The sequence below is a fragment of the Cetorhinus maximus genome, unplaced genomic scaffold (genome assembly GCF_964194155.1).
Source record: "Cetorhinus maximus unplaced genomic scaffold, sCetMax3.hap1.1 HAP1_SCAFFOLD_1312, whole genome shotgun sequence".
Taxonomy (NCBI): domain Eukaryota; kingdom Metazoa; phylum Chordata; class Chondrichthyes; order Lamniformes; family Cetorhinidae; genus Cetorhinus; species Cetorhinus maximus.
In genome coordinates this window covers 15,954-88,042 of record NW_027597253.1, presented here as the reverse complement: position 1 = coordinate 88,042, position 72,089 = coordinate 15,954, and the positions used below count along the sequence as shown (strand labels likewise).

The 72,089-nt window shown below is 47.2% G+C and overlaps 1 protein-coding gene across 1 annotated transcript; it reads right to left on the bottom strand.

Moving 5' to 3' along the window:
- Window positions 1-37,613: 37,613 nt before the first annotated feature.
- Window positions 37,614-67,892, bottom strand: LOC144676038 (segment polarity protein dishevelled homolog DVL-2-like). Its single transcript, XM_078536564.1, has 15 exons — window positions 67,813-67,892; window positions 64,500-64,569; window positions 62,145-62,266; window positions 61,699-61,805; window positions 61,152-61,281; window positions 54,554-54,644; window positions 51,552-51,621; window positions 50,228-50,367; window positions 48,733-48,809; window positions 47,085-47,152; window positions 45,264-45,398; window positions 43,114-43,245; window positions 42,413-42,589; window positions 41,188-41,415; window positions 37,614-38,924 (listed from the first exon to the last, which is right to left on the bottom strand). The coding sequence occupies exons 1-15, from the start codon at window positions 67,890-67,892 to the stop codon at window positions 38,482-38,484; spliced, it is 2,070 nt and encodes a 689-aa protein (XP_078392690.1). The 3' UTR covers window positions 37,614-38,481.
- Between the last annotated feature and the right edge of the window lie 4,197 nt (window positions 67,893-72,089).

Below are 72,089 nucleotides of genomic sequence, written 5' to 3'. Positions count from 1 at the left end.
ATAATATTGCCCAATTCCACCCGTCTCAGCTCATCTGCTGCTGAAACCCTCATCTATGCCTTTGTTACATGCGGATCTTACAATTCCAATGCTCTCCTGACCAGCCTCCCATCTACCATCCTTCATAAGCTTGGAGCTCATCCAGGACTCTGCTGCCTGTGTCTTAACCCATATCAGCCCAGTTCACCCATCACTCCACCTTGCTGGTGCTTGTTGGCCTACACTGGCTCCCGATCTGGCAACACCAACTTGAAATTCTCATCCTTATTATTAAATCTCTCCTTGGTGTCTCGCCTTCCAAACTCTAACCTCCTACAGCCCTCCTTCTGTTCTCTTCACTTGTACACCCGATTTTCATCCGACTAGGGCGGCTTGGCTTTTTGGAAACTCATCAGGAAAGCATGAAGCAGACCCTTCCTCCTGTTGGAGAGATGGAAGGTCTCTACCAGGTTCAGAGTGTTAACCACTGGTGGCCGTGTCTTCAGCTGCCTGGGCTCTGGAATTCCCTCCTGAAACCTCTCCGCGCCCCCCTCTCCTCCTTTAGGATTCTCCTTAACATTGACCTCTTTGACCGAGCTATCCTAATGTGTCCTTACGTGGCTCAGAGTCAAATTTTGTTTCATAATCACTCCTGTGAAGCATCCTGGAACATTTTATTATGTTAAAGGCACGATATAAATGCAAACTGTTGTTGCTAATTGGAACTATTTTGGCATAAATAAGTTAACGGAGTCAGACCTGATAGAGATCCTCCATCGCCCAAAAGGAGAGGGATCTGCTTCATGATTAAGCTTCCAAAATGCCAAGCCTCACTATTCAGGTGTTAAACATGTTCGATGCACAGGCTGGTGAGGATCTCAATGACAGTGAATCCCTGCCCTTGGTCAACTTATTCACATGGATTCATTAAATTGATCAATTTTAAAAGAGGCAGCAGAGACTAATTTAAAGCAGAATCATTCAAGCTTTCAGGTCTTCCAAAACGAATTCAAAAAGCACCAAAACGGAGCTTTGAGGAGGAGCCCAATTACAGAAATTCAGGGCCCCAGATATCACAGGTTTAGTCTGAGCTTGGTGTTCCTCTAAGCATTTATCCACCAATGAAACATCCGGACCAAACAGACCCACAAATTCATAACAGGACAAAGCCAAAACAGAAGACACAAATCTCAGGGTTTCCCCAGCCAGAATGACACCAGCCACACAGCTCGGCCAGCTTTCCTCTACAAGGAAAGCCAGCAGATAGACCACCATTGAAGGGTGAAATGATGGCTCATCTCACTGATAATGCGCACAGTTAAACATGCGATCACAAAGTTAGAATTCTAATTGGTGAGCAAAGTTTGAAACATACAGGCACTGAGATATGTAACGGGAATGACAGATCAATTGCAAGTTGACACCTTCATGTAAACATAGCCCTCGAGGGGGTAGTGCATCTTCAATCTACCCTGTTGAGAGCCACACTGAAAACCAGATGACAAATTTGCAACTCAGTAGCATGCCTGTCCTAAATTAGACAGCATTCCGTACAAATAATTTCAGGAATGCATTTAAGATATTCCACCCTTTCGGGAAAATAAAAGGGAGAGAGTTTGATTTGACACACTGCAGACATTTTACCTTCCCTGAAAGTACCATCCCTTGCAGCAGGGCCAAGATGAGACAAACTGAGTTATTTATTGTACTAGTTTTTTAAATTGAATTTAATTAAATAATTGAGTGTATTTAAGACTGAGATAGATGGGTTCTTGATTGGTAAGGGGATCAAAGGTTACAGGGAGAAGTTGGGAGAATGGGGTTGAGGAACTTATCAGCCATGATTGAATGGCGGAGCAGGCTCGATGGGCCAAAAGGCCTAATTTCTGCTCCTGTATCTTATGGTCTTATAGCCCCCACACACTAAAAAAAACATTTTCGTCTTGATTCTGGGTTCATGTGCAGCAGAAAGAGCTCAATTTGAAATAAATTAATGCAGCCAGTTTGATTTGTCCTTCTAGTTTAGTAAACCTCTGGGTACAGGTAAATTGCAAAGAGGCAGTGGGAAGGTTCAGTGGAACCACATTAGTGCATGGAGGTTGCACTGAAGCACAGGTTTGTCAGCATTTACTTTTACTGCTATGTTAAAGTTACTATGGAGTTTAGCATGAAGACAAAATGTGGGCATCGAGGCAAGTTTAATGACAGCTATTCAGCTAACATTGAACATTGCTGAGAGGTGTAAACAATACTATTGTTTTGTGTAGCTGTTACTAACCTGCTTAGCAATAGGGGGGAATTGAGGCAACTCAACCAAACATTCCAATCCTGATGTGAGGAGTGATTGCAGCAATGCCAGAGATCCCAAAGGGGGCTCCCACATTATCCCTTTTAAAGTATCAAAGTAAAAATTATAATGCAACACATCTTTAAAGATCAGAACGTGAGCACCTAGTGCTCTCATCAGCGAGCTGTACTGAGTGAAAGGGTAGATAAAGGATGAAAGAAAAAGTGCAAACTGAAATCACACTCTCGCTCTGCCAACCTGAAAAAGATTATGAAAGAGCGGTTTTTAAAAATCCAATTGAAGCTCCTTTTCATTCCCCACAGGGCTTCAAAGAATCTTCACTACACTCACAACATTCAATTAAAAGATTAGTTCCCCATCCCTACCCTTCAGTGACGTGTTCAATGCTCCATAAAACTTTGTAAAAGCTAAAACTAGCATCTAATCCAGATGTGAATTAAATATACAAAATTCATTTTTTTACTGGGAATTGAATTAAATGGGACTGAGTCTGAGGAGGGTCAATACTGGAAACCAAATGATTCAGAATGCAGACCCAGGTCTACAATACAGGGTAAAACACAAGCAACTGTGCATCCTGAGGTCTCCAATGATACACATGCATAAAGTCAGAAATAAAGCTAGAAACATGATCAATGTCAAATTTAACTGAGGCAAGGAGAAAACTAACTTACCATGCCTACTTAAACCATACCTACAAGAGGGTCAATAGCACCATGTGTTCAGCATGTGGCTTTTTAATCTCAATCTACTCCTGACTAATGTGGTTGTAAATTTTCTGATTTCACAGCAAATCAAACCAGGAGGTGGCCATTCAGCCCCGAGTCTGCTCCACCATTCAACATCTGGCCGATCTTAACTCCATCTACCCACCTTGGCTCCGTAACCCTTAAAATGCTAACCTAATAAAAAAATCAACCATGATTCCGTCATCTCCAACTGACCTTCAGCCTCAGTTTTTTGTTGGTGGTGGTGGGGTGGAGGAGGAGGGGTGGGGGGAAAAAACGTGTGTTCCAAGTTTCCACTCCCCTTTGTGTGAACAAGTGCTTCCTGACATCACCCTTGAATAGCCTGGCTCCAATTTTAATGTTCTGCCCCCTTGCTCTGGACTCTTTTCCCACTTCTCCCCCTGCCCCCCTACGCCACCGCCACCGCCCCCCCCCCCCCCCCCCCCCCCCCGCCACCAAGAGGAAATAGTTTCTCTCTATCAACCCTATCGAATCCTTTAAAATCATCTTAAGCACCTTGGTTAGATTACCCTTAATCTTCATTACTCCAGGAAATACAGACATAGTCTACGTAACCTGTCCTCACAATTTAACCTTTTCAGCCCCAGCTGTCAACAAAGTCAGTCGAATCTCTCAGGAGGGCGGTTGGAGTAGACAGCAGCCAATGCTGAAATGAGGCACTCAGAGATGAGCTTGAAGGCAAGGTACACTAAGGCAGTTTTACTCAGCATTCAGCTTCTATTAAACAAAGGTGGGAATCATTGTTGCAGTCGGTGTGTACAGGAAGAGCATGTGATTCTAGTTCCTAGTGCAGCTTACTATTCCACAAGGTGCATTACTGTACAAGACAGAGCCACACTGCTTTCAAAAGTTCAAAGTCGTCCATGTTTGATTACAATATAATTCAGAGAATATCTGGATCCTTTACATTTTCTCATTGAACATTTCTAGAGCACACTTGCAACTATGAAAGGATTAATAAAAATGGGGCAACTGACAGACTGGGAATTCAAATCTAGAACAAAAGGACAGGAACCATGCTACTGAAGTCATTGTGTCAGCAGCGTATTCAAGGCTCCCACGCACCGCAAAAAAAATCCATGTTATCAACCAAAACAGTGAGATTCTAACTGGGACAATCTCATATCCTCTTCAAAAGAGGGAGGCAATTCTCCCTTCCTGATAACACTCATTAATTCTGCAGTCCAATTCCACAGGTGTTAGCCAACTCTGGTGTCTTACTCAAATGGCATTCTTCACTTGTGAGCAGGACAGCAGCTGTCACTAAGTTATTTGACAGCAGGGAGCTTCGGAACAAGCCTGACGCCACCTTCACCAGATACCCACATTCTCCAAGCAGAAAGAAGATCCTGGCTGGTGATCCGAGCTTGGGAAACCTGTTCTATATTCAGTGGCTGGGCGGGGGGGGGGGGGGGGCGTTCAACACAGATGTCCCAAATTATGACAGAAACCCCAATTACTAACCTCAGTCCTCCCACCCCAATCCACACCCATCTCCTCTCCTTCATAGGAACGCACAGATAAAAGTCCTTAAGTCCATTCTGATCTGTATCTTAACCCCATCTACCTGCCTTGATCCCATAAGGCTGAACCCAACAAAAGTGCATCAAGCTCAGTTTTTGACATTTTCAGCTGACCCCCAGCCTCAGTTTTTTTTGTGTGTGTGTGTGTGTGTGTGTGTGTGTGTGGGGGGGGGGGTCTGAATTCCCACTTCCCTTTGTGTGTAGAATTACTTCCTGACATCACCCTTAAATGCCCTGGCTTGAGTTTGATGGTTCTGTCCCCTTGTTCTGGACTCACCCCTCCCACCCACTCCCTGCACCCCCCTCCATTGAATCTTTTAATCTCACATCCCTCGATTAGATCACCCCTTGATCTTCTATATTCAAGAGAATACAAGCCTAGTCTGGGCAACCTGTCCTCGCAATTTATTCCCTTTTAGCCCCTGTATCATTCTGGCGAATCCCAGTTGCACCCCCTCCAAGGGCAATATCTCCTTCCTGAGCTATGGAGCCCAAAGCTGAACCCAGTTACTCCAGATAGGTCTGATCAGAGCTTTATACAACTCACATCACTTCCTCTCCTTTGTATTTCAGTCCCCTTTCAGATAGAGGCCAACATTCCTCCGTTAGCCTGTATAATTATTTTTTGTATCTATCTAATGTTGTGAGTTCTGTACTTGGACTCCTAAATCGCTCCCTGGCTTTTCACATTTACAAAATATTCCAATTTTTTTTTAAGGTCTAAGCGGGTGACCTTGCATGTCCTCACATTGAACGTTATCTGCCAGAATTTTGCCCACTCCTAGGCCAGTAAAACATACTCAATGATTTTTTTTAAAAACGAAAAAAGTGCAAGAAAGATATAATTTGAAATAAGCAACTTTGAATCAAGGGGGATAGACTGTAACTGAGACTGTCATCTCAGCCATAACCAGAATAGAGCAGGGTCTGCATAACTCCATTCGTTCACTTAATCAGCCATTTCAGCAGCCCACAACTAGTTTTATGTCCTAGCATATGTGATTCAATATGCTGTTGTTACCGGGAGAGGTAATCAAGTATTCAGACAGGTTCAGAATAAGACAAGCTAGACAGAGTGCTAGACGGTGGCGAGGCAATAAGATAGCTTAGCCAATGAGATCAAAATGGAAGTCGCTGATAAGGGCATAATGAGTCATTCTGGGTTGCGAAGCAAATTAGGTTGTCAATAGTTCTATCTCCGGTTCACCTCTCATGGTTTGGAGATTACACACCCATTGTTAAAAAGCTGGCGGGAAGTCAATGATATCAAGAACTCTTGTCTAGTACAGGCTAGAGTCACTGAATCTCAATGAAGTAGGTTGATCATTTACAGTTGGCAGCTAACTCAGATGCAGAGAGTGACGTCTTCGCAGGGGGTTCATTATAGGTAAGCAAAAAAAAAAATTTCCAAAAAGGTCTCCAGGCCTCATATCAGATTGTTTCTGGTTACAATTCTGTGCCCCAGCCAGTTTAGCTGATCATAAGACCAATTAGCCAACATTCTTGCATTTAAAATGTATCAAAATGCATTTCTTGTGTAACACCCTCAGCATGAGATGTTAATCCAAGGCAAATGTCTGCCCTCTTAAGTAGATGTAAAAGATCCCATGGTGTTATTTTAAAGAGCAGGAACCCTCCCCAATGTTCTGCGCAGTTTTAAATCCCTCAATGTATTTATTTAGTGCCTTTAACATAATAAAAACATTCCACAGCACTTCACAGGAATATTACATTATCAAAATTTGACACTGATCCACATTAAGGAAATATTAGGGCCGGTGATCAAAGACTTGGTCAAATAGATAGGTTTTAAATAGCATTTTAAAGGAGAACGGTGGAGAGGGAATTCCAGAGTGTGGGGCCCACGGTAGGGAGGTTTTGTGGCACAGTGGGTAGTGGCTCCACCTCTGCGCCAGAAGTTCCAGATTCAAGACCCACCCCAGAACTCGACAGCCACGGAAGGTGCATTCATAACTTGGCCAAACATCAGCCTTCCAATACACCTAATGGCAGGCAGTAAGAGTGGGAGTCTCCTGGTCAACCAGGACCTGCAGAAGGCAAAGGCACACCACAGCACTACTTTGTCAAGCATAATCATGGAGCAATTCAATGGAAGTTCATGGTCACCAGCAGCTTCTTAGGGCATGGTACCTGAAGGAGGGTGGCAGTTGAAGAGACAGCCACCAAGTAATTAAATTCAGACATGCACAAGGGATCAGAGTTGGAGGAGCACAGGGACCCCGAAGGGATGGAGAAGATGACAGGAATAAGGAGGCGCGAGGTCATGGAGCGAATGGAAAACAAGGGAATTTTAAAATTGGGGCATTGCCAAACGAGGAGCCAAAGTAGGTCAGCAAGCACTGGGGTAATGGTGAGCTGAACATGGTGAGAGTTAGGGTGCTGACAGCAGAGTCTCGACTGAGCTCAAGTTCATATCGGATGGAGGAAGGGTAGGGGGCCAGGACAGCATCGGAATAGTCAAGTCTAAAGGTAACAAAGGCATGGACGAGGCTTTCATACAGTGAGGTGTGTGGAAATGGGTAGGTGCTTGCTGATTGCAAACTGGGCTACTATGTTTCCTACATTACAACAGTGATTACACTTCAAAAAGTACTTCATTGGCTGTGAAGCGCTTTGGGACGTCCCAAGGCTGTGAAATGCACTATAGAAATGCAAGGCTTTCTTCTAACCCTTGCAAACAATTTGTAAGTGGTTGATTGGTATGTACAATACATTGGCTGAGCAGTAGCACATTTCCTATCGAGTCTGTAGACTTCTAATGATTTAAGAGGTTATAAAATCAACCTAGCTTGACGTTATCAAGGCAATGTGGAGAAAGAGAGAGACAAGGAGGAAAAAATAACATTTCTGAGAACATATAACCAACCCATAGCATTCATAGCCATGTGCAATACATTTTAACCACAGCTACTTTAGTTCAGGTACTGCGCAAATAATTCAATCTGTAACTTATCTAGATACAAAGAATAGGCTACTTGGTAGTCACATGCTAAATCAGTGGTGTGTTGCACTGTGCCATCAGTCAAACCTAGAAAACAAGAGGTTACCATTTTGTGGGATATAACATTGAAGAGGAGCATTTGGCACCTAACAGTCTCCTTTCGCATGTGGTTTCGTTATGTTCACTAGGTACAAGGCTGTCTCGGGTTGACTGATCATTCTGTGTATGCCGCTTTACAAGGTCTGTGAAAGGGAGCCGAGCAGTGCATCGCCATGGTTACAGACAGGACGTTATGGCAGATGGAAAATAGGGGAAGAATTTAAACACTGTGGATGCCCCTTTATGTTCAAACGTGTGGAGATTGAGAATTGGCATCTACGTGCTTCACAAAGGTTTTGAGACGGTTATCTTGCTGAAGGGTCAAAAGTTAATTTGTAGAAAAAGACAATGGAGAGTTTCCCTGATATTTTTCCCTCTTCTCCTCATTACAAGCTGGTTTATTTTACATGACATGATTAGCACACGTACACTACCTCCTAAAGCCAGGTGTGATAGGAGCAACATCAGCACAACCATTAAATTTCAGTTCCCCCATCGCCACCACCCCCCCCACACCCTGACTTCTCCTGCCTCTCCCTGGATTACCAGCCCTCCAGCATCTCAGGGACCTAGGCTACCTTACCACATGCTTTGCCTGAACAGGAGGTGACAGCAGCCTAACTGACCTGTGAGGGGAGCACAGCTGAACTGCATCCTTGCCTTCATGTGACACTTTTTGTTTCATTCCCTCCACAAGGTCACTGAATGCCCATCAGGAGTGGCAACTCCCTGCTAGATTATAATTCCCTCTACCTAAAGCCCAGGCCACACCACCTGCCCTCCCCACACCCAACCAAGAGGCAAATCATCATACGCAAACAACTGTCCTGGAGGAGCATAAACTCAGCAGAGGCCAGGAAACAAAGCTGCATGTTCCTCTGTCAGTCTGACAGTTTGGCCTCGATTGTGTTTTTAACCTGCTAAGTCAACAGGAGATCTATTATTTGACTCGTTAAACAGGTATATATTCAGAATCAGCAAGGACAGCTTCTTTGTGCAGGCCGCAGAGCACCTTTGTGCTTCTTACGAACATACAATGAGTAGGCGGCCACTCGGCCCCTCGATCCTGCTCCGCCTTTCAATAAGATCATGGCTGATCTGAATGCAACCCCAATCCCACATTCCTGCCTGCCCCCGATAACCTTTCACCCACTTGTTAATCAAGAATCTATCTAGCGCTGCCTTAAAAATATTCAAAGACTCTGCTTCCACCACATTTTGAGGAAGAGAGTTCCAAAGGCTCACTACCCTCAGAAAAAATTTCTCCTCATCTCTGTCTTAAATGGCCGGCCCCTTATTTTTAAACAGTGACCCCTAGTTTTAGATTCTGCCACAAGAGGAAACATCCTCTCCACATCCACCGTCAAGGTCCCTCAGGATCTTAAAGGTTTCAATTAAGTCATCTCTTACTCTTCTAAATTCCAGTGGATACAAGCCTAACCTGTCCGACCTTTCCTCATAAGACAACCCGCCCATTCTTAGTATTAGTCTCGTAAACCTTTTCTGAATTATTTCTAACACATTTATATTTTTATTTAAATAAGGAAACCAGTACTGTACACAATGCTCCAGCTGTGGTCTCACCAATGCCCAGTACAACTGAAGCATAACCTCCCTGCCTTTGTAATCAATTCCCCTCGCAATAAATGATAACATTTTATTATCTTTCCTAATTACCTGCCAGACCTGCATACTAACCTTTTGTGATTCCTGCACTAGGACACCCAGACACCTCTGAATCTCAGAGCTCTGCAATCTCTCACCATTTAGATATTTTATTCTTCCTGCCAAAACGAATGGTTTCACATTTGCCCACATTATACTCCATTTGCCAGATGTTTGCCCACTCACTTAACCCATGACACTTTGTAGCCTCCTTACATCCTCTTCACAATTTACTTTCCTACCTATCTTTGTGTCATCAGCAAATTTAGCCACCATTCCTTCAGTCCCTTCATCCAAGTCATTTATATAAATTGTAAAAAGTTGAGACCGCAGCACTGATCACTGTGGCACACCTATCATCACATCCTGCCAACCAGAAGACGACCTATTTATGTCAACTCTCTACTTCCTGTTAGCTAACCAATCTTCTATCCATGCCAATATGTTACCCTCTACACCATGAGCTTTTATTTTTTGCAATAACCTTTGATGTGGCACTTCATCTTAATGTAGCTCGCCCGAGGCTCGCCAGAAACATTGTTCGAGGCTTCTCATCAGTCACTGTTTGCAAACCCCGTTTTAACAAATCAGGGAGTTACCACATTGATGGGTTCCAGCAGTTCCCTGACCAGCCTCTATTATGTTAACACAGGGGTGGTCAACATCACACAAGTCAGGTTCAGTGGTTACTGAACCAGATGTGGTTAAAGCCAATTCTTGGAAGTACTCCCCATCTTAAATAGTTCACATCCTCCCCTTGTAGAGGAAAAGAAAATGCAAAGTGCACTGAGGCATTTCACAGGGGTACCAGGCAAATCGACATAGTCAAAGGACAGGAGAGCAAATGCTGGCTCAGAGGCAGGCGGCAAGCAGGACCTTAAAAAAGCACTAGGCCTCACACATGAGAGAGAGAGAGAGAGAGGGGTAATGGAAGGTCAATACAGGGAAGGGTCATTCTCCATCAGAAGAGAGCACAGAGGATGTCACCTAAAAATCTGAACCAAACCACTGACTTGTACAAGGAAAAATAATCTTCACACAAAACAGATAGAGGGCAAGAACGTGAAATACATTATTCCAGACACTATTCAACTGGGACATTCAAAGCAGGGTAGTAGATTGCTACTTGGAAAGTAAGAGAGTTAGGATTAAAAAGGCACGGCTGTGACGGTGGATAAAATTGCAGAATAGTCTTGAGGCAGTGAATGGCATACTCCTCTCCAGAGTCTGTACAGTTCAATGCAACTATATTACACCCAGTTCAGAAGGTTTTAAGACAACTAGTGGACTTAAATGTTTATTCCAACCATCTGCATCCTTAAATTCACAGCTTCAGAAGCTTCCAGGGCTCCATAAGATTCACAAGGCTCACATTGGGAGCTGAAAAATGAAAGGACAGGCAAGTGTACTGAGTGTGGCCATTCTACAGCAGCAGTGTGCCATCAACAACATGAATGGAGGAGCAGGCACGAAGGGCCTAATGGCCTACTCCTATTTCTATGTTTAACTCCCAAAGCAAACAGGCAACAAATAAATTCTGGGCATAAGAATATTAAAGGTCATGCAACCGAGGCAGGTAGCTGAGGTTAAGATACAGGTCAGGCATGATCTGACTGACAGGCAGAAAAGCCTGGAAGGGCTGAATAGTCTCCTCCTGTTCCTAATTTTAGTGATGAGCAACAAGAGAGATTTCGCTGGTCAAATCACCACCAGAGTTGAGTGTGAAATTCCATGTATTTTTTGGACTTCAGCACACCACAAATAAAGACACAGTCTTTGTAAGACAGAGGGTAATTATTTCACAAGGATTTTGATTTTTAAAAAATACTTTTGATTTAATGACACTCTCAATCCGGTGACAACCCGGAATTGGGCGGGAACTTTTAGAGCCCAATGTAGCTTGCAGAATTCCTTCTTTTAAAACTATATCCACTGAAAGTACAGGATAATGGATAGCTAGCAGTATCAGGACTGTAATTTAATCAAGGGGATCAGATAACATCAAACCACGAGGCCGTAGTTCAAACAGTTTAGTCGACACTGCCCAAAAGCACCCACACCCCGATTGGATTTCATTCCTGTTACTCGTTTACGACTCCTTTTCAAGTACAAGGCCAGCCCCCCACCCCCAACACCCCCCCCCACACCTCTTTAATACCGACTGGGAAGCGAGGGTTGGCACAGACCTGGCTGAGGAAAACAAAAAGCACATTTTTGCAGTTGGAGCAGGCCAAAGGAAACTTTCAGAAGCTACAAAATCTGCTCAAACTCTCTTCACAATTCATCCACATTCTTTACACTCAGGAACAAAGGTAAACACACCAGCTCCAGTATAACATCCTGCAGCTATTATACAGGGGCAATCACTTTCTCATCCGGTGAAGCAATAATTCAAAACAAATGAAAAATAATATGTGAAACTTCACTCAGGTGGAGCGTTACAGAATTTATCCTTTTGAATGCCAAATAGCTCCTAAATTGCATACCATTTCTCTTTCACAGAACGTCTTTACAAATGATGTCAATGCAGCATATTATTAAGTCGGATTAGAGAAACACACAGAGCCACAAAACCCTTAACCCTTTCATCAGCCCAATCCTAGCTTTACTTTCAAAGTGGACTCAAGATGCCACGGGCTATTCCAATGAGGCTCGGCTGCAATCAAAAGCTATGGGGGGACTTCACAATGGGCGGAACTGTGCTAATACTGAGCTTCTAAGACATTTCTGTTGGCTAAAAACACAGGCCCATTTACAAAAGTTATATTTCAGAAATAGGCAGGAACACAGTGCTTCCACATGATATCAGATTATAGTCAACAATGCTTTTTAAAAATAATGGAACAGGAAGTTTCCTGTATGCAACACAACGCTGGATTTGCTCGAATAACCGGACTAGCTGAAATATAAGCAGCAATATTCCACTGCAGTGATACCACCACATGCTTCATATTTAGTAAAGAGTGTGTAAATGTTCACGTGGGCACCACTGTCATAGCGTCAAGGGCTAAACTGGGCCTCAATACACAAGAAAATTAAAGAAAATATCACACCATTCAATGCATGATAGCAAGATTTGGGAGTAAGGTATAGGGTACAGTGTTATGATCATCCAAGGACCAAGGTATTTTCTGGCCTGACTCCAAATCCACACTTCTGAACCAGTAAAGGCTGAGACTCAAAGGAGAGATGTTGAAATGAGATATGATGCATCCTTGCACAGGCAATGGTCTATAACCTAACTTGCACCAAGTCCCATTTATCCATCACCCACCCTGTGATCACTGGCTTACACTGGTTCCTGGTCCAGCAATGCCTTGATTTTCAATATCCTTGTATTTCAATATCCTTGTATTTCAATCCCACCATGGCCTCACCCCTCATCTCTGTAACCTAAAACAGCCCAACCCTCAGATCTCTGCACTCCTCCAATTCTGATGCCTTGCATATCACTGAGTTCCATCACTCCACCATCGGCGACTGTGCCTTCAGCTGCCTGGGACCAAAGTTCTGGAATTCTCTCCCTAAACCTCTCCAGCTCTACCCCACCCCCACCCCTCTCTCTTCTCTAAGACACTCCATAAAACTGACCACTTTGACCGAGCTTTTTGTCACCTGTCCTAATATCTCCTTACATGGTTTGGGGTCAAATTTTGTTTGGCAACCTGCTTATGAAGCATTTTGGGACGTTTTACTCTGTTAAAGGAACAATAAGGAATGCAAGTAGCTGTTGTAAACAAATCAGCCAGGGAGCAGTGGTCCCAGAACACGTTTACCACCTCCCCCACCCCACATTCTGGAGATATGCCAAGCTGCACTGGCAGCGAATGGGAAGCATACTGACCGTCACCCAACCTGTGGGGCACATCAAGACTCAGGGGTGAAGAATATAATACACAGATCGGTTTATCTGGGCATTGCAGGCATCCAGTGCATCAAACCAAGATTCCGAACAGGCATGGGCCAAATAGTCTCCTTCAGTAACATTCTACAAATCTAAGGCTTAAACTGTGTTATCTTGATGGGGCTTTAGGACATAAGCAGAATCTCAGTCATTTACGTGACATAACTCAATGTGTCAGCCCCTTTTTCAGGCACCCCCCCATCCCAGCTATAATTTAAGTAAAAATCTACAAAAAAAAAGGCACACACGAATGATTTGCCATCATCGCTACTGCCCTAAGATTTTAGTCCGAGGTAAAAATAATAACGTGCATTAAACAGGAGTAAAACTGCCAGCAGCCCAAAACAGGTCTCAAGACAACAAAACAGCAAGAAACTAGCTGTACTTAGGAAAGAACATAGGGACAGGAGGAGGCCATTTAACAGTGGTAGCAGTGTGTACCATCTACAAGATACACTGCAGGAATTCACCAAGGCTCTTTCAACAGAACCTTCCAAACCCACGACTTCTACTACACATGGGAACACCACCACCTGGAAGTTCCCCTCCAAGCCACTCAGCATCCCCACTTGGAAATATATCACTGTCGCTGGGTCAAAATCCTGGAACACCATCCCTAAAAGCACCATGGGTGGACCGACACCACATGCACTTGCGATGCCATGGCATACAAGGCTTTGGGCCTAGTGCTGGAAAATGGGATTAGAATAGTTAGGTACTTGTTTGACCAACGCAGACTCGATGGGCTGAAGGGCCCGTTTGTGTGCTGTAGGCCTCTATGACTATGGGCTGCAACAGTTCAGAGTGGTAGCTCGCCACCATTTTGTCAAGAGCAGTTAGGAATAGGCAATAAATGTTGGCCCAGCTAGCAAGGTGCACATCTCATGAAATAATAATTTAAAAATCCAGGGAACATAACCCTAGTTTGAGTCTAATCTCAATTTACCCCCTAGAGTCCCAGCTAGGGGTACAGCAGCAAACTGGTTATGTTACTGGACTAATAACCCAAAGGTCTGGATTCATAATCTGGACACACGAGTTTGAGTCACCCCAGGGCAGCCGGGGAATTTAGATTAAGAAAGTTCAATAAATCTGGGATAAAAAGCTAGTTTCAGTAAGGGTGAGCATGAAGCCTCCAGATTGTTGTAAAAACCCATCTGCTTCCCTAATGTCTTTTGGGGTAGGAAATCTGGAGTCAACACCTGGTCTGGCTGACATGTATCAATGCGGCTTGCCCTCCGAAATGGCCTAGCAAGGCACTCAGTTGTACCAAAATGCTACAAACAACTGTAATAGGAATAAAACTGGATGGACCACCCAGCATCAAACACACTGTCCAGCTGGGACCAGGCAACCCTGCAAAGTCGTCCACACTAACATCTGGAACTTGGGCTAAAATTGGGACAGCTGTCCCACAGACTAGTCAAGCAGCAGTCTGACAGTCATACCTTACAATGTCCCACCATCATCACCATCCCTGGATATGTCCTGTCCCACCAGAGGTGGGGAGACAGTGGTATATGTACAGTCAGGAGGACCCTGGAAGACATCTACATTGACTCCAGACCCTGCGCCCGCTTTCTCCCCATAGCCCTGTATCAATCCCAAACTAACCCCACTGCCCTCTCTCCCCACAGCCTCGTATCGATCCCAATCTAATCCCACTGCCCTGCTCTCTCCCCATAGCCATGTATCAATCCCAAACTAATCCCACTGCCTCTCTCTCCCCATAGCCCTGTATCGATCCCAATCTAATCCCACTGCCCCGCTCCCTCCCCATAGCCCTGTGTTAATCTCATAGCATCAGGTCAAACATGGACAAGGAAACCGCCTGCTGATTACCATCTACCATCCCAACCACCCCCAATCCCTCATCAGCTGATTAATCCACATGGAACACCACCTGGAAGAAGCACAGAGGGTAGCAAAGGTACTCTGGGTGGCTCAGTCACATCACTACTGACCGAGCTGGCATAGGACATATCTGGGCCTGTAGCAGGTGGTGAGAGAACCAAGAGGGAAAAACCTACTTGATCTCACTAATCTACCTGTCACAAATGCTTCTGTCCACAACAGTATTGGAAGGAGTGGCCACCACACAGCCCTTGTGGAGACAAAGTCCTTCACATGGAGGACACCCTGCTTCACGTTATGTGGCACTATTACCAAGTTAAATTGGCTAGGTTCAGAACAGATCTAGAACTAGGCATTGAGATGCTTTGGGCCATCAGCAGCAGCAACAACAGAATTGCTTTCAACCACAAAAGGCAACCTCATGGCCCATTATATCCCAAACTTTACCAGTACCATCAGGCCAAGAGAGCAACCCTGGTTCAAGAGTGTGTAGGAGAGAATGCCAGTGACAGCTCCAGGTATTCTTGATAATGAAGTGCAAACCTGTTGAAGCTACAACACAGGACCTCATACATGTGAGACAGCAGAAACAGCAGCCTATAGAGACAGCTAAGTGATCTCTCAGCCAACGGATCAAATCAAAGCTCTGCAGTCCCACTACATCCAGTCACGAATGATGGTGGACAATTAAACAACTAGCCGGAAGAGGCAGCAGCTCCACAAATATCCCCATCCTCAATGATGGGTGAGCCCAGCATATTAACGGAAAAGACAAGGTTGAAGAGTTTGCAAACACCTTCAGCCAGAAGTGCCAAGTGGATGATCCATCTCGGCCTCCTCTCAAGTCTTCCACCATCACAGAAGCCAGCCTTCAGCCAACTGGATTTACTCATGATATAAGAAATGACTGAGTGTACAGGATACAGCAAAGACTATGGGCCCTGACAACATTCAGGCTGTAGTACAGAAGACCAGAACCAGTCATGCCTCAAGCCAAACTGTTCTACAACAGATACAACACCTGACAAAGTGGAAAATTGCCCAGCTATGTCCTAGTCAGTAAAAAAAGCATGACAAATTCAACCCCAACCTGGATCCCCAAAGCCTGTCCACCATCTACAAGGCACAAGTCAGGAGTGTGATGGAATACTCCCCACTTGCCTGGATGAGTGCAGCTCCCACAACACTCAAGAAGCTTGACACTATCCAGGGCAAAGCAACCCGCTTGATTGGCACCCCATCCACCATCTATTTAATCCTTCCACCATTGGTGCACAGTAGCAGCAGTGTGTACACCATCTACAAGATGCACTGCAGGAACTCACCAAGGCTCCTTAGACAGCACCTTCCAAACCCATGACCTCTACCACCTAGAAGGACAAGCCTGGAAGTTCCCATTCAAGCCACTCACCATCCTGACTTAGAATATATATTGCCATTCCTTCACTGCTGCTGGGTCAAAATCCTTGAACTCCATCCCTAACAGCACTGTGGGTGGACTTACATCACATGGATTGCTATGGTTCAAGGCTATGGATCACCACCACCTTCAAGGGCAATTAGGGTTGGGCAATACATGCCAACTTGCCAGCAATGCCCACATCCCATCAAAATGGAAAAAAAATTAATTTAGCAAATCCATGCTGCACTCCCTCTGAGGCCAACATGACCCTAGGGCTGGTGCCCAGAACTGAATGCAGTACCCCAGATGAGGTCTAACTGGGACTCTGTATTGTTGTAGAATAGTTTGTATCCCTTGTAATCTAGTCCTCTGTAGCATTCCAATAGCTTTTTTAATCCTTTTCTGCACTTTTCTGTGATGTTTTAAATGTCTATGTAGATCTACCACCCCCCCCCGACCCCCAAAGTCTCTTTGGATCTCCACTATTTCATTCTTTAGGCTATAGCTGGCTCTACCCTTTTTAGGTCCAAATTGGATGAATTCACACACTTGCCCACATGGAAATCCATTTGCCACAGTTAAATCTATTTATAATCTCTTACTTTATGTTTCTATCTACACTGCCACCAATCTTTGTGGCATCAGCAAAGAACTTGCTCTTGGGCAGCACATTTCACTATCTCAGGACAAAGTGCTTTACAGTGTGGGAATGTCAGGAAATGCAGCAAGCTCCCACAATATGACAATGACCCAATAATCTGTCTGCAGTGTTGGCTGAAGGATAAATGCTGATCAGGACAACCCAGGAGAACTTCCCCTGGGCTTCTTTGAAAAAATGCCATAGGATCCTTTTACAACCACCCAAAACTGTACAGAGTCTCAGTTATACATCTCATCTGAAAGACGACACCTTTGACTGACAGTGCAGCATTCCCTCAGTGCTGCACAGAAGGGTCGTGGCTCTCAGGTCTCTGGAGTGAGACTTGAATCGACACCCTTCTGACTCAGAGGCAGGAGACTCAAGGCACCTTAACAGCCAAGTCGCAGCTTCTGCCTTTGAAATTGTGATATCTTTCTTTCTCCACAAGCTCTTTGATTTATGACATGTCTTCTAATATCCTACACAAATAAGCACTCGACAGGAGGTGTCAATATCTCCACGCTTACACTGTAAAGAACAAACCATTATGAAGCCACCAACAAAAGATAATCTTAAAATATAAAGAAATCATTAACATGCACAAACAGAGGCAGGGTGGGTGGGTCGGAGGGGGAGAGGGGAAACAAGGTTGGGGGAGCTGCAAATTCTACAAAAAGAATATTTTCATATGTTTATAGCTCCTGTCGTCACAAGAATATCCTGAAAATATTTTGACATTTAAACCTACAGATAACACAGCCTTGAATGTGCAAGTATGTGGTTCCATGCAGAACCTTTCCCTGGAACAGCAAAGGGTGTGTTTTCCCCCTAAATTGAGAATACTAGCCAGCAATTAAAAGGATCCAGCTATCGCAATGTTTACTGCATCTTCCAAGCAAAAAAAAAGGAGTCGGGGAAGGGAGATGGCCAGACGGCGGGGTGTGGAGGCTGCTGGGGTGGTGGGGGATTGGAGTGGGTGGAGGCAGAGGGGGCATATTTAGAGGGATATTTAAAGGGGATTGAGGAGGAAGGGATGTATTTGGAGAGGGCACTTAGATGGAGAAAGGGGTTGAGAGATGTGGTAAGCGAGGCAGCTGAGGTGAGGGATTATAAAATAGATTGGGGTAAAGACATGAAAGGAGGTAGTGAGGGAATTGAGGTGTGGGGGAGAGATTTAGAGTAAGAGGGGTATATTTAAAGGGGGTTGTGAGGCATATATTTAGAGGGAAAGTGAGGGATTAAGGGGGACAGGATACATTTAGACAGGGGTGAAAAGATTAAGGGGAGGGGGATACATTTAGAAGGGGGACATAAGGCGGTTAAGGATAGATTTGGAGGGGGTATATTTAGAAGTGGAGGAGATATATTTAGAGGGAGAAGAGGGAATTAAGGGAGAGAGGGTCTATTTAGGGGGGGAATTAAAGGAGAGCGGTTATATTTAGAAGGGAGGGCAGGATTAAGAGAGGGGGGGCATATTTAGAGGGGAGGAAGGGGAATTAAGGGAGGGGGGGGCATGTTTAGAGGGGAGGAAGGGGAATTAAGAGAGGGGGGGCATGTTTAGAGGGGAGGAAGGGGAATTAAGAGAGGGAGGGCATGTTTAGAGGGGAGGAAGGGGAATTAATGGAGGGGGGGGGCATGTTTAGAGGGGAGGAAAGGGAATTAAGGGAGGGGGGGCATGTTTAGAGGGGAAAATGAGATTGAGAGGGGGCTAAATTTGGAGGCAGATATTCTAGGGGGGGCAATAAGTGAAAGTTGGGAGGTGGGGGATGGGTATTTGCAATGATTAATGCAGTTTATGGAGGACAGGGTAGGTTAGGGTAGGGGTGAGGGAGGGGGTGAGGGTGAGGGTGGGGGGCAGTAGAGACCAGAAGAGCCGAGGGTAAATGATAAACACAGACAGCACCCACTCCCTACCCCTCCCTCCCTCCCTCCATCCACTCCCCCGACTAGGCCGCGGGCTGGGGGCCGGGATGAGTCGCTCCGCTCCGGGGGGGGGGGGGGGTTGGGATCTTGTCGCCGGGTCTCCTCACCTTGTAAAAGGCGCCGTTCGAGCCGCGCACCTCCACCGCCAGCCCGTCCATCGTTCAAACCCCCCCGCCGTGTAGCCGGCAGATAGGTGGGGGGGTGGTGGGGGGGGGCGCCCCGGGTGTGAGGGGGAAGAGGGGAGGAAGATGAGGGAAGGGAGAAGCCCTTTACCGAGGAGACAGCGATGGAGGAGAAAAAGCCTCTCGCCCTCTCCGCTCCGGCTATTAAAAAACGCCCCGCCCCCTCCACGCGGCCCCGCCCACCCTCCCGCCGCTGATTGGCCGACCCGCGCCAATCAGCTCAGGGACACCTCCGCCCGCCGCCCCCATTGGCCCCGATCCGACGTCCATCACCCCGGCTGTCGCCCGCCCATTGGTGGGGCGGACCATCAATCATTCCACACCATATTTTTTTCGCCCGTTGGCTGCTCGGCGCCATTTCCCTCCGCCCCCCGCCTGCCCGCTGATTGGACCAGACGCCCGGCTTCTTCCTCCCCCCAGCCCCATTGGTCGCCGGGAGAATTCCTAGAAAGTTCGTTGGTGCGGATGAGGCCGCGAGCGCGGTCAGCCCCGCCTATCCCTCCCCGCTGATTGGACTCCTCCGAAGGTAACGTATCGCTGATAGGGCGGTGAGGCTGTCAATCACAGTTAACGGTTGGGGTATTTGAAGCCTGGTGGCGAGCGTGACCACGTGATGCCTGTCCATTGGACCGTCAATCCCCGCCCCCTCTCCATTCCAGGCTATATTTCCTGGCCTCAGTGGGTGCGTCAATCAAATCCATGATACCCGCCCACCTGCCATCCCCATTGGACACTAACTCACGCTCCCTGCCAATCGAGGGCCTCCGTCTCACGTGTCACCCACAAACCAGCGGGCCCTGATTGGTTAAGGGGCAGGCCAGCTCCTCCATCTGATTGGTCTGCTCCGATGCCAATCACGGGTGACCGATTTGTGAATGGCGCCTGGATTGGGAGAGCGGGAGAAACTCTGCTGCCTCTGAATCCCTTTCCTCTCAACCTGCTCTGCTCCTGCAGCCCCATGACTGACCCCCCCCCCCCCCCCAAATTGCCCGGTTAATCTCCCTCCCCTTTTCATAGAATGGTTAAAGCACAGGAGGAGGCAATGCGGCCCGTCGTGTCTGTGCTGGCCCTCTGCAACAGTCCAGTATCTCATCCGACCGTGCGGCGCTCGCTCGGCACTGATCCTCCGACAGTGCGGCGCTTCCCCCCCCCCTGCTCCTGACCCTCCGACAGTGCGGCACTCCCCCCCCCCCCCCCCCCCGCTCCTGACCCTCCGACAGTGCGGCGCTCCCCCCCCCCCCCCTGCTCCTGACCCTCCAACAGTGCGGCACTCCCCCCCCCCTTGCTCCTGACCCTCCAACAGTGCAGCACTCCCCCCCCCCCCCCCCTGCTCCTGACCCTCCGACAGTGCGGCACTCCCCCCCCCCCCCCCCGCTCCTGACCCTCCAACAGTGCGGCGCTCCCCCCCACCCCCCCCCCCGCTCCTGACCCTCCAACAGTGCGGCACTCCCCCCCCCCTTGCTCCTGACCCTCCAACAGTGCAGCACTCCCCCCCCCCCCCCCTGCTCCTGACCCTCCAACAGTGCGGCACTCCCCCCCCCCTTGCTCCTGACCCTCCAACAGTGCAGCACTCCCCCCCCCCCCCCTCGCTCCTGACCCTCCGACAGTGCGGCGCTCCCACCCCTGCTCCTGATCCTCCGACAGTGCGGCGCTCATCCCCCCCTGCTCCTGACCCTCCGACAGTGCGGCGCTCCCCCGACCCCGTGTTATGGCACAGCCGAAGGTAAATGCTGAGTTGTTCAAATCCCAAAGGGAAACTTGAAACAAGTGCCACAACTTGAATTCAGTAGTAATAAGACCACCAAAACTTACAGGTTCTTACAAAACCAGATTGAACATTTATTAATAAGAGAAGTGATTTTAAACACATACATAGATCTACAAATTACTCCTATGATAATTTCTAAATCCCCTACTTAATTTGACTCCCAGTTACACTTTCATTAAGGCAACAGTAAGACACAAAGTTTAAGCTGATGGTGACGCAATACCCTGAATCAGTCAAATTGAAAGTGAGTTTTCTTCACTTCAGTTCTTTGAAAACAGCAGCTTGAAGTAGATACTGAAGGCTTTTCACACTTCTTCGATATTAAAAATGCCTACCCTTACACACAGCCTTTGCTCCTTTATACATATTTTCCCCTTTGAATGCAAATTCCCATTGTTTCACTATGTCTTTGGACTTTACTTTTCTGTTAATAAAAATCTCTCCTAACACTAAGTTTTACCAGTAATCTTTGGGGAAAAGTTTCTAAACTTCACCTGGCTAGGTGACACATTTCACCCCTCCTTTGAAAACAATCTAGCCTGGTTTATTTCAAAATGCAAATATCCTTTTACACCTTACATTCTAAACGTCCCCCATGTTAACATCAAAGCCTTCAGACTAGCTGCCTTTAATCCAATTAAGACACACACACACACCACTATTTTACAATAAATTCCAATAACATTATGATAATTATTATATCTTCCTGACACCTGCTACTGACCCTCTGACAGTGTGGCACACCCTCAGTAACAAGCCTCCAATTGCGCAGCACTCCCTCAGTTCTGACCTTCGACAGTGCATCACTCCTTCGGTTCTAATTCTCCCACTGACAGGATAGACTCAGCAGAGGTGGCGGCACAATAGTATACGGTTGGGAGGGAGTTGCCCTGAAGTCCTCAACGTTGAATCCAAAGCCCATGAAGTCTCATGGCATCAGGTCAATCATGGGCAAAGAAACCTTCTGCTGATTACCATGTACTTCCCTCCCTCAGCTGATGAATCAGTGCTTCTTCCATGTTGAACACCACTTGGAGGAAACACAGAGAGGCAAAGGCATAGGATGTACTCTGGGTGGGGGGGGGACTTCAGTGTCCATCAGCAAGAGTGGCTTGGTAGCGCCACCACAGACCGAGGTGGCTGGGTCCTGAAGGAGATAGCTGCTAGACTGGGACTGCAGCAGGTGGTGAGGGAACCAACAAGAGGGAAAAGCATACTTGACCTCTTCTTCATCAACCTGTCTGCCGCAGATGTATCTGTCCATGACAGTATTGATAGGAGTGACCAGCAGTCAGTCTTTGTGGAGACAAAGTCCTACCTTCACATCGACGAAACCCTCCATTGTATGGGATAGATTTTGAATAAATCTGGCAACTCAAGATGGGGCAACCATTAGGCGCTGTGGGCCATTAACAGCAGAATTGTACTTAATCACAACCTCTAATCTCATGGCCTGGCATATCCTCCACTCTTACCATTACTACCAAAGCAGGGTAACAACACTGGTTCAATGAAGAGTGGAGGGCATACCTAAAAATGAGGTTTCAACTTGGTGAAGTAAAAACAGGATTACTTGCATGCCAAACAGCATAAGCAGCAACTGATAGACAGAGCTAAGCAGTTCCACAACCAACAGATCAGATCTAAGCTCTGCAGTGGATGATCCATCTCAGCCTCCTCCGGAGATCGCCAGCATCACGGATGCCAGTCTTCAGCCAATTCAATTCACTCCAAGTGATATCAAGAAATGACTGAAGGCACTGGATACTGCAAAGGCAATGGGCCCTTACAACATTCCGACAATAGTACTGAAGACTTGTGCTCCAGAACTTGCCACATCCCTAGCCAAGCTGTTCCAATATAGCTACAACACTGGCATCTACCCAGCAATGTGAAAAATTGCCCAGGTATGTCCTATACACAAAAAGCAGGACAAATCCAAACCAGCCAATTACCGCCCCAATGGTCTACTCTCCATCATCAGTAAATTGATGGAAGGGGTCATCAACAGTGCCATCGAGCGGCACTTAGCAATAACCTGCTCACTGATGCCCAGTTTGGGTTCCGCCAGGACACTCAGCTCCTGACCTTCTTACAGCCTTGGTTCAAACATGGACAAAAGAGCTGAACTCCAGAGGTGAGGTGAGAGTGACTGCCCTTGACATCAAGGCAGCATTTGACCGAGTGTGGCATCAAGGAGCCCTAGCAAAACTGGAGTCAATGGGAATCGGCGGAAAACTCTCCACTAGTTGGAGTCATACCTAGCACAAATGAAGACGGTTGTGGTTGTTGGAGGTCAATCATCTCAGTTCCAGGACATTATTGCAGGAGTTCCTCAGGGTAGTGTCCTAGGCCCAACCATCTTCAGCTGCTTCATCAATGACCTTCCTTCCATCATAAGGTTAGAAGTGGGGATGTTTGCTGATGATTGCACAATGTTCAGCCCCATTCGCGACTCCTCAGATACTGCAGCAGTCAATGTCCAAATGCAGCAAGACCTGGAAAATATCCAGGCTTGGGCTGACAAGTGGCAAGTAACATTCACACCACACAAGTGCTACACAATGACCATATCCAACAAGAGAGAATCTAACCATCACCCCATGACATTCAATGGCATTACCATCACTGAATCCCAGACTATCAATATTCTGGAGGCTACCATTGACCAGAAATTGAACTGGACTAGCCAAGTAAATACTGTGGGTACAAGGACAGGTCAGAGGCTAGGAATCCTGTGGTAAGTGACTTACCTCCTGTCTCCCCAAAGCCTGTCCACCATCTACAAGGCACAAGTCAGAAGTGTGATGGAATTCTCTCCACTTGCCTGGATGAGTGCAGCTCCAACAATACTCAAGAAGCTTGATACTATCCAGGACAAAGCAGCCCGTTTGATTGGCACCCCATCCACAAAATTTCACTCCCAACACCACTGACACACAGTAGCAGCAGTGTGTACCATCTACAAGATGCACTGCAGGAACTCACTAAGCCTCCTTAGACAGCACCTTCCAAACTCACGACCTCTACCATCTAGAAGGAAAAGGGCAGCAGGCACATGGGAACACCACCACCTGGAAGTTCCCCTCAAAGCCATTCACCATCCTGACTTGGAAATATATCACCGTTCCTTCACTGTTGCTGGGTCAAAATCCTGGAATTCCCTCCCTAACAGCACTGTGGGTGTACCTACACCACATGGACTGCAGCTGTTCAAGAAGGCAGCTCACCACCACCTTCTCAAGGACGATTAATGATATGCAATAAATTCTGACCTAGCCAGCAACGTGCACATCCCATGAATGAATAAAAAAAGTACCGACCCTCTGCCAGTGCAGCGCTTCCTCAGTGCTGATCTGACAGTGCGGTGCTCCCTCAGTACCGCCCCTCTGAGGGTGCGGCGCTCCCTCAGTACCGCCCCTCTGAGGGTGCGGTGCTCCCTCAGTACCGCCCCTCCGAGGGTGCGGCGCTACCTCAGTACTGCCCCTCCGAGGGTGTGGCTCTGCCTCAGTACCGCCCCTCCGAGGGTGCGGCGCTACCTCAGTACTGCCCCACCGAGGGTGCGGCTCTGCCTCAGTACCGCCCCTCCGAGGGTGCAGCGCTGCCTGAGTACCACCCCTCCGAAAGTTTGGCGCTCTCTCAGTACTGCAAAAGTTTCAGTTTTGATTTTGGTCTCGTCTCAGGAGCGGGAATCAAACCTTCGACCTCTTGGCTAAGAGGCGGGAGAGTATTACCCGCTTTTCCAGTTGCACATTGTTTTGAGTCATCATCAGTGTTGAATGTGGAACTGAATCTAAGTTAGGCGAGGACTTGATCAGCCTCAGTTTTGAAGTTGCTTGCATGGAGCTGAGCCTGTTAATAATTCATTCAAAAGGCAATCTGGTTATATTGCTCCAGTCAATTATCACTTACCTGTGCAGTAATCAATGTTTATCCCCACTGAATTTTAAGAAAGTGTGTATTAATCCCCATTTATTGAACATTTAAGTTTATGATTTGATGTTTTGCTTGTGACGTTTTGTTTCCCACATTTATACTCTCAGGGTGTTTTGTGACTTTCAGTTTCATTTCCCAAGTAGTGTTCTCGAAACCAGATGTTTGATTTTGTTGGCTGTAGAAGCTGCTTATGCCTCACATTTGTGGGGCATGGCTGGAAAAATCCCATTAATTCACAGGGCACTTCATTGCACCCAAATAAATTACAAGAGTAGTAAATGGAATTGATTCCTCCCCTCCTCCATGTGTCTCCCTCGCTCTCGTCTCAAATTTTCCTCCTTTTCCACTTTATCTCCATTTCTGTGTCTGCCATCACAGGCAGCCCAGCTGCACAATTTGCATGTGTGTTCCTTCTGCTTGCTGAAGCGTCAGAAGCAAAGTCAGAGACGGCTGTGAGATCAGCTCTAACCCAGCATTCGGAGTGGTCGGGAAAGCCCTCTGTTAACGCCACAGGGCTTGGTCTTACAATCATGGCAATGATTCAGCATAGAAGGCCATTCGCCCCATCATCCCTGGCCAGCTCTTTGAAAGATCTATCTTGTTTTGCTCCCTACCCCCTCCACTTACCCCATATCCCTACAAATCTTTCCCCTTCAAGCATTTATCCAATTCCCTTTTGAAAGTTCTTATTGAGTCTGCTTCTACCATGTCCCAGGTCACAACAACTCAGTGTGTGAAAAAGATTCTCCTCATCTCCCCCTCTGGTTCTTTTACCGATTCTCTTCAATCTGTGTCCCTCTGGTTACCGACCCTCCTGCCACTTGAAACAATTTCTCCTTATTTACTCCATAAGAACCTCTCATGATTTTGAACGCCTTGATTAAATCTCCCCCTTAACCTTCTCTGCTCTAAGGAGAGCAATCCCGGCTTCTCCAGTCTCTCCACTGTGGGTGGACCTACACCACATGGACGGTAGCGGTTCAAGAAGGCAGCTCCCCACCACCTTCTCAAGGGCAACTAGGGATGGGCAGTAAATGCTGGTCCAGCCAGCGAAACTCACGTCCTATGAATGAATTTTTTTAAAAAAACGCAATTGAAGTCCATGATTCTATTCTGGTAAATCTCTTCTGCACCCTCTTCAAGGCCTATGGTATAGTGACCAGGATTGACCACAATGGAGGCATTGCCTTTCTCTTTCTGGAATTGCAAAGTAACATCTTAAGCAGTGATTTTTCATACAAGGTGAGTGCTGAGAGATCATTTTCCCATCGAAAGCAACACAACCAAGTTGTGGATGGAAATCACGAGGCACAAATTCTAGATTACATTATCTTCCAGGCTAAAACTACCCAATCAAGTTTATTACCGCCACTAAATTTACACTGAAGACAACAGATAAACAACAATGAAAGCAAAATACTGTGTACGCTGGAGATCTGAAATAAAAATAATGTGCTGGAAAAACTCATCAGGTCAGGCAGCACCTGCCTTCAAGTATCTGTCCAATTTCCCCCTTTTGAAAGTTCCTATTTAATCTGCTCTCACTGTTCCTTCAGGCAGTGTATTCCAGATCACAACAACTCGCTGCATTAAAAACATTCACCTCATCTCCCCCTCTGGTTCTTTTTGCTGATTCTCTTCAATCTGTGTCCCTCTGGTTAGCATCCGTGGAGAGAGAAAAACACAGAGTTAACATTTCAAGTCCAACATGACTCTTCCTCTGAACAATCCTGAAGAGGAGTCATATTGGAATCGAAACGTTAACGGTTTTCCTCTCTCCACAGATAAACTGTAATACTGGCTGGACGTGCACAAATAATGTACGACCAGTTTCCAGAATTAAAGCGTTTGTCTTCTCAAGCATTTGTTGTAATTTTTCAGGTGGAATGTGTCCCCACTGATAGAAATGTGGGCAAAATAGATGAATGGAAGATGTGGGGGTAAAACATACAGAATGAGTTGCCTCATGAAAAAGTTCCTAGTCTTTATTGAAAAAAAAACACAGCTACTTAACGATAGATCCAAAATTGACAAACTTTTACAACCTGCAGAGTTGCCTGACAAACGCAGCAATTATAGCCGCCAGGAAAGACTGAACAGGCTGGGATTTTTAAGGTTGAGGGGGTGACTTCCACTTGTGAGAGTGAGCAGAACTAGGGGCAAAAATATATAAGATGGTGGTGGTGTTCTACAGTTCACTCAGGGAGCCTGAGTGGCTGTGGTAACACGCGTGTTTTACATGCATGTTGTAGTTCGAGCTGGTCGAAGCTCCGACTTTTTCTCCATCACATGGCCGACCAGGAATCTCTCCCGCTCTTATTTCTTGCCAGTGGAGTGTGTTGGAAGGATTTGCAGGTTGATACTCAACCATTTTGCCTGCACCTTTCTTGGCCCACCAAACCCCAGGGTGGGGCTCAAAACGGAGCATCTGGCTCAGAGGCAGGGGCGCTACCCACCGCACCCACAAGACCTCCCTAAATACAAGACGGTCACTAATAAATCCAATGAGGAATTCGGGAGAAACTTCATTACCCACAAAGCGGTGAGAATGTGGAACTCGCTCCCACAGGGAGTGGTTGAGGTGAATAGTATAGATTTAAGGGGGAGCTGGATAAGCAGATGAGGGAGAATGGAACAGAAGGATATTCTGATCGTCTGATAGGTTGAGATGAAGGGGGTGTGGCAAGAGGCTCGTGTGGAACATGAACACCAGCACAGAGCAGATGGGCTGAATGGCCTGTTTCTATGCTATAGGCTCGGTGTATTAACTAAAACGTCGAAGCGGAGCTCGTCTGATTTACAATAATTAGGCTTTTTGCCTGTAAAGAGATATTGTTGCGCTGTATCTGAATACATTGGCAAGGCATTTATTGCTTTGATTCTAAAACCTGGCGTCATTTAAATGACCATCAGTATTATGCAAAATGACAGCGTCACACACTACCGTTTATTCAGATAAAAGCAAAAAACTGCGGATGCTGGAACTCCAAAACAAAAATAAAAATACCTGGAAAAACTCAGCAGGTCTGGCAGCATCTGCGGATAGGAGCACAGTTAACGTTTCGAGTCCGTATGACTCTTCAACAGAACTAAGTAAAAATAGAAAAGAGGTGAAATATAAGCTGGTTTGGGGGGGGGGGGGGGGGGTGCAGAGAGAGAGGGTAGAGCTGGATAGAGGGCCAGTGATAGGTGGAGATAGCCAAAAGATGTCACAGACAAAAGGACAAAGAGGTGTCGAAGGTGGTGATATTATCTAAGGAATGTGCTAATTAAGGGTAGAAAGCAGGACGAGCAAGGTACAGATAGCCCTAGTGGGGGTGGGGTGGGGGGAAGGAATCAAAATAGGCTAAAAGGTAGAGATAAAACAATGGATGGAAATACATTTAAAAATAATGGAAATAGTGGAGAAAGAAAAATCTATATAAATTATTGGGAAAAAAAAGGGGGGATCGGAAAGGGGGTGGGGATGGAGGAGAGAGTTCATGATCTAAAATTGTTGAACTCAATATTCAGTCCGGAAGGCTGTAAAGTGCCTAGTCGGAATATGAGGTGCTGTTCCTCCGGTTTGCGTTGAGCTTCACTGGAACAATGCAGCAGGCCAAGGACGGATATGTGGGCAAGAGAGCAGGGTGGAGTGTTGAAATGGCAAGCGACAGGGAGGTCTGGGTCTTGCTTGCGGACAGACCGAAGGTGTTCTGCAAAGCGGTCACCCAGCCTGTGTTTGGTCTCTCCAATGTAGAGGAAAACGCATTGGGAGCAGTGAATGCAGTAGACTAAATTGAGGGAAGTGCAAGTGAAATGCTGCTTCACTTGAAAGGAGTGTTTGGGCCCTTGGACGGTGAGGAGAGGGGAAGTAACGGGGCAGGTGTTGCACCTTCTGTGGTTGCATGGGAAGGTGCCGTGGGAGGGGGTTGAGGTGTAGGAAGTGATGGAGGAGTGGACCAGGTTGTCCCGGAGGGAACGATCCCTGCGGAATGCCGCCGGGGGGGGGTGAAGGGAAGATGTGTTTGGTGGTGGCATCATGCTGGAGTTGGCAGAAATGGAGGAGGATGATCCTTTGAATGCGGAGGCTGGTGGGGTGATAAGTGAGGACAAGGGGGACCCTATCATAGTTCTGGGAGGGAGAGGAAGGTGTGAGGGCGGATGCGCGGGAGATGGGCCGGACACGGTTGAGGGCCCTGTCAACCACCGTGGGTGGAAAACCTCGGTTAAGGAAGAAGGAAGACATGTCAGAGGAACTGTTTTTGAAAGTGGCATCATCAGAACAGATGCGACAGAGGCGAAGGAACTGAGAGAATGGGATGGAGTCCTTACAGGAAGCGGGGTGTGAGGAGCTGTAGTCGAGGTAGCTGTGGGAGTCGGTAGGCTTGTAATGAATATTGGTGGATAGTCTATCACCAGAAATTGAGATGGAGAGGTCAAGGATGGGAAGGGAAGTGTCAGAGATGGACCATGTGAAAATGATGGAGGGGTGGAAATTGGAAGCAAAATTAATAAATTTTTCCAGGTCCAGATGAGAGCATGAAGCAGCACCTAAGTAATCATCGATGTACTGGAGAAAGAGTTGTGGGAGGGGGCCGGAGTAGGACCGGAACAAGGAATGTTTCACATACCCCATAAAGAGACAGGCATAGCTGGGGCCCATGCGGGTACCCATAGCCACACCTTTTATTTGGAGGAAGTGAGAGGAATTTAAGGAGAAATTGTTCAGTGAGAGAACAAGTTCAGCCAGACGGAGGAGAGTAGTGGTGGATGGAGACTGTTCGGGCCTCTGTTCGAGGAAGAAGCGGAGAGCCATCAGACCATCCCGGTGGGGGATGGAGGTGGAGAGGGATTGGATGTCCATGGTTAAGAGGAGGCGGTTGGGGCCAGGGAACTGGAAATTGTTGATATGATGTAGGGTGTCAGAGGAATCACGGATGTAGGTGGGAAGGGACTGGACAAGGGGAGAGAAAATGGAGTCAAGATAGCGAGAAATGAGTTCCGTGGGGCAGGAACAGGCTGACACGATCGGTCTGCCGGGACAGTCCTGTTTGTGGATTTTGGGTAGGAGGTAGAAGCGGGCCATCCGAGGCTGGGAGACTATGAGGTTGGAAGCTGTGGAAGGAAGATCTCCAGAGGAGATGAGGTCAGTAACAGTCCTGGAAACAATGGCTTGATGTTCAGTGGTGGGGTCATGGTCCAGGGAGAGGTAGGAGGAAGTGTCTGCGAGTTGACGCTCAGCCTCTGCGAGGTAGATGTCAGTGCACCAGACAACAACAGCACCACCCTTGTCAGCAGGTTTGATGACAATGAAATTGTTTATTCAGAGTCGTTCGCTACCTGGCCTTTTTTGACCACAAGTTGACCTTGTGGTGCCAAATGAGGAGCAAATCAGTCTCTGGTCACTGTAAACAGACCCTGTTCCCTTGAAGGGCAACCCAACAGGTTACAAAGAATACCTCAGAATAATATGTTAGCCGACATAGCAGCCCTGCCACTTACGCAGAGAATCCACTAAAACAGGCAATAAACTGGTGCATCTCACAAAAACCACACTCGTGCCAGACGTACAAATCCTTGTACGCGCACAGTCATACAGTAATCCATTCGGCCCCTCAGCCCTGTTCCACCATTCGATTAGACCCTGACAATCTGAACCTCAATCTTACTCAACTGCCTTTGCTCGGAATTAAAAAAAGGAAAGAACTTGCATTTCTCTCGTGTCTTCCGCCACCTCAGTCCCAAAGCACTTCACAGCCAATTAGCACACAGGAAGCTCCCACAAACAGCACAATGATAATGCCCTGACAATATATTTTTGCTTTATTGATTGGGGGATAAATATTGGCCAGGACACCAGAGAGAACTCCCCTATTCTTCTGGAAACAGTGCCATAGGATCTTTTACAACCCCCTGACGGGGGGCAGATTGGGCCTCAGTTTAACATCTCATCCAAAAGACAGCAACTCCAACAGAGCAGCACTCCCTCAGTACTGGCACTGGAGTGTCCGCCTAGGTCTTTGTGCTCAGGCCTCGAGAGCGGGACTGACGTCACCTCTGATTCTAGTTTCGTTGTGCCTCTGGATTGCCATCCTGCTCCACCGGAGGAAATAGCTTCTCTCCAACTGCACTTCCAAATCTCGTCGTTTCAAACACTGTTAAATCCAAGGGAATACAAGGCCAGGTCCCTGCAGCCCGACGTGGTGCGTTGCTTTTACATTGTCCTTAGCCACGTCGATCTGCACCTGCCATCTGGTGGCCATACAACACAAGTACAACTTGGCTTCAAACATTAAAAAAAAGTGAGCCAGTTCCTGCTTCACTGGTTATTGTGCAAAAATAAAATCTGGAGAGCAAAGACTGCTAAGTTTATCCCTGGTGGCCCGTTCCCTGGTGTTAGGTTAATTCCAGCAGGTACAAACTGCTCCCTCAGAAGCTAAGCAATGAGCTCCCCTAAGTGAGTTCAGTCAGCCCGGTGCAGTACAATCCACACAGGGTACAGGACCAGATCTAATGCTCACTCTGTCCTAGGTTGGTGCATTTTAAGGTATGTCCCTTTTTAATTTAAACCCCCTAAAAACTGTCCCATCTTTGCACTCCCAAGGTCCTTGAATGTGGCAATGTCACCAAACCTCTCACCCTCTTCCAGCCTCCAAAGCACGGAGGCTGTCCAAGCTTAAGACAGTGTGGATCACCAACCCTCCCTGATTGGAGGGGACTGGGTAGCGGGGGAAAGTGGGTTTGGTGTTCCCAGCGAGTCTGGCGCTTCAGACGTTGATCCCAATCTTGCCACCCGACGGGGTGGAATTTATCAGTGCAAAGTTCCGTATCCCCCCATGGGAACCCAAAGCTGCTCTCATGAATTCCCTCTGTATCCTTTTCTGATTGTTCCTGCATGCTCTCCACATCTTCGCCATCGCCTCCTGTCCGGATGCACATTGCGTTCCGCATCGACAATCTGGACACGTCCAGGTGCACCATCCTCCCCGTCTGAACACACCCCCGTGTGCTGCTGCCCAGCTGGTGAAGGAAGGGATACCCAGTGGAGGTAAAAACAAAAAGCTAAAAGCTACTGCGGATGCTGGAAATCCAAAACAAAAACAGAATTACCTGGAAAAACTCAGCAGGTCTGGCAGCATCGGTGGAGAAGAAATCAGTCAACGTTTCGAGTCTTCATGACCCTTCGGCAGAACTGAAGCATAGTTAGGAGGAACCTAACTAACTCCTCCTAACTATGCTTCAGTTCTGCCGAAGGGTCATGAAGACTCGAAACGTTCACTGATTTCTTCTCCACCGATGCTGCCATACCCAGTGGAGGGGTCTCTACGACGGAATCCATCCCTGAACCTTTGGAGGTTCTGAGGTGCAGAGTGTCGCTGAGTCAAAATCCTGGCCCTCCCTTAACAGTACCGTGGGTGTACCTACACCACATGGACTGCAGCAGTTCACTACCACCTTCTTGGGGTAATCGGGGATGGGCTAGTCCTGTCAAGTTATTCCACGTTCTGCCAGGCTGCTTGCAAACCTCTACGGCCTGGTGGAGTCTACGTTTCACGTCCACGTTCGGTCTCTGTTCAGCTATTTGATAGTGGTGATGGAGGGTGCTCTTCGGCGACTTTTAGCTATACTTACGAACACACGAACAAGGAGGAGGTGGTCGTTCAGCCCCTCGACCCTGCTCCACCATTTAATAAGATCATGGCTGATCTGATAGTAACCTGAATCTGCATCCCACCTACCCCCGATAACCTATCACCCCCCTCGCTTACCAAGAATCTACCCACCTCTGCCTTAAAAATATTCAAGGACTCTGCTTCCACCACCTTTTCAGGAAGAGAGTTCCAAAGACTCTTGAAGTGCTGAGTGAAAAAATTTCATCTCATCTGTTTTAAATGAGTGACCCCTTATTTTTAATCAGTGACCCCTAGTTTTAGATTCTCCCACAAGAGGAAACATCCTCTCCACATCCACCCTGTCAAGACCCCTCAGGATCTTATATGTTTCAATTAAGTCGCCTCTTACTCTTTTAAACTCCAGTGGATACAAGCCCAGTCTGTCCAACCTTTCCTCATCAGACAACCATCCATTCCAGGTATTAAGTCTGGCAAACCTTCAGTCCCTTGTTCCAGATCTTTGACCACCAGGTGCTCTGGGGGTGAGCAGTGAGGGAAAGTTCTGGACCCTGTGGTGAGTCTGTTGCTTGGTCGAAGATGGGTGGGGCCCAGAGATTAAGTGACCCTCTGGCTGCCTGCTGCTTCCGAGCTTTTGACCATGTCCTGAAGAAGGAGCATGCAGTGTTAGCCAGGGTATAGTCAGTACCTTCAGGAAAGAGCAAGACACAGTGTTTCGTGGGCACGGTTTTGTTTACAAGCTTCCCTTTTCATAGTGTTGTTGGCTAGATCAGCATTTATTGCCCATCCCCGATTACCCCAAGAAGGTGGTAGTGAACCGCTGCAGTCCATGTGGTGTAGCTACACCCACAGTACTGTTAAGGGAGGGCCAGGATTTTGACCCAGCGACAGTGAAGGAACGGCCGATGTACTTCCAAGTCAGGATGGAGAGTGCCTTGGAGTGGAACTTGCAGGCGGCGGTGTTCCCATGCGTCTGCTGCCCTTGTCCTTCTAGATAATAGAGGTCACGGGTTTGGAGGGTGCTAAGGAGGCTTGGTGAGTTTTAATAAATGTGCCTTTAAGTCAAAAGGAGTGGCTCCTCAGTTATACTGTTGTATCTAGGTGTCTCAGGATCTGAGAGTAATACTGCACAGCACGTAAACTTGATTTGTGAGATAATAAGCAGGATAAGAGGAGTTGACAGCTGGTGACTTCTGGCTCTTTTGTGGCAGCATTCAGGATGCTGTATGGGGTGTCACGGGTGACTGTCGCAAGGCAATTAAGGAAAGAACAGCACAAAGTTATTTTGCAGTGAGGAGCCAATCCTGTGCAGAGTCAAGGGGATGAGTGTCTTCGATGGCCACATCTCCCCACTGGCACAGCGTTCCGAATTTTGTACGATTTCCGGTGGGTTCCCAGTGACGATTCATACCTGCTGCAGAACAGGGACTCAGGAGTGAGCTGACAGTAGACAGGCAGACATTCAGCCCCTTCAGAAACCAGGCTCAGTTCTTTCTTTGATTGTGGAAGAGAGTAGAGAGTAGAGCTACGCTCCAGTACTGAACCATCCTCCTGAGAAGATAGACTCTGCATTTCTGCAACACCTTTCACCACCTGAGGATGCCCCAAAGCGCTTCAAAGCCCATTAGGTGTTTTTTTTTTGTTTTCAGTGGTTACTGTTGTAATATAGAGAATGCAGCAGCTAATTTGTTCTCAGCCAGATCCCACTAACAGCAATGTGATCTTGACCAGATAATTTTCTTCTAGTAATGTCATTGAGGGATATACACTGGCCCCAGGGCACTAGGAACCCACCCTCCCTCCCGCTGCTTTTCCGATAACGGTTGAGAGATCTTTTATGTCCATCCGAGTTTTCTTTTGGAGCCTCAGTTTAGTATCTCACTCGAAAGACGGCGTCTGTGACAGTGCAGCACTCCCAACTAAGAATCATACAGTATTGGGAGGTGTCTATTTGAAAGAACTATTAAATTAGTCCCACTCCCCAGCTTTCTCCCACAGCCAATTTAAATTAGTTTTATTCAAATCATGATGATTGTGTAACCGTGCCATCACGAAGCAGCAGCAACCTTCATATCAATGGGCATTCATCGCGTGACTCGATTTACGACCTTGTACTCATGCACGACTGACTTCAAACACTCCTACAGATCCAACAACTCAAAAGCACCCCACCCCCCCAGCCCCCCGACACACAGACACAAGATCACCCATTGCTGCAGATTCAAAAAATACATTCCCAATAAAAGTGGCAATAAAGCTGGTGCTTCTGATGTGCAGCTTGAAGCTTGTAAACATTTTCCAATGCAAGTTCAGCCTCAACTGAAGTCGTTAGACTTGTATTTATCTGACCAGAAACCGAGCTGGACCAGCCATATAAATACTGTAGTTACAAGAGCAGGTCAGAGGCTAGGAGTCCTGCAACAAGTAACTCTCCTCCTGATTCCCCAAAGCCTGTCCACAATCTACAAAGGCACAAGTCAGGAATGCGATGGAATACTCCCCATTTGCCTGGATGAGTGCAGCTCCCACAACACTCAAGACCATCCAGGACAAAGCAGCCCCGCTTGATTGGCACCCCTTCCACAAATATTCACTCCCTCCACCACCGACGCACAGCAGCAGCAGTGTGTACCATCTACAAGATGCACTGCAGAAACTCACCAAGGCTCCTTCAATAGCACCTTCCAAACCCATGGCCTCTACCATCTAGAAGGACAAGGGCAGCAGAGAGATGGGAACACCACCACCTGGAAGTTCCCCTCCAAGCCACTCACCATCCTGACTTGGAAATATATCGGCCATTCCTTCACTGACCCTGGGTCGAAATCCCAGAACTCCCTCCCTAACAGCACTGTGGGTGTACCTACACCACATAGACTGCAGCGGTTCAAGAAGGCAGCTCACCACCACCTTCTCAAGGGGAATTAGGGATGGGCAATAAATGCTGGCAATGCTCACCTCCTGAGAATAAACAAACAGTAAAGCGCTGTCAATCCCTGGAACAATGGATTGACATGATTGTTACTCTATTTAGTCTCCCTCTACTCTCCTTCAATGCCATAGCCTGATCCAAGTTTGCAAACGGTGCATTCCTTGACACCTTCAAACTCCCTTTCCTCCTAAAAATAAAGGCTATTTCATTATGACATAATTTACTGCATCATTTCATCTGCTCTGTTTGACTTTGCTGCTCTTTTGCCCTGTGTGCGCCTCAACCCGACACTCAGGGTCCCCAGGGTATCTATTATCCTTTCACAAGTATTGAGTGAGGGACCCCCAGACTCCTCAGCGACTCCTTATTTACTCATTATTTACTCAATGTCTCCGATTGACCAGGGGACACGGGCATCACTGCGCTTAATGCTGCTGAAAGCTTCCGTGAAGTTATTCAGACCTGCTCCCAGCACCAGCAGACAAATTAGCATCAGTGGAGTTTCAGGAGGAAGCGGGGGCAATAAGAGGAGAAATGGGGCGATGAAGGGGCAATAAGAGGAGAAATGGGGACTACAGTCATGACCTCAAAATGTCGCAAGAGTTTCACACAACAAATTAGCCTGAGATTTAATGTCTATCGCACCCATTTAATCAGATTTCATTGGTGGTTGAGTGGGAGAACTTGCCGATCACCTTCGGCCAACCATCAACATCCACCTGAGCCACTGGCACAGACAAATGAAGCCTCAGTTTAACGTCTCATTCGGCCAGTCTGCTGCTAGAACATGTCCCATAGTAAAGAATACTCAAAGCACTGGCTGATGGCAGGAGCACCAGTGCCTCAAGCCTATTCTGCCGTTCAGTCTGTGCCTCATCCCGTTTACCCGCCTATCTCCATATTCCTCACTACCCTTCCCTTAACAAAAATCTAACGCCCTCGGCCTTGAAAAATTTCAACGGGCCCCTGTAATCCAGTCTTTTGAGGGAGTGTGTTCCAGATTTCTGTTGCCTTCTGTATGGAAAAAAGTGCCACCTCCATTACAAATGCGGCTGCTCTTCTAAAGCACGCTCGCTTGGTGGTACAAAACTTGAATATTGCTAAGAGGAGAGACATGTTGCTGAAGCTTTTCGTTTTGCACTCATCAGGACAAACGCAAGAATGCCAAATTTCAAAGGGGACAACAATTGGAATTGCAGGAGAGAAGGGTGCTGATTGGTTTCCTCCTGTAGTATCAATTGTTGTGATTGTTTGAAATTTGATATTTTTGTGTTTGTCCCAGAGTGCAAGACAAAAAACTTCAGCAACATATCTTTCTTCAGCAATATCTTCTAAAGTATGTCAATAGTTGTAAAAAGCTTTCAGGTTGTGAAAGGCGCTTATTGAAACACAAGTTTATTTCCTGATTTCGCTGCTGAATGGCCTAATTTTTAATTTTAAGATTGACTGCACCACCATTTGTTCTGTCTCTTCGCCCCCCACCCACCCCCCAAATCAGTGGAGTCTCTCTCTCCTCCACATGATCACTGCCCAAAGCAGCTGGCTGGTCTGTTAATAGAGGGTATGAAACAAACTCCCATCGACCCTTGCCACTGAGAAGGGAGGAGAAAAGGGATATAGGTGTTCTTTGGAAGTGGACGGGGCAGCGGTTGCTATGAAAATAAGGGACCCATCGTACCACACAAGTCACCTTGCCACTGAAGCAAAGCTTGTTTCAAATCCCTCCATGGCCTCACTCTTCCCTATCACTGTCATCTCCTCCAGTCCCTACAACCCTCCGCCCTCCTCCACTTCCGGTCTCTTGCACATCTCCGATTTTCATCGCTCCACCGCTGGCGGCCGTGCCTTGGGCTGCCTGTGTCCCAAGCTCCGGGAACTCCCACCTCAAAAAAAAAGGAGGAAAGGGGGAGGCGAAGAGGTTTAAGACGCTCCTTAAAACATACCTCTCTGACCAATCTTTTGGTTGCCTGTCCTAACATCTCAGTACCAGTTCTGTTTGTTTTTTTTTGGGTAACGCTCCCGTGAAGCAACATCGAGACGTTTCACTACGTTCAAGACAAGGTACAAGTGCAATTTGCCGCCGCTGCTGAGACTCCAGAGAGAAGTGAGACCGAAGCTACGCCGAGTCACACTGAGACCACAGGCTGCAGGAAAACAGGATAGGAAGCGTCAGTGAGGCGAGATCGGCTTTACTGCCAAGGCTCGTGACTTTTTAAGTTTATTTTTATTAATTTTTTTTTTAAAAACTCCAAAATCATTGCAATACTGCACTAACAACTTGATTACCAATGGTCTTTCCTTCCAAAAGCATTCCAATAACGTAACCGAGTTACTTTTATTCTACAATTTAAAAAAAAAATAAAAAGCCCAGGTTTTCCACTCTTCCTCTGAAGGGACACTGCAAGGCACCGGCGACTTGCCAGCGTAACTGCCCTTTCAGAGGCTGCAGCCAAAATACTCTTAAGGTTGCGATTTGCAAACGTAACCTCGGTGGAGTTTAAGTGGGCAGTTGCTTATGCAGTCGTTTTAAATTTTTTATTTTATTTTATTTATTTTTTTTTGCAGGCGATGCAGTGGAGTTCGCAGCACAAACCCGTCAGGGACATCGTGATTACAGTGGACGATAATACTCAGTCCTGGTATATAATATTAAAAAAAGAGAGAGAGAAGTAAGAGGCTAGGAATTGCACTTGTTAATTGTTACTTCAATTAAATTATACTAAAAACGCAGTTTATTTTAAAATACTTGTCTCGGTTTCTCTGCTCCGGCGATGGTTGCTCAATGTTCTCAAGATTCAGCAGCTGCCTGGAAAGTTAGCCAGAGGCTTGCCGACTTCGGTTGAGGTTTCAGAACCGCGGTCAGCTCCACGCCGAGCTCGGTATGAAAGGTGACGTTATTTACAGCGTACACAAAGTTAGCGTTGGATCTTGGCGGACGCACCTTCTTCGATTTTGCGGCCGGGTGCGACGCACAAAAAAAAAAAAAATTCTTTTTAAAAAAAAAACCCAAAACAAAGACGAGTCCCACGCTTACTGCCCGAGTCACATGACGTCCACGAAGAACTCGCTGGGGTTTCCCATGGCCATATGGAAAGACTGGCGGCTGGCGGTGAGCTCGGGGGGCACGGAGCCCAGGTCGCGGACGGGCGGTGCCCCCGGCGGCACGGCGGCCGACGACGGGGGCGGCTGGGGGACCATCATCACCATCAAGGGGTTGTACTGCAGCGGGACCCCGGGCGGCCCGTACGCGTGGACAGAGTGGTGGGACCGCACGCTGCCCATCACCGAGTGGTGGTGGCTCCGGTGGCTGTGCTCGCTGTTGGCAGCTGACCGCTCACTCCCGGCGTGCTCGCGGCGCACGCTGCTCCGCGTGGAGTACTCCGACTCACTGCCGCTCCCCGATTTGGAATCCACCGTTTTGCCATCCTTGTCCTTGCTCGTGCGCCTCTCGCTCTCACTGCGGTTTGACCCACTGCTTCGGCTCCCTGCAACAGAACGACGGTTAGGAGAATTACAATAACTATAGTCTAGCGGTTACACTATTGAACCAGTAATCCCGAGACATGAGTTCAAATCCCACCACAGCAGCCGAGGGAACTTAAACTGAATGAATTTATTAAATCTGGAATAAAAAGCTAGGCTCAGTGACAGTGACCATGAAATGATCAGATTGTCGTAAAAACCCATCTGGTTCACTATTGTCATTCCGGGAAAGAAATCTGGGGTCCTTACCTGGTCTGGCCGACACGTGACTCCAGACCCACAGCAACTCTTAACTGCTCTTTGATACGGCCTAGTTCAAGGGCAATTAGGAATGGGCAACAAATGCTGGCCTTGCCAGTGATGCCCACATTCCATGAAAGAATAAATAAAAGCTGACTTTGGCAGACTCGAATCAGTTCTCTGTGGGCATGAGCCTCCAGCACCTACATTAACTGCTAGCTCAGCACTAGCTGGCACTGTCACAAGGATATTAGTCGTGCTTCAGTAGGTAACACTCGCAAGTCAATGTCATGGAAACAAGTCTGACTCCAGAGACCTCTGCACATAATGCTGCATTTTTTAAAAAATTAATTCCCGAGATATGAGCCTTGCTGACAAGGCCTGCGTTCAATGCCCATCCCTAATTGCCCTCGAGGTGCTGGTGGTGAACCGCCTTCTTGAACCGCTGCAGTCCATGTGGTGTAGGTACACCCACAGTGCTGTTAAGGGAGGGGTTTGACCCAGCAACAGTGAAAGAATGGCGATAAGGTTCCAAATCAGGAAGGTGTGTGGTTTGGAGGGGAACTTGCAGGCGATAGTGTTCCCATACAGCGGCTACCCTTGGCCTTCTAGGTGGTAGAGGTCGCAGGTTTGGGAGGTGCTGTCAAGGGAGACTTCGCAAACCTCCTACGCAAGTGACTACACTTCAAAAGTACTTCACTGGCTGTAAAGTGCTTTGGGATGCCATGAGGCTATGAGAAGTGCAATAAGAATGCACGTTTTTAATGTTTGGTGGGAAAAAATGAGTGCAGCTTGTTATGTTTCTAGGGGGGGGGGGGTGCGGCTGGGGGTGGGGAGGCACTGCAGGTCATTTTCTGGGCAGAGAGAGAGAGAAAAGCTACGATCTGCATCTAACTCTGCTACACCTTGATGCCTAGAACAACATCCCCCGGAATGGATATCCCTCAGCACAATTTAAATAAAAACCTCTCTACTCAGCCTCAGTAAGCGCTCTCACATCAAATATAGCATGCTCAGATGAGGGTGAATGAGTTCATCTAGCATGTGCAGTCTGGAGCCCTTAACAGTTCCAAATAACAGCAGGCCCCAACTGTCTCCCCACTGCTCCCAAGACCAACAGTGCTACAAACTGTCTCAGGATTGAAGCTATATAAAAGCAACTTGAAAAACACTTTACTACGAACCAAAGAAAGAAACAATGTGAATAAGAAAATGGCATTCGTCCACACGAGCTCGTCAAAATAATCCAATGCACCCAGCCCAACCTCCTCCAGCATGTCCGACTCCTGTGTCCACCTTACCTGTGGTCATCATCCTTTGAGTGAAGAATCTTCCTCTGAGATTAAATTTGAAACACTCATTTCCTCTGGGCCTACTGAGCTGATTGAAGTTGCCTGAATATTTTACATCTCTCATTAGGACTTCGCCTTCTCTTCTGAATAGCAGTGCCCAATGCTGTTGGCTTTGTGGGCAGTACAAGGTGTCACATATGAAGTTTAAATCTCTCTGTTCCCTTTAATTCCCAGGTACCTCAAGCTGTTGATAATAACACGTCCTGATGTTCCAATTCAGCAAAGAGGCAACAACTAGCCTTTTCCAAACCTCCAGTTCACGCGATTCAAACAAATCTGACCAGCAGCAAACATTACAGAATCGACTGAGAAACTTCACAGGAACAGGAGGCGGCCTTTCAGCCCCTCCAGCCATTCTATCAGATCTGCACTGATGTGTATGATGAGCCATAGACCTAGTCTGGACACCCGTCTTAGAATAAATCCTGCCTCAAGAGTTCACCTTGCATTTGGGTTCATTCTTTGCTCTCTTTACCCTCTCTACTCACCTGTGTGCAGCTCCTCCTTGAAACCCATGTCACCGGAGCACCCACTCCCATCAAACCCCATTCGTTGGGAAGACCAACTCGAATAAGCAGGATGAGTCATTCAGCACTTCTCAGACCCAGTTAAAACTTCTGGCACAGATACGATGGGCCGAGTGGCCATGCACCCCCCACAAGATTTTTCTCACCTTCGCTGTGCTGGCTGCCAGCACTCCCACCTCCCCCGTAGCTGTAGGTGGTTAACTCATGGTAGCTGGGTGGCTGAGTGGAGTAGGGGTGCGGAGGCGGGTACGGATACTGGAAGGAATGCATTATCGGCCATGGGGTGGTGCCGGGGTGAGGGAGGGGGGCCAGCGTGTCTTGGTCCGAGGCGCCGCTTGAACCATCATTGTCGTTCAAGGAGAGGTTAGCCAAGTCTAGTTCGAACAGAAACACGAGCCAGTTAGCAACGACGCAAATCCAGTCAAATCACCAGCACAAGAACAGAAGAGTTATCATGGCAAGGCAGTCAAGCCCAATCCCTACTTCATCTTCGCCCCACAACCCACCTCCTCCCTCTGGAAACACACCCAATTGCCTCAAACCTGCCAAGGTGCCCTCCCACGGTAACATTCCACTTCACGGGCACCCGAAATGGAACAAACATTCCAATCAAATTTCCATCCTACCCTGCAACTCCATTTCCCATTCCAGTCCTTGGTATTTGAAACCTTTATCGCACTCAGTGATTTTTTTTTTTCCAGATCAGTTTCTCCAGCAGTGAAACTCCCCTCCAAGCAAACTGTTCAATAGGAACAGGAGGGGGAGGCCATTCAGCCTCCCGAGCCTGCTCTGCCATTCAATTAAGCTGCGGCTGATCTGTATCTTCACTCCATCTATAATCTTCATTCCATATCCCTTACTGGAGAAAAATCGATCAAAGTTTAGAAATTCTCTATTGACCTCCCCCCGCCCCCAGCCTCAACATCTTTTTGGGACAGAGTTCCAGATTTCCACTCCCATGCGTGTGATGAAGTGCTTCCTGACATCACCCCTGAGCAGCCTGGCTCAAATTTTAAGATTCTTCCCCCTTTTTCTGGACTCCCCCACCAACAGATGAAATAGTTTCTCTCTATCGACCCTATCAAATCCTTTAATCATCTGAAACACCCCAATTAATCTTCTTTACTCGAGGAAATACAAGCCTAGTCTGTGAAACCGGTCCTTGTAATTCAATCTTTTTAACCCGGGTAAAAAACTGCAGGGCACCCACTCCAAGGCCAATGTATCCTGCAAAAGGTCAGTACTCCTGATGTGGTCTAACCACTCGTATAACTTTTACTTGTTGACAGGAAAATACTTTTCTGAAATTCTCTCCTCGAAATCTTATGTCCAAGATCAGGGCAGAGGCTCCACTCTTTCAGACACACTCACAATTCTCACAACCGCTGAAATCCCCGAAGATGTAGTAACACTGCTCAGAAAAGGTTATTTTGTTGACTGTGTGACGGATGAAGCCAGCTTTCAGCAGATTACTCGCGTACTTCCTGGCCTCCCTGCGATCCTGGAAGCCCTCGATGTGGTGGTAAAGCCAGTCCACAACATCGGAGCCTGTGAACAACACAAGGTTTAGTCCAATCACTTCTGCAATAGTGAGGCCACAGACAAAGAAAGTTTGGACAGAGGCAACCGGAACAGGCATCATCGCAAACAAGCCTTGGGTAGGGGACGGAGTGAGATAGGGGACTGAAACAGGCTAGTCAGTGTACTGAGTTACACAGTTAGTAACCCTTATCCTGAAGAATAACCCTGTACACGTACACAGTGAATAACACTTAACACTGCTGAATAAACAGCGACCATACAGAGTTGGTGTGTAACGCTAACCCTGGAACAGTAACTTTGTAGTTACACAGCAATTAGCCCCTCTTTTGAACAAGCAGGAGCCTCATACAGTTAAGATCGTGAATGACCTTTACACTGCACTGGAACACTATGGTCACATGTTAATTAATCTTCATCTGGGTGAATAAAAAGGGACTCTGTGCATGTTTGCAGTGCTTATTTTTATATTTGCGAGCATAGACGTTTTACATGATGTTGGGTGATACAAGTCTTATTAACAAATAACCCACCTAAGAATGCATTGGGGATTGTAATTTTCAACCACATTCTGTCCCGAACTTCAAGGCCAGATTCCGGGGAAGCCATCGCCTTAGCAACAGACATCATATCCGTGTGGATCGATAAGTTAAAGTCATCAAACCCTGGAGAGAGATTTTGTAAACCGATTACGTGAATTGCCACAGGTCAGGAGAAAGGCCACTGGCCCAACGTAAACAGAATATCTGTTTCCCCCATTTATACTTGCTGTCATCTTTATCTCTATAAAATGACTGATAGGCCCACAACCAGCACTCAAACCCCGGTAACGTCCCACTAAGCAGAAGCAGAGACACATCATCAAGTGGAAGCAAGCTGTGGAGGCCCAACCAATGGGATGGCCCAAGATCAAAAGCAGAACACCTGCAGGCGTGAACCTTTGTTCTACCATTCCGCTCCAACAGCCCTGGCTCACACGCTGGCACTCTCGTCTCTCAGCCCGAAAGTCCCAGGTTCAAGTCCCACTCGAGGCTGACACTCCCAGTGCAGAACTGAGGGAGTGCTGTGCTGTCGGAGGTGCAGTCTTTCAAACGAGACATCAAACCGAGGCCCCGTCTGCCCGCTCTGGTAGGTGTAAAAGATCCCACAGCCACCATTTCAAAGATGAGCAGGGGAGCTCTCCCTAGCGTCCTGGCCAATAGCTATCCCTCAACCAACATCTAAAAAAACAGGTCAAACAGATTCATTATCACATTGTTGTTTGTAGGATCTCGCTGTGTGCAAATTGGCTGCCACGTTCCCTACATTTTTTTTATTCTTTCGCAGGATGTGGGCGTCACTGGCTAGGCCAGCATTTGTTGCCCATCTCTAACTGCCCTTGAGAAAGTGTGGTGAGCTGCCTTCTTAAACCGCTGCAGGTACACCCACACTGTTGCTAGGGAGGGAGTCCCAAAACTTTGACCCAAAGTGCAGCAAAGGAACGGCGATATAGTTCAAAGTCAGGATGGTGTGCAGCTTGGAGGGGACCATTACAACAGTGACAACACTTCAAAAGTACTTTACTGACCTTCGAAATGTCCAGTGGTGGTGAAAAGCACAATATAAAAGTTAAGTCTTTTTCCCTTTCTTCTCATAACACTGCCCACTGCTACAATATCTAACCAACTTGTGGAGGGGAGGGGAGGGGAGGAGAAGCCTCTTTGGGGAACAGGGTTCTCCAAAATGACATTGTAATCAATAATTCAGAGCCACATCAATCAATCCTCTGTGGCACACCCAGCAGTCTAACACCTAAATGAGAAAGACTGACAGTACTGCAGATACTGCTGGCTACACAAATGGGACAAGGAGCAGTCGACAGGGTCACTAGAGAGTGGGGTTCATTCCCATTCAACTTCATAAACGGCTGTAAACCAATGCCTTAATGGTAGGGTTATCATACCCGGACATCCAGGAGGAAGCTTACAGGTGCTCTAAGTGCTACAGTGTTTTTAAACTGATTAATCCTGTTTATTTGAAGATCTGCAAACTGTACACCCAATTTATTTAACATATGGTTCAGTGAAGGTTCACTAAATTGGTCCCTGGAATGAGGGAGTTGTCCTACGATGAGAAGCTGAGTAATAAGGGCCTATATTCTCTGCAGGTAAGAATGACAGGTGATCTCATTGAAACATAAAAGATTACGAAGGGTTTTGATAGGGTAGATATGGAGAGATTGTTTCCGCTGGTCGGGGAATCTAAAACACGGGGGCAGAGTCTCAGGATAAGAGACCAATCATTTAGGACTGAGATTAGAAATTACTTCACTAGGATGGTTCGTGAATCTTTGGAATTTTCTACCACAGAAGGCTGAGACTGACAGATTTTTGGTGTCTCAGGGAATCAAAGGACATGGGGAGTGGAGTTGAAGCCCAAGATCAGCCATGATCATATGTGGTCTACTCCTGCTCCTATTTCTTGTGCTCTTGCTTGCAGGGCTTGGCTAAGCAGTGTTTTCCTTTGGTGAGGCAACAATTAATCCACAGGTACAGTTTTCAAAGAGGCTTGGATCAATTATGACTTGGGCACGTTCGACAGGTGCTGTGCTACCTTACTGGGACTTACATGAACCCCAATGGTAACTACAGGGTTTAACTACCCTTGTCCAACATGGCAGAGCCACCCAAATGGAGTCACTTACGCTCCGTTTCAGTAATTGAGCTGCTTGAAGTGATCGTGCTCATGGATGAGCTGGCACCATAAGCTGGATATGCTCCAGTCAACGCAACAGAGTGAGAAACCCAGGCAGCAGGATCAATAGGTCTAATTGGCTCATCTACGGAAAGAGGCACAGAGAATCTCATCAGTGAGTTTGGAACATCTGTAGAGGAGAGAGAAGGACAACAACAGAAAAAAAAAACAAGAGAATGGGATCAACATAGTAACTCAACAAGAGACTAAAACAAAGTGACAATGCACTTCAACACGCGAATTAAATTCCTTTCACTGCATTTTCCTTCTCATTTTGCCCACTCCTCTCCTGACAGCACTGGCTTGTGCTGGACTACAATGTTATGTGTTGCTCATTCAGAATGAAAGAGGAATCTGTAGCCAGCCTTTCCTTAACATAGGTTTATTCACAAAACTCGGAACACAAGCACAGACTTCCTTTTCTTCCCGCAAACACACCTGGAAACTGGTTCTTATACGGACTTAAGAATAATGCCCTAACCCTTCCCCAATTAGTAACAGCTGCACTCACTTACAACTAGACCAAGCACTTCATTGTGACATGATCGCAACATTAACATACAGTTCCACTCGCACCAACTAGGCTGCAGCACATCGTCCAAGTGGTCAATCTTCCTGCGTGTACCCTCTTCCTACAACTGACTCAAACACTGGGGAGAGGGGTCTGTCTATCAATTGCCCTAGATTTTGCCCTCATTCAAAATCCACATGTTCACTTCCCAGCAGGGTCACTAGGTAGAGTCAGACAGGATGTTTAACACATCGGACCCACTCTTTGAAACAGCTACCTAATTAGTCCCAGTGTGGAGGGAGCTTTACTCTGTATCTAACCCCGTGCTGTACCTGTCCTGGGAGTGTTTGATGGGGACAGTGTCGAGGGAGCTTTACTCTGTATCTAACCCCGTGCTGTACTTGTCCTGGGAGTGTTTGATGGGGACAGTGTCGAGGGAGCTTTACTCTGTACCTAACCCCGTGCTGTACCTGTCCTGGGAGTGTTTGATGGGGACAGTGTAGAGGGAGCTTTACTCTGTATCTAACTCCGTGCTGTACCTGCCCTGGGAGTGTTTGATGGGGACAGTGTAGAGGGAGCTTTACTCTGTATCTAACCCCGTGCTGTACCTGTCCTGGGAGTGTTTGATGGGGATAGTGTAGAGGGAGCTTTACTCTGTATCTAACCCCGTGCTGTACCTGTCCTGGGAGTGTTTGATGGGGACAGTGTAGAGGGAGCTTTACTCTGTATCTAACCCCGTGCTGTACCTGTCCTGGGGGTGTTTGATGGGGATAGTGTAGAGGGAGCTTTACTCTGTATCTAACCCCGTGCTGTACCTGTCCTGGGGGTGTTTGATGGGGATAGTGTAGAGGGAGCTTTACTCTGTATCTAACCCCGTGCTGTACCTGTCTTGGGAGTGTTTGATGGGGACAGTGTAGAGGGAGATTTACTTTGTATCTAACCCCATGCTGTACCTGTCCTGGGAGTGTTTGATGGGGACAGTGTAGAGGGAGCTTTACTCTGTATCTAACCCCGTGCTGTACCTGTCCTGGGAGTGTTTGATGGGGACAGTGTAGAGGGAGCTTTACTCTATCTAACCCCGTGCTATGCCCATCATGAGAATGTTTGTTGGGACAGTCAAGAGTTGCTATAACTTCTAAGCTTGAGGCATTGAAACGTCACCTCACATAAGTCAGTAAAATCTTATTTATGTGGAACAGAACATTCTGCTCTGAAGAGCAGTGAAATGTTTAGTCTTCAAACAACTCTTTTGACACTTACTTCTGGGCAAAGTGAAATAGCCCTGAGGCGATGGGTCCCAACATTTGGCAACTGTTAAAATGATTGGCCTTAAAAATAAGAGGGAAAAACATGCAGATTAATGTCAAATAAAGTACAGAAGCTTTAAACTAAAGGAAAACAAATCACAGAGCACTTTGGGAAGTGGGAAAAGATCACGCAGTCATTGTAATCCAGACCTGCTTCAAAAAGATTCTCATTCCTCACGTTTGAAGCCAAGGATTAATCACCTTTACCCCTCTCTCTCAGTAAGTACAGATGAGGGAGCTCCCCCTTCCACAGACTGGCAAATGCCCCAATTACACTGTCTGTTTTTTTGAGTGAATCCAGGCTTTTTCCCTCTACTCCCCTAAATGGAGACAATTCCAGACATTGGCACACTGTGAAGTGCCCCTGATATTAGTCCACAACTTGTTTTCCTCCACAACCCCAGTGGGTCTGTCTCTCTTTGTCCCACAGTCATTGTTTAACCTTAAGTATTGCGAATAACTTCACATTTCCCTATGTTATATCCCATCTGCCATCTTGCTTCCTACTCACCCAGCCTATCCATATCTGAGCCTCTGTGTCCTCCCCACAGCTTACCTTTCTACCTAACTTTGTATTATCAGCAACCTTAGATACATTAGTCTGTCACTACATTAGTCTGTCGCTTCATCTAAGTTATTAACATATATTGTAAATAGCTGAGGCCCCAGCACTGATCCTTGCGCATTCCACTATTCACTGTCTGCCAACTTGAAAAAGCCCTGTTTTCTATCCGTTAACCAATCCTCTATCCATGCTAATATATTAACCCCAACTCCATGAGCCCTTGTTTTGTCTAACGACCTTTTGTGCGGGACCTCATAAAATACCTTTTGGAAATCCAGGTATACCACATCTACTGGCTCCCCTTTATCTACCCTACTAGTTACGTCTCAAAAAAAAAACTCTAATAAATTGGTCAAACAAGGTTTCCCTTTAGCAAAACCATGTTGATTAGTTCTAATCAAACTATGCTTTTACAAGTGCATTGTTAAGACTTCCTTAATAATAGGACCCAACATTTTCCCAACAACTGATGTTAGGCTAACTGGAAATTTCTACCAGCAGAAATAAAGTATTGAAGAAACTTGCTACTTCTTTTAATCTAATACTATCCTTAACTTCCTGAGCGAGTCACCGATGGGTCCTTCTTGCTGAATTTTTGTTCTTCAATGGAATGTATTTTTGTTGAACATTTTGCATTATTTAGGGCTGGAGATTTCCACTCCCTTTGTGTGAAGAAGTGCTGCCTGGCATCACTCCTGATTGGCCTGGCTCTCATTTTGAGGTTATGCCGCCAACCACACCCCCCAATCCACCTCTTGTTCTGGACTAATCACGACAGAGGAAATAGTTTCTCTCTATTTACCCTATCAACTCCTTTAATCAATTAGATCATCCCTTAATCTTCTATACAAGGGAATACATGCCCAGATAGAACGTGTCATCATAATTTAACCCGGTACCATCCTGGTAAATCTGCACTGCATCTTCTCCAAGGTCAGTAAGTACAACAATCGCCATGTGGTCAACTGGCTCGCTCATAGTAAGGGTGGGAGGGGAGGCAGACAATTCAACTGTGTCAGGTGGCATTGTCACTTACCCAGGCTTGTGAACGATCTCCCTCAGAACCCGCACAGCGTCGTCATTGCTCATGTTCTCAAAGTTTATATCGTTCACCTTAAGGGGACAGACGGACCTGGAGTGAGTGATGCAGGAGGAATCCAATCCAAGCAGTCACATGTGAACATAACAATTCTACAGCCGACAATAAAGATCGCACATTGGTAACAACTAGGTCCTGACGCTTCACTACAATACAGCCCTGGACATTCATTCAACGGCATTATCATTGGTGAATCCCCCACTATCAACATCCTGGGAGTTACCATTGACCAGAAACTGAACTGGATCAGCCATATAAATACTGTGGCCACAAGGGCAGGTCAAAAGCTGTGAACTCTGTGGAGAGTAACTCATCTCCTGATTCCCCAAAGCCTCTCCATCATCTACAAGGCACAAGTCAGGAGTGTGATGGAACACTCGCCACTTACCGGGATGAGTGCAGCTCCAACAACTCAAGAAACCTGACATTATCCATGACAAAGCAGCCCGCTTGATTGGCACCCCATCCACCACATTAAACATCCACTTAAACATTCATTCCTTCCACCACCTATGCATAGTGACAGCAGTGTATACTATCTTCAAGATGCACTGCAGCAACTCAACAAGGCTCCTTCAACTGCACTTTCTAAACCTGTGACCTCTACCACCTAGAAGGACAAGGGCAGCATATGCATCGGAACACTATCACTGCAAGTTTCCCTCCAAGCCACACACCATCCTGACTTGGAACTATATCACCATTCCTCCACTGTCACTGGGTCAAAATCCTGGAACTCCCTTCCTAACAGCAGTGGGTGTGGGGGAGGCAGATGATTCAACAGTGGGTGTGCTTACACCACAGACTGCAGCAGTTCAAGAAGGCAGCTTACCACCACCTTCTCAAGGGCAATTAGGGATGGGCAAGCTGCCAGTTTAGCCAGCAATGCCGACACCCCATGAAAGAATTTTTAAAAAATTAAGTCCATAATCTCAGAATTGTCTAAATTAGTCAAGTGCACTGTCTGGTGTGGCAGTGAGCTAATTTGATCCCTTTTTGGCCTCCAACCTGGTGGGGAGGGGCTTGTGGTAGACATCAGGTGGACTCAGCTTCCTGGCTAGTCGGGGTGGTGAAACAAAACAGTCTGTGTTCACCTTGCTAATCACAATTCCCTGCCAGGCAGTAAGGTACACGTTTGTGGATGTTGACAGAGATTGGCTGTGATGCAGCCTCACCCACCAACATATGAAGGATGGCCTTACCTGGAGGTAAGGTACCATAGAGCTTCGGACACCCACGGGACTCTACTCCAGTTATGAGTTAACAACTTCCAGGAGTCAATTGTGTGGGGTGCTAATGCTGTTGTTTCCCTTCTCACTGTAACACATTCGTGTACTATATACAGAAACATGGTGTGCCCGCTTCTCCTGAGAGGATGCAAGCTGGGCCTTTGGCTTCATTATTTGAAGTCTGAGAGGTCATCTGCACTTACCTGTAACAGCATGTCACCAGGTTCAATCCTCCCATCTGCAGCCACTGCTCCACCTTTCATTATTGACCCGATGTAAATCCCTCCATCCCCTCGCTCGTTGCTCTGGCCAACGATGCTGATACCCAGAAAGTTGTACTTTTCTAGAGTTGAAGAAATTGGAACCAGTATTTTTTTTTTGGATGATCGGGACACTTGCCAGGGCTCAAGATAAACAACTGCAATAGCTGCATTTGATTATTTATTCCATTTGCTTTTAGAGATAGGAACAGCCTGCATTCCAAAGAGTCTTTCATAACTTCGAGATGCCACTTCACAGCCAATGAAGCATTTTCTGAAGTGTAGTCACTGTTGTAATGTAGGAAACGCAGCAGCAAATTTGCTTACAGCAAGTTCCCACAAACAGCAATGAGATAAAGATCAGATAATCTGATGCTGGTTCAGGGGTAAATATTCACCAGGGCACTGGGGTGAACTCTGCTGCTCTTCTTTCAATCACGCTGTGGGATCCTTTACGTCCTAGACGGCACCTCCAACCGTGCAGCACACCCCCAGCACTGGCACCGGAAGTGTCAGTCTAGATTTTATGCTCAAGTGCCAACAGAGTCACGGCTGGTGACTCACCTTCAGTCCCATGCACTGTACACAAGCCAAATGACCCCACAAATTGATCCCACACTTTGCTGCAATTTCTATGCATAAGCCACAGACAGCTTACTCGCACAGCATAGGAGCCTTGTGACAAAGCACATCTGGAATACCATGTGCAGTTTTGGTCTCCATGTTTAAGGATATGCTTGCATTAGAGGCAGTAGAGTGAAAGTTCACTAAATTGATCCCTAAGATGAGGGTCGTCCCATGATGAGAGGCTGAGTAAATTGGGCCTATACTCTCTGGAGTTTAGGAGAATGAGAGGTGGTCTCATTGAAACCTACAAGATTCTGACGGGGCTTGAAAGGGTAGACACAGAGGTTGTTTCCCCTGGGTCGTAGTCTTGGGATAAGGGGCCGATCATTTCAGACTGAGATGAGGAGAAATTACTTCATTCAAAGGGTTGTGGATCTTCAGAATTCTCTACCTCTGAGGGTTTTGGGGGCTCCATCATTGAATACATTCAGGGCAGGGATAAACAGATTATTGATCCCTCAGGGAATCAAGGGATAAGGGGAGCAGGCAGGAAAGTGGAGCTGAAGCTCGAGATCAGCTATGATTGTATTGAATGGTGGAACAGGCTCAATGGGTAGTATAGTCTACTCCTGCTCTTATTTGTGTTGTTCTGTCAGAGCTACTCAAGCACAGCACCATCAGCATTGCAGAGCACACTTACCCATGTTCAATGTGACCGTGATAATGTTCAGGGACATTGTCGAGTCAGTGACACTGCTGAACGAGGAGGCCTATGTGGGGTTAAAAACAGAAAAGTTAAGTCAGAGATAGGCTGTCACAAACTGACAGCATGCCACCCCCCCTACTCCCATCCCTAACCTCATCCACCCCAAGTCACTTGTCTGAGAAGATGCCAACTTTCACTGGAATACACTAGGCAGCCCTCTGGTGCCTCATCCAAGTGGCAACTCCTGATGATGAGATGCACATCAAATCCTGTTCTTATTTGAAGTCCACGTACATATTCCCCAGCAGGGGTCACTGGACAAACAGCCAGGATCTGCAATCACCAGCCAGCTTTAGCATTTACCACCCCCTCCACTACTTCATGTTCCCTCCCCAGCCCAGGGAGGGGGAGGATGAGGTGGATGGAAAGAAGGGCAAACCATGCTGCAAATGCTACCACTAAATTTTCATTCAGAGGAAAGCAAAGTGGCTCAGAGCTCCCACTCTCATCAAGAACTACTTGTTAATAATTTTACCACACCCGCTTCCTCCTCACTCACTCCTTGCTCCCATTCCCAATGACTTAGTATAAGAACATAGAAACATAAGACATAGGAGAGTGAGAAACAAGGAGAGAGAGAAACAGAGAGAGAGGGAGAAACAGAGAGGGAGAAACAGAGAGAGAGGGAGAAACAGAGAGAGAGGGAGAAACAGAGAGAGAGGGAGAAACAGAGAGAGAGGGAGAAACAGAGAGAGAGGGAGAAACAGAGAGAGAGGGAGAAACAGAGAGAGAGGGAGAAACAGAGAGAGAGGGAGAAACAGAGAGAGAGGGAGAAACAGAGAGAGAGGGAGAAACAGAGAGAGCGAGAAACAGAGAGAGCGAGAAACAGAGAGAGCGAGAAACAGAGAGAGCGAGAAACAGAGAGAGCGAGAAACAGAGAGAGCGAGAAACAGAGAGAGCGAGAAACAGAGAGAGCGAGAAACAGAGAGAGCGAGAAACAGAGAGAGCGAGAAACAGAGAGAGGGAGAGAAACAGAGAGAGAGAGAGAAACAGAGAGAGAAAGAGAAACAGAGAGGGGGGGAGAGAGGGAGAGAGAGAGAGAGAGAGAGAGAGAGAGAGAGAGAGAGAGAAGGGGAGAGAGGGGGAGAGAGGGGGAGAGAGAGAGGGGGAGAGAGAGAGCGGGGAGAGAGAGAGCGGGGAGAGAGAGAGCGGGGGAGAGAGAGAGCGGGGGAGAGAGAGAGCGGGGGAGAGAGAGAGAGAGAGGGGGAGAGAGAGAGAGGGGGAGAGAGGAGGGAGGAGGGACAGATGGGGAGACATTGAATGTGGTGGCAAGAGAGAGATGGAGCACACAAGAGAGACTGAACTTGCTCAAGAGATGGAACATGCATGAGAGACAAAGAGAAAGACAGCACACACGTGAGCACGAGAGAGACAGAGTTCCAACTTCCTATCTTCTCCCCATATCCCTTGACTCCCATAGTGTCCGAAAATGCATTAGTCTGTCTTGAATATACTCAATGACTGAGGAACCACGGGCCTCTGGGTTAGAGAATTCCGAAGAGTCTCAATCTTCTGAGAGAAGATATTTCTCCTCAGCTCAGGCTTTAGGTGCTGACCCCTTATCCTGAGACTGTGACCCCCTAGTTCTAGACTTTCCAGCCAAGGGGAAATCAGACTCTCCACATCTACCCTGACAGACACTCTCAGAATTTTACACGTTTCGATGAGATCACATAAAAATATATAAGAGAATATAGGCCCGTACTACTCGATGTCTCCTTACAGGACAGACATCCCATGCCACGAATCAATCTAATGAGCCTTTGATGCATCCGCTCTGAAGCTAGGACAGGTTTTGAACACATCTTAGGAGAAGCCCACACCCAATAAGTAAACAAACTGACAGCATCCAACACCACAAACGTTACCAACTGAACAGGATTAGTTTAACATTCAATACTAACCACATGCTGCAAAATTAGAGTGACTCTAATTACCCTCTAATTTGTCTAGGTACCAGGAAAACACGCAAAGCTGCACACTGTGCAGAGGAGTGCCTGAACCCTATTGTCAGAGGAGAGCTGCGAATGGTTTGAAATAAGGAACTCAAACTTCGAAAGGAGGCGAATGAGGGCACCGTTTAGTGATGTATCGAAGTAGGTCCCTTTGGGGGCTATCGTGTTGAACCACAACTGCAGGGCAAAGAGCGACATTCCCTCCAATTTCCGTTTCCTGTGTGTGGCCTGCTTGTTGCACTGCACGGTCCTTTTGAGACTGCCACACAGCCAAGCTCTCAAGAGGAACACTGCATGTGGCGCGGCACGTGTCTGCCCCGTGTGGTGAAGTTTAATTTGGAGATTTAACAGGCGTTCAAAATGACGAAGAGTTTTAATAGAGTAGATGGGGAGAAATGGTTTCCAGTGGCAGGAGGTAACCTGAGACACAGATTGGAGATAATTTCATTTGCTAGAGGGGGCGATGAGGAGAATGTTATTTTATGCAGTGAGTTGTTACGATCTGGGAGGCGCTGCCTGAAGGGGCGGCAAAAGCAGAATCAATAGGAACTTTCAAAAGGGGAATTGGATAAATACTTGAAGGGGGAAGATTTTCAGGGCTATGGGAGGGGAAGAGCAGGGGGGGTAGTGAGACTAATTGGGTGGCCCTTTCAAAGAGCCTCCTTTGCTGAATGCTTCTACGTCTGAAGGCACCTCTTCGCACAGTGGTGAAAATCTGCAACAAGTTGATTTCGGGGGGGCGGGGGGAGACGCAGGGGGTGTGGAGGGAAGGAACATGGGTAAAACTCAGGTCATTAAATGGAAGGTTATAATTCCAAAATTTGGGATGGGGGCGGTTGTGACCTGCTGGTCTTCAGGAAAGGAGGGCGCTGAAGAGTCGAACGCTCTCACTCATTTATACTTAGCTTTTCTGATTCAAAAGACAAAAAAAGGTGGCCCTGGCTACAAAACCAACAACACAGTGGGCGACTGTGCTCTTACACGTTCGAGCCTTGGGGGCCGCTGCTTCCGTCTGCGGCGGTGACGTTTCAGGATCCGGGAAGAGTTGCTTTGTTCAGTGGAGCTGCTGAATCTAGAATGGGAGAGAAAAAAAAGAGATCAAATAAAACCTGAATGAAACTCAACATTATCTGCCCACCTCCTCACGGGAGTTGCAGCAGTGAGCTTGCTGTGAAGTGGCTTTAGCCTTTCTAGAACAAAAACATAAGAACTAAGGAGGAGTAGGCCATTTGGCCCCTCGAGCCTGCTACGCCATTCAATACGATCACGGATGATCTGATTGTGATCTCAACTCCACTTTCTTGCCGACACACCATAACCCTCGACTCCCTTGTGAATCAAAAATCTGCCTGACTCAGCCTTGCATATATTTGATGACTCGGCCTCCACTACACTCTGGGGAAGGGAATTACAAGGATTAAAAACTCTCATCTCAGTTTTAAATGGGAGACCTCTTATTCTGATGCTCTGCCCCAATTCCAGATACCCCCACGAGGGGAAACATCCTTTCAGCATCGACTATGTCAAGCCTCTTTAGAATCTTATGTTTAAATAAGATCACTTCTCATTCTTTTAAACTCCAATGAGTATAGGTCCAACTGCTCACCCATTCCTCATAAAACAAATCCCATAATCCCAGGCATCAGCCTAATGGGCTTTCTCCAACTGTCGCCATCGCAAATATGCCTCTCCACTAGTAAGGAGTGGACCAAGTTGTCCAGAGGCCCGGGGTAATGCTCTGAGGACCCGGGTTCGAATCCCACCACGGGAGATGGTGGAATTTGAATTCAATGAAAACCTGGAATTACAAGTCTAATGATGACCATGAAACCATTGTCAATTGTTGTAGAAACCCAGCTGGTTCACTAATGTCCTTTAGGGAAGGAAATCTGCCGACCTTACTTGGTCTGGCCTACATGTGACTCCAGACCCAAAGCAATGTTGGTTGACTCTTAAATACCCTCTGAAATGGCCTAGCAAGCTACTCAGTTGTGTCAAACCACTACAAAGCCTCAAAAAGGGAATGAAACCGGATGGACCACCCAGCATCAACCTCACCAACCTGCCTGCTGCAGATGCATCTGTCCATGACAGTATTGGTAGGAGAGACCACTGCACATTTGCTGTTGGGACAAAGTCCAGCCTTCACATTGAGAATACCCTCCATCGTGTTGTGTGGCACTACCACTGTGCCAAATGGGATAGATTTCAAACAGACCAAGCAACTCAAGACTGGGCATACATGAGGCGCTGTGGGCCATCAGCAGCAGAATTGTACTTGAACACAATCTGTAGCCTCATGGCCCAGGATATCTCCCACTCTACTGTTACTATCAAGCTAGGGGATCAACCCTGGTTCAATGAAGAGTGCAGGAGGGCATGTCAGGAGTAGCACAAGGCATACCTAAAAATGAGGTGTCAACCTGATGAAGCTATAAACAGGGCTACTTATGTGCCAAACAGCATAAGCAGCGACTGATAGACAGAGTTAAGCAATCCCACAACCAACGGATCAGATCTAAGCTCTGCAGTCCTGCCACATCCAATTGTTAATGGTGGAGGACAATTAAACAACTCACTGGAGGAGGAGGCTCCACAAATATCCCCAACCTCAATGATGGGGGAGTCCAGCACATCAGTGCAAAAGATAAGGCTGAAGCATTTGCTACAATCTCCAGCCAGAAGTGCTGAGTGGATGATCCATCTCGGCCTCATCCCAAGGTCCTGAGCATCACAGATGCCAGTCTTCAGCCAATTCAATTCACTCCAAGTGATATCAAGAAACGGCTGAACGTACACGATACTGCAAAGGCTATGAGCCCTGACAACATCCGGCAATAGTACTGAACACGTGTACTCCAGAACTTGCCACGCCCCTAGCCAAGCTGTTCCAGTACAGCTACAACACTGGCATCTACCCGGCTATGTGGAAAATTGCCCAGGTATGTCCTGTACACAAAAAGCAGAACAAATTCAACCCAGCCAATTACCACCCTATCAGTCTACTCTCGATCATCAGTAAAGTAATGGAAGGGGTCATCAACAGTGCTATCAAGCTGCACTTGCATAGCAATAACCAGCTCACTGACGCCCAGTTTGGGTTCCGCCAGGGCCACTCATCCTCTGACCTCATTACAGCCTTGGTTCAAACATGGACAAAAGAGCTGAACTCCCAAGGCGAGAGTGACTTGCCCTTGACATCAAGGCGGCCGAGCGTGGCTTCAAGGAGCCCTAGGAAAACTGGAGTCAATGGGAATCGGGGGAAACTCTCTACTGGTTGTTGTGATACCTAGCACAAAGGAAGATGGTTGTGGTTGTTAGAAGTCAGTCATCTCAGCTCCAGGATATCAGTGCAGGAGTTCCTCAGGGGAGTGTCCTCAGCCCAACCATCTTCAGCTGCTTCATCAATGATCTTCCTTCCATCATAAGGTCAGAAATGGGGATGTTCGCTGATGACTGCACAATGTTCAGCACCATTCACGGACTGCTTCAGTATCTGAGGAGTCACGTCCAATGGCAGCAAGACCTGGACAAAATCCAAGCTTGGACTAACAAGTGGCAAGTAACATTTGCGCCACACAAGTGTCAGGCAATGACCATCTCCAACAAGCCAGAATTTAACCATCACCCCTTGATGTTCAATGGCATTACCATCACTGAATCCCACACTATCAACATCCTGGGGGCTACCATTGACCGGAAACTGAACTGCACTAGCCATATAAATATTGTGCTTACAAGAGCAGGTTAGAGGCCGCGAATCGTGCAACGAGCAACTGATCATCTGACTCCCAAAGCCTGTCCACAATCTACAAGGAGTGTGATGGAATACTCCCCACTTGCCTCGATGCATGCAGCTCCCACAAAACTTAAGAAGCTGGACACTGTCCAGGGCAAAGCAGCCCCGCTTGATTGGCATCCTATCCACAAACATTCACTCCCTCCACCACCAACGCACAAGATGCACTGCAGGAATTCACCAAGGCTCCTTAGACAGCACCTTCCAAACCCACAACCCTACCATCTAGAAGGACAAGGGCAGCAGATAGATGGGAACATCACCACCTGGAAGTTTGCCTCCAGGTCACTCACCATCATGACTTGGAAATATATCGGCCGTTCCTTCACTGTCGCTGGGTCAAAATCCTGGAACTCCCACCCTAACAGCACTGTGGGTGTGCCTACACCACATGGACTGCAGCGGTTCAAGAGGGCAGCTCACCACCACCTTCTCAAGGGGCAATTAGGGATGGGCAATAAATGCTGGCCTAGCCAGTGACGCCCACATCCCCGTGAATGAATTTTTAAAAATAATGCCCTGTATAGGTGTAGAAGTTACTGGATTGCTGCAACACAGCGTCACACATGCCCCATCCTTCCTCTCTCTCTACCCCCTCCTCCAAACAGACTTCCCTTCTCACAGGAACACTGCTTCTTGTTGGGGGTTACAGTTGCCTGGATCCCTGGCCACGTCACTGCACCCACTCAGCAAATTGCCATTCTTTATCCATGAGCTCAGTGCACGGCACGGCCGACCATGGTTCTGATCCCAAATGCTGCCCCGGGCAGTGACCAGAAGATGGGATACCAGGTCTTTTCCCCACCTTAGCCCAATAATGCGCGGCTAACCGCAGAGCTCCAAACTGCCAGGGTCAGATAGCTCAGCATGGAGGAGGAGTCGGGCCTGGAAATCTGCTGGGCCACGTAGCTTAATATCGCACCAGGCAGCACTGTGAGAAAACAGGTCATTCAGATTTTGAGACCATGGGGCCAGGAGTAGTTAATCCCAGCCTCCCAGTCACACTGTCCTTCAAACTCTTTTGTACACCTCTGCTGGTGCCGCACAGCTTCAAGTGAAGCTGATGCTCCAAGTTCACTAACCTGAAGATCTATTATCACTATCACCAGCGGCGCTAACTTTGCACCACAGAAGCAAGAGGAGACGACTATTCAGCCTCACGGTCCTGCTCCACCATTCAATTAGATGTTGGCTGAGTGAAGGAATTTTATTCTAGTTTTGTTTGCATTTAGCTATTAACTAAAAATTGCTGTTTAAGTTTAAACTTCTAAATCCATTCTTGAACAGGGATAAACAAGCTGTCTAGTAGAGGACAGCTGTATTTAATTAATTATGTAGCTAGCTTAATCTGGTTTCTAGCAGGGCTGACTCATCGCAGTCTCAGCCAGTATGAATACAGGGCTCTCAGTGCGACTCTTGCACAGTCAGCAGCTGGGAGTTTGGTGAAAAGGGCAAGGAGGTGCTCTTTTTCTTTAGCTTTGGTTCTTACTTTGGTACAGAGGAAGAAGCTCATTGGTGAGTAACTGCTCAGTTATTCTACTTATAATTAATAGTTTGTGAAAGTGAAGGTATAGCAGGGCCGGTCAGCTGAGTGGAATGTGCATCCTGTGGAATATCGGAAGTCAAGGGCGCACCTAGACACACACATCTGCAGGAAATGCCTCTGCCTGCACAGGCTTGAGCTCCAGGTTTCGGAATTCAAACAGCGGCTGCAGTCACCGGTGCATCCATGAGACGGAGAAGTATGTGGAAAGCACATTTAGGGAGGTGGTCACATCGCAGGTTAGGAGCACGCAGGTAGAGAGGGAATGGGTGACTGCAAGGGAGTCTAAGGGAATCAGGTAGGTAGCGCAGGAGTTCCAAGTCGATCTTGCTTGCTAGCCAGTTTTCCACTTTGGATACTGCTGAGGGTGATAGTTCCTCAGAGGAATGCAGGAAGAGCCAAGTCCACGGCATCACAGGTGGCTCAGCTGCACAGGGAGGGAGGGAGAAGACTGGAAGAGCAATAATGATAGAGGATTTGTTAGTTAGGGGAACAGACAGGTATTTCTGTAGTTGTAGATGTGACTCCAGGATGTTATGTTGCCTCCCTGGTGCTAGAGTAGGAATAAATGGGTCATTGTTAGGATGGCAGGCTAGTGGGTACCACGATCAGTGCTGTGGCCACAGCTGTTCACAATCTATATAAATTATTTGGATGTAGGGACCAAATGTAACATTTCCAAATTTGCTGATGACAGAAGACTAGGTGGAAATGTAAGATGCAAGGAGGCTTCAAGGGGACTTGGACAAACTAAGTGAATGGGCAAGAATATGACAGATGGAATATAATGAGAATAAGTGTGAAGTTATTCACATTGGGGAAAAATCAGAAAGGTAGCATATTCTTCAAATGGAGACACGTTGGGAGTGATGATGTGCAAAGGAACTTGGGTGTCCTTGTTCATGAGTCACTAAAAGCTAGCACGCAAGTGCAGCAAGCAATTCGGAAGGCAAATGGTCTCCATCATAAAGGGATTTGAGTACAGGAGTAAAGATGTCTTGCTGCAGCTGTATAAAGCTTTGCTGAGGCCTCACCTGGAGTGGTGTGTACAGTTTTGGTCTCCTTATCTAAGGAAGGATATACTTGTCATGGAGGGAGTGCAACAGAGGTTCACCAGACAAATCCCTGGCATGGCAGGACCATCTTATGAGGAGAGATTGAGGAAACTAGGCTTGTATTCTCTAGAGTTTTGAAGAATGAGGTCATCTCATTGAAACTTATAAAATTCTTACAGGGCGTGACTGGGTAGAAGTAGATAGCATGTTTCCCCTGGCTGATGAGCCCAGAACCAGAGGACAGTCTCAGAATAAGGGGCAGGCCAACTAGGACTGAGATGAGGAGGAATTCCTTCACTCAGTGGTGAGTCTTTGGCATTCTCTACCCCAGAGGACTATGGAAACTCAATCACTGAGCATGTTCAAGACAGAAATCGCTAGATATCTGGATACTAGTGACATCAAGGGATATGGGATAGTGCAGGAAAGTGGCATTGAAATAGATGATCAGCCATGATTGAATTGAATGGCAGAGCAGGCCCAATGGTGCTAAATAGCCTACCCCTGCTCCTATGTTCCTATCTCACTTATCAGGTTCCCCAGCACCTCTGGGTACGAGCTGACTTGCAGTGCTAGGCTGGGAACTGCTGGAAAGCAGGCTCACCAGTCAAATCCCCACAGCACAGAACTGGGGGTGAAACATCCCTTCCTTAGGATCAGTGGGAAGCAGTAGAAGAATTACTTGGACACAGCCAGACTTGCAGGGAGATCAGGAGGAATGGGAGCCATTGAAAGACAATAACAAGGCTGAAAACAGAGGAAGAGATGGGGTAGCTCAGGCGAATAGTGATGCTCTGCTTGGGTTTTGAAAGCCCATAAGTTGTAGGAAGCTGAGAAAAGTTGAGTGAGCCAAAGAATTTCACCGCTTCGAGATCTGGGAAAGTGCAACTCCAGGTGACACCTAAATTTCAGTGAGGATGCAAGGAATTGTGGGGGCATGCGGCAGCTTGCTTGAAGATTAGGAGAAATAAGTTAGGAAAAGTCAGACAAGCAGTGACAGTAGCAGCATCGAAAATGGAGAGAAACCAGTAACAGAGCAAGTGAGAGCCACACAGCACAAAACAGGAGGCAAGGGAATCACCATCTCTCAGAGGGCGAATTATTTCGTGCACTCTGCTTAGGACCCAAAGAGAGCTCTGTGAAGCAGAATGAGGGGAAATGTCATTTCATCCAAGAGGGTACCTGCTAGCTGCATCATCCTCGTCTGAATCACAGAAACTAGTTGTTTCTAACTCGCTGCTCAGGATTGTGGATGAGCTCTCATAGCCGGCAAGATGACGCTCCATCTTTGGGTGCCCATTAACTCTGGGACCTGGAAGAGCACAGAACACATCACTTTAAAACAGTCACGACAGCCACATGCAAAAAATGTGCCCTAAATAGACATGCACACAAACTTTACAGCAGGCGTTGCTCATCAAGAGTACGAGGGTGCTTTTCCCTCTTCCCAAGAACAGGAACTGAGAGAAAAATATATAAACCTTAACTCAGACTAGTACATTTTGTTCAGTTACCAAGTCAATGGACTTGTGCCATTATCTTTCCCAGATAACTCCAACAACACTAAAGTGGCCTAAAAGCAGCCAGAGTTACACCGTATATATTCGGACTCTTAGAAATTTCAAAGAGTTTGCTGCTTAGATACATATATTTGTGTGCACAACCGATCTCTCAATATCAAGCTAGGTTACAGCATTCCCTCAAGTTCCACCCCTCCCTTTGCTCTCACCATGCTCCATACTCTCCCTCCGTCGAGGTTTCTCTCTCCGCGACAACACCACCGATTCCGTCTCTGTCTCGTTGTCTAAATTCTCCCGACTCCCAGTCACATTCGCGCTGCAAGAAGCAGGAAAAGCATTCAGCCTCCTTTCAGGGGAAAATCACACGAGAACAAGAGGCAGAACTGTTGCTAAAAGGATACAAACTTTAATGGGACCAAGGTCTGTGTTGTCTTGTTTTAGTCAGGATGGGTTTTCAAGAGGTAAGTGAACAGTGTCTCCTCTTATAAGCCCCCATCCCCGCCCCCATCCTACTATGCTAACTTTTTAAGCTTTACTCAGTCTCAAAGATATAACAAACACTCTAACATAGTTTCCTCCTCCAATTCCTCCATCCATGTTAAACAGGAGAAACCTATCTCAGCAGCACCATTAATAAACTGGTGGCATTACTCACTGGAAGGATGGAGGTCTTGAGTCGCCTATTCCGCCTGTTCGTTCTATCGGAGGGGGTACGTCTGCCACACTGCTAACCGGGTGAGGAGCCGGTTCAGACTGTGAACTTTCAGCGGATACCAACTAAGAGAAGGAAAAAACAAACACAATAAAAGTGTAAAACAATGAGCGTGGGTAGGAAGGCAATAGGAATCCATTCAAAGATTTACAACCTGTCCAAGTATGGAGATCATTCAATGCAGCAGCTTTCTGATTAAACTGCTCAGGAAAACTCTTACCTGTCTCACGTGGATCAGACTCAGCTCAGAGGGGTCCTGGTTGGACTCCAGTTCATGTCGGATTAACTGATCTCACCCCCTTCCCTGGCCCAACAGGGTAACCAGTTGTAACCATGGTTGTACAGGTTAAGTCTGTGAGGCTGAATTGGCCAGTGACCAACTCCACACCGCCAATGCTAGATAAAGCTTGTCCATGGACATCGGGATTGAGCTTAGCTACAACGGTCTGTCTCCATGACTGAACAGCTTGCCAACAGGCACCAACTGGGTTCAGGTGTGAGGGGAGTGGAAGACATAAATGGAAGCCCATGACTTTGAGAGAAAAGTGGGAGAGAAAATATATTAAAATCTGGAGAATGGAAAGGAGCTCTCACCAAGGTTAACTAGATTGTGAAGGAGACGCCATTAATTGCACTCAGCGAATACCCACACCCACAAAATTCCAGCAGGTTGTTGCCACCAGGAACTTTGGCCTGCTTTCCCCTCTGCGGTGCCAACTGCAGCGCTGCTTGGGAGCAAACTAGGTGTCGAATCTGCAGCCCTCCTGGTGCACTCCGCCTCCATGTCAGACACACTCTTACTTGCATTGGGCTTTTCAATTAGGAAAACATCAACAACATTTGACCAATGCAGGCAGGCCTGGGGGTGGGTGGCGTATGGGGGGTCCAAAACACTAGTGCCAGACAGGCTCACCTGCAGAAAGCACCAGGGATCAATGGTGCCTCTTCTACTTGGACAGTCCAAGCGCTCAGTTTTTCAATAAAACAACACTGACATGGAAAGTGGTCCCACAGCAAGCAGTGAACAATAAGATTCTAATGGAATAGCTTCCTGTAATAACTCTGCCGTTACAATACATGGCAACTCCGAAGCACCGTCTAAACTTTCGATTCTGCGACAGCTGTTTCCCATCAGAGAAATGATTGTTTCCTTAATGAGCATCCTGAAGGAAACAACATCTACAGGCACTCAGCCAGGACAACTAATAAAGGGCCCTGCTGACTTAACCCTGCAAAGACTGTGACGTGGCCTCCACAAATAACAGGCGGTCTGCCAAGACAGCTAACAAAGAGAGGACCTCGCTGGTGTAACCACCCCACAAGCTGCATCTTATTTGATCTTGTTGCCAAGTCTCCCCAGCCTCGGAGGGGTAATTTCGGAACCGATACCCTCCCATCCTACCCCCCACCCTCTGCCCCCCGTGTGCCCATGCCTCACACGAAAGTCTGTGCAGCTACGGTTGGCAGGCTCCTCCATCGATCCATCCAATGAGCAGACTGCATCACAGCTGAGTCACCTTCCAATGCCTGTATCCAGAACATTCCAGCAGACTGTTGGCAGCAGGAACTTTGGCCAGCTTCCCCTCTAGCCCAATTCTGTGGTCATGGTGCCAACTGTCGTGCAACTTGAGATTTTGACTGCGCACAAACAGGGCATCGAACCTGCAACCCTCCTGGCCTGCACCCCATCACCTTCGACCAGTTGAACTATCATGGCGCAAGGCAGGAATCGTTGCACAGTTATGGAACATTCCGAATGACCCAGGGCTCAAGTTAATGCTCTAACAGCCATCTTCTCAAGCCTGTTCCAAGAATTGAAGAGGGGGAGTTGAGGTTATTTTAACTGTGAAGAATTAGATCAGATGAAGAGGCTACACTCTTTGTTAACCAATTAAACACTACTCTGAGGGTCTCCACTGTCAGGCACATTTTACACACGAGTTTGTGGCTGAAAATGGCGTCACTGCCAAGCAGAAATTAATTTATTTCACCATCATTTACCATCAAGTTAGTTTTTGTGTTAAATATCATATGTTCTCAGAATAAACAGCAATGAAACAATAATCCCAGAGGTTAAAGGGTAATGTGCAATCCCAACACCACCCACTGCCATGAGAGAGTAATGAGGTCCTTTCATTTCCCACTCTGGGAGGCAGATTGATTCATTACCCATCCCCACCATATCAGGCCTCAAGGCTCCAGAGTTGAAAGCTAGACACAGGCAAATTTTAGATGAAGGGAGCAAAGCTACAACCTGAGCCTCCCCACCACCCCCACCCCATACAGAAGGCTTCTTACCCAGGATACAACTCTTCCATTGAAACAGGGCAGCTTTGCATTGTCATCGGAGATTTCTTCCTTCACAACACTGAAAATCAAACAAAGATCAGAATGAAATGGCGTAGTACAGGGGCAAAAAAAAGTTTTTCTGGGACGAAACGAGTGAATACTTCAATAGAATTTCAATTGAAATACAGCCACAATCATAAAACACCTTCACTTCCCTGGCCCTAATAACTCAAATTTACATTAAAAAAAAAGACTTGCATTTCTATAGCTCCTAGTAAAATCAGGGTGTCCCAAAGTGTTTTATAACCAATGAAGTACTTCTGATGTGCAATCACGATTGTAATGTAGGAAACGCAGCAGTCAAATTGTGCATAGTAAACTCCCACAGATAGCAATGCAATAATGACCCAGGTAATCCGATATTGTTTGAGGGATAAATATTGACCAGGACACCAGGGAGAACTCTTCTGCTCTTCAATGCCATGGGATCTTTTAAATTCAACGGAAGGGGCAGAGAGGGAGGTGCTGCAGTTTAGTATCTCACTAGAAAACCGGCACTTCTGACAGTGCTGCACTCCCTCAATATTCACTGGAGTGTCAGCCTAGATTTGGCGTTCAAGTTCCTGTAGTATCCACCCAGTCACGGCTGACACGAAGGACTTTTATTTGAATCTGATTTTGAGAGTAACTTCTGCACGGCAGTCTGAACCATTCCCACTTACAGGCAGTGGACACACTCCAGTGCTGTGTTGTTGGTGGACTGCACAAGCAGCCCACCCGGGGAGCAGCAAAACAACCTTTATAGTCGCGGGAGTCATAACTCTGCATTAAAATGAACTAAAATAATGAGCTGCCTAGGAATGAGAGGGGCCTATGCCAAAAATATGAAACAAAAGGAGTTTATTCTCCACTGAGGACAGCGTCCAAAGTTGTGCTCCTTCTCACACATTTGCAGCACTGGGCTGCTATCCGGCATTGAAGTAGCAGAGTTGGACTGGACAGCAGATTCAAAATAATCTGGCTGCGCTCCACTGTTACAACTATGTAAACAGGACTGTTTATATTGGCTGACTGGTGGGTATGGAGGTGGGGTGGTTGGAAAGATGTATTGTCACAGTAAGTCAAATAAAAGAACCATAAGATATGTCCTAAGACATGATAACAAGCAGGAGGGCACTGAGCATTGGTTAGGGTTACCACCTGTCCTATGACATTCACTCGGCAGCCAGTTGTGAGACCCAGAGTTCAGGAAAGGCACACCACAGTCACCAAAGTAGGAGAGCCACAAGTCCTGTTCGTGTATTTACTTTAACGTCTCGCGATGTAGCTGCAGTAACTCTCTCAATGAACTTGCAAGGAAAACAAACACCTGAACTCCAACTGTGATTCTTGTCCCTGTTTGGTTTTTGGACACGACCAACAAGGTGACTGCGCAAGTGTTGCTGCTCTTGTAAACCACCTCACTGGCTGTGATCACTCGGGGTTATTCCCCCACCACCTCTCTGGCTGTGATCACTCTGGGTTATTCCCCCACCACCTCACTGGCTGAGATCAATCCGGGTTATTCCCCCACCACCTCACTGGCTGTGATCACTCGGGGTTATTCCCCCACCACCTCACTGGCTGAGATCAATCCGGGTTATTCCCCCACCACCTCACTGGCTGAGATCAATCCGGGTTATTCCCCCACCACCTCACTGGCTGAGATCAATCCGGGTTATTCCCCACCACCTCACTGGCTGAGATCAATCCGGGTTATTCCCCCACCACCTCACTGGCTGAGATCAATCCGGGTTATTCCCCACCACCTCACTGGCTGAGATCAATCCGGGTTATTCCCCCACCACCTCACTGGCTGAGATCAATCCGGGTTATTCCCCACCACCTCACTGGCTGAGATCAATCCGGGTTATTCCCCCACCACCTCATTGGCTGTGATTACTCGGGGTTATTCCTCCACCACCTCACTGACTGAGATCACTCCGGGTTATTTCCCCCACCACCTCACTGGCTGTGATCAGTCTGGGTTATTCCCCCACCACCTCACTGGCTGTGATCAGTCTGAGTTATTCCTCCACCACCTCACTGGCTGTGATCAGTCTGGGTTATTCCCCCACCACCTCACTGGCTGTGATCACTCTGGGTTATTTCCCCCACCACCTCTCTGGCTGTGATCAGTCTGGGTTATTTCCCCCACCACCTCTCTGGCTGTGATCAGTCTGGGTTATTTCCCCCACCACCTCACTGGCTGTGATCAGTCTGGGTTATTTCCCCCACCACCTCTCTGGCTGTGATCAGTCTGGGTTATTCCTCCACCACCTCACTGGCTGTGATCAGTCTGGGTTATTTCCCCCACCACCTCACTGGCTGTGATCAGTCTGGGTTATTCCCCCACCACCTCACTGGCTGTGATCAGTCTGGGTTTTTTCCTCCATCACCTCACTGGCTGTGATCAGTCTGGGTTATTTCCCCCACCACCTCACTGGCTGTGATCAGTCTGGGTTATTTCCCCCACCACCTCTCTGGCTGTGATCAGTCTGGGTTATTCCCCCACCACCTCACTGGCTGTGATCAGTCTGGGTTATTCCCCCACCACCTCACTGGCTGTGATCAGTCTGGGTTATTTCCCCCACCACCTCACTGGCTGCGATCACTCTGGGTTATTCCTCCACCACCTCACTGGCTGAGATCAATCCGGGTTATTGCCCCACCACCTCACTTACTGAGGTCCCTCCAGCTTACTTCCCACCCCCCCACCTCACTGGCTGTGATTGCTCTGGGTTATTCCCCCACCTCACTGGCTGTGATCATTATTCCCCCATCACCTCACTGGATGTGATTGCTCCGGGTTATTCCCCCACCTCACTGGCTGTGATCATTATTCCCCCATCACCTCACTGGATGTGATTGCTCCAGGTTATTCCCCCACCTCACTGGCTGTGATCATTATTCCCCCATCACCTCACTGGCTGAGGTCACTCAGAGTTATTGCCCCTCCCCCCCCCCAACCTCACTGGCTGTGATCACTCTGGGTTATTCCCCCACCACCTCACTGGCTGTGATCACTCTGGGTTATTCCCCCACCACCTCACTGGCTGTGATCACTGCGGGTTATTCCCCCACCACCTCACTGGCTGAGGTGACTCTGGGTTATTCTCTCCCAGTGCTCCAGCATGTGGCCAGATATCAACTGCTCCCTCACTTAATCCACAGATGAAGTGAAAACACAAGGACCTCGGCTCTTCAGGGATGTTTTGGGGAATCATTCATGAACTGCCATTGTTGTTCTCCCAACTTCCATTAACTCCTCCTTACCCCATACTGTGTTGAATGTATCTTCTCCTGAACCACGCCCTCCATGTTCAGCGCTCGGGTCCTCTCCGATCTACATTGGCCTTCCATCCTGTTCTCAAGTCCCTCTGATGCCTCACCCACCACCACTTCCCACCTCCCCCCGCAAATGTCTTTGAAAGCTCCTCCATCCTCTCATCTCCTTGGGAATCTGGCTGCAGTCTCCTTGAAACTACACCCTATCACTTTTAACACCGCCCGTTTGGGGGAAGACGGTGGTGTAGTGGTAATGTCACTGCACTAGTAACCCAGAGGCCCAAGCTAAGCTCTGGGAACATGGGTTCAAATCCCACCATGGCAGCTGGTGAAATTTAAGTTCAATTAATAAATCTGGGATGGGAGCATAGGACTTTGGAGGAGTAGGCCATTTGGCCCTTCGAGCCTGTTCTGTCACTCGAGAAGATCATAGCTCATATAGAGCTAGTCTCAATAATGGTAACCATGAAACTATCATCCAACATGGTTCACTAATGCCCTTTGGAGAAGGAAATCTGCTGTCATTAACCTGTCTGGCCTACATGTGACACCAGGTCTACAACAATGTGGTTGACTCTTAACTGCCCTCTGAAATGGCCTCGCAAACCGCTCAGTTCAAGGGAAACGAGGGAAGGGCAATAAAAGCTGGCCTTGCCAGCAACACCCACATCCCATGAAAGAATAAAGGGAAAAAACAATGGTGGGGGTAGCTTACTGACTTCTTTTGTCTCCAAACCATCTTTAAATACCTTCTCAAAATCCATCTCTTCAACAAAAGGTCACCTTTCCTAATCTCTCCTCCTGGTTCAATGCTGCATCCTCACATGTAAAACACTACATGACTTCAACAACTAAATAATAGATATACATATGCAAATTGATCTTGTTAAACCTCCCACTGGGGTAGGTGAGTTTTACTTCTACAGAGGAGGCTACCAACATGAATCTACCCGCACTCCCTCCCAACCCGCTCTGCCCGATAAATTGTGGGAGTCAGAAGATCATAGGTACAATCTCTGCTCTGCTCTCTGACTTGGTTCATCTCAACTAAGGGTCAGAAGCAAGGGTTACAATTAGCCTTAAAGCCCCAGGGCTCAGGAGAACAGTCGGCTATGGTTCCTGTTCAGTCACCAGCCAGTAAAGCGCTGCTGGAAGGTAGACGATTTGAGTGTTCACGGTCAAAAAGCCTGCCAGTTTTCAGCCTCAAGGCTCCCACTGTGCAGCCTGTTTGGCCCAGGGTTGCCAGTGTCTGTGAATGACACTCCAGCACTGTTAAGAAAGGAAGGGGGTGGGGATAGGGTGCAGAACAAGAAACTTGTTATTGAGTTACTGATCAAGTTGACTCAGACTGAACTCTTTTTTTTTAATATATTCATTCATGGGATGTGGGTCTCATTGGCTAGGTCAGCATTTATTGCCCATCCCTAATTGCAGTCGAGAAGGCGATGGTGTGCTGCCTCCTTGAACTGCTGCAGTCCATGTGTTTAGACAGCTCTCATCCTCAGTGCTTTGAAATTTTAAGGATTTTACAAACCTGGTTACATCACAAACCGAGCACAAAGTCAAAATGAGGAAACAGTTACACGAGTGCCTAGAGCAGTAAACGTACTCGCCATCACCACCCCATCCCTCCGCCCCCAGGCTCATCTCTTCAGATACTTAAAACTACCATGTACACAGACACATTATTCAGGAACTCATAACACAAAGCGGAGGCATTCAAACCCAATCCTTTTCAGCAGCAATAGGGTGGAATGTGCAAAGTGGTCAGGGGCCATTAATTGGAGGGTAGGGTTAGTGTTTAATTAACAAGAGGAAAAATCCCTGCCTGTGGATAGGCTCCCGTCTCCTATCCAAACAACCATGGGCTCTGAAGGAGGTCTTGTTCAGGAAGAACTGCACAATACTTGAACTAACAAGCCGCTTAATATTCAGAGTTCAAATAGCCCAGCTAATCAGTTAGTTAAAAGGAACATGCAAGACTGGCCCACTGACAAGAAACGAGTCACCATCCCCCAATCCCCAAGCCGCTAAGCTCATCAGGTTCACATGGAGTTGGAGTGTTGCAACTAGTTTAAGGGGGTGTGATGTGACAGCTTCACAGTTACACTGCAGATATTTTACACTCATACAAAGATGTGCGTGTACAAGTTGGTACCATGGCTACCTAAACAGTGATGGAATATAGTGGCAAAAATATTGACACTGTCCTTCCAGTCTTGGGTTATACCCCAGACTGTTCGCAACCTCTGTCACATTCGACTCTGAAATGAGTGTCCGACCACATCTCAACGCCTTGACTAAGACCACCGACTTCCACCTCCACCCGCCTTCACCCATCTCCACCCTTGTGCCCACTTACTTGCTGAAACCCTTACCCATGCCATTGTTTTAGTGACAATAGACAGACAAGATTTAACAATTCCAACACATTCCTAGCCAGCTGCTCCCCCATAAACATGAGGTCATCAAAAACTTTGCTGCCTATGTCCTTATTTGCACCAAGTCTCACTCATTCATCGACCCTGCCTTGCCTTGGCTCCTGGTCATGCAATGACTCAATTTTAAAACTCATCCAAGTTTTCAAATCCCCCCATGGCCTTGCCTCTCCCTACCTCTGCAACTTTCTCCAGCCCCACAACCCTCAAAGATCTCTGCACTCCTCCAATTCTTGCCTCTTACATGCAGCTGATTTCCATCACTCCACCATTAGCTCTGGAATTCCCTCCAGAATCCTGTCCGCCTATCCCCACGCCTTGAGGTGTCAGCTGTGGCTCAGTTCATAGCACCCTCGCCTTTGAATCAGAGGGTTGTGGGTTCATGTCCCACTCCCAGAAACCAAGAACTGTGATTGTACTCAAAAGAGTTGCAATCTGTGACTGTTGATAACTCGAAAGAGTATCCCCACGCCTTTACAATTTTTAAGAACTACTTCTTTGACCAAGCTTTTGACCATCTCCCCTAACATGGCCTAATGTAGCTCAGTGTCAAATATTGCTTTATAACGTTCCTGGGAAATGATTTGGAACAGTTGATTATGTAAAGGCACTATATAAATATAAGTTGTTGTGGTGCCTGGAGAATGCAATTTCAACTGTCTAATATTAGGTGTGTTCAAGTCAACAACAATTGTTGGACCCAGGTCTGTCACTGTATAACACTGGGGTACAGTACTGGTGGGGACAGGTCTGTCACTGTATAACACTGGGATACGGTACTGGTGGGGACAGGTTTGTCACTATATAACACTGAGGCACAGTATCGGTGGGCACAGGTCTGTCACTGTATAACACTGGGGCACAGGTCTGTCACTGTATAACACTGGGGCACTGTACTGGTGGGCACAGGTCTGTCACTGTATAACACTGCGGCATGGTACTGGTGGGCACAGGTCGGTCACTGTATAACACTGGGGCACTGAACTGGTGGGCACAGGTCTGTCACTGTATAACACTGGGACACAGTACAGGTGGGCACAGGTCTGTCACTGTATAACACTGGGGTACAGTACTGGTGGGGACAGGTCTGTCACTGTATAACACTGGGGTACAGTACTGGTGGGCAGAGGTCCGTCACTGTATAACACTGGGGCACAGTACTGGTGGAGACAGGTCAGTCACTGTATAAGTCCGGAGTACAGTGCTTCTCTTTCTGGTCTGCAATATAAAATATCTTCAACATCCCCATAACTTTTTTGTCCACAGATCTCTGACCCAGCACAGTTTGATTTGTTGATCTGTAATAATCTAACTGGTTTTAATTTAATCATGAAAAAGCACAGAAGCCTCACGAGAAACAATTATTGCAAGTTTCTACGTAGCCTCAGCATGGATGTGAAGCTGCAAGTGTCAGCAGCTCTGGTACATGGAAGCTCTGCACTGACCCCAAAGTGGAAATTCGTGGATTAAATCGGCAAATATAGGTTTACATCAACAATCAGAAACTCATACTCTGTCTTATTGCAGACAGAAAATATATCAGAAGTATTGCACGTCATTTAACTGATTTAAGATAATTGGAAAATTGGAGAGATGAGACCAAAAGAGAATCTCCACAGCAAGTTGCTGTGATCTGGAAGGTGCTGGCTGAAAGGGCAGTGGAAGCAGATTCAATCTGAACTTTCAGAAGGAAGAACTGGATAATTAGTTGAGAACGAGAAAAAAATCAACAGGGTGCTGGGCAGAGGGGACTGAGACTAACTGGATCGCTCTTTCTAAGAGCCAGCACTGACAAGATGGGCCGAATGATTTGCTCTGCATGGTATGAAACTAT

Excerpts from the sequence above, each read along its gene's own strand:
- LOC144676038 (XM_078536564.1), bottom strand. The coding sequence starts at position 67,892 with ATGGAAGGCCAATGTAGATCGGAGAGGACCCGAGCGCTGAACATGGAG. Across the intron at positions 64,570-67,812 it reads GAGAAGATACATTCAACACA|TGTTGTGAAGGAAGAAATCT; the intron begins GTATGGGGTAAG and ends TTTGATTTTCAG. Across the intron at positions 41,416-42,412 it reads TTTCAGCGGTTGTGAGAATT|ACTTGGCTAACCTCTCCTTG; the intron begins GTGAGTGTGTCT and ends TGTTCGAACTAG.